The 53740-nt window shown below is 45.2% G+C and overlaps 2 protein-coding genes across 3 annotated transcripts in view; one reads left to right on the top strand and one right to left on the bottom strand.

Annotated features, from left to right (window-relative positions):
• Nucleotides 1–623, top strand: part of LOC100925541 (poly(U)-specific endoribonuclease) — a 13162-nt gene extending 12539 nt beyond the window's left edge. For both annotated transcript variants that reach the window (XM_003772544.4, XM_031940538.1), the window contains one exon: nucleotides 23–623. In XM_003772544.4, coding sequence (XP_003772592.1) covers nucleotides 23–286 — 264 coding nt within the window. In that variant the 3' untranslated portion in view covers nucleotides 287–623. The remainder of the gene's footprint in view (nucleotides 1–22) is intronic.
• A 20910-nt stretch (nucleotides 624–21533) lies between these two features.
• On the bottom strand, nucleotides 21534–47507 carry A4GALT (alpha 1,4-galactosyltransferase (P blood group)). The gene is made up of 2 exons (XM_031940537.1): nucleotides 47277–47507; nucleotides 21534–23145 (listed from the first exon to the last, which is right to left on the bottom strand). The coding sequence occupies exon 2, from the start codon at nucleotides 23100–23102 to the stop codon at nucleotides 22035–22037; it is 1068 nt and encodes a 355-aa protein (XP_031796397.1). The 5' UTR covers nucleotides 23103–23145; nucleotides 47277–47507; the 3' UTR covers nucleotides 21534–22034.
• Nucleotides 47508–53740: the final 6233 nt, after the last annotated feature.

Below are 53740 nucleotides of genomic sequence, written 5' to 3'. Positions count from 1 at the left end.
TTTCCTACTCTCTTGACCCCAGCCTGATGAAGATGACCAGGTGTTGAACCTTCAGTTCAGCTGGAAGGGTTTGGTGAAACCCGTGGGCAGCACCTTCTTGGGCGTGAGCCCTGAGTTTGAATTCGCCCTCTTCACTGTCGTGTTCCTGCAGTCCCAAGAAAAGGTCACTCGGGAGCTCGTCCGCATCGAGGAGTACGAGCTGCAGGTTGTGGTCTGCCGCCACGGTCAGCACATCGGTTCCGCCTACCCCATCCTGCTCAGCAGCAACAATGAGGACCTGTACTGAGACTGGGGGGGGGGGGCTGGGGCCTGAGAGGGGGCCGGGGGCCTGAGTAGGGGCCAGGGCCTGTGCAGAGCCTTCCTGGAGAAGTCATTCATTCCAGAGGGCCTCCTGCTACTGTGTGATGGAACGGGAAGACGGGAGTCCTGGTTTCTGTTCTCTCCTTTGTACCTGTGTCTCCTTGGACAAATGAGGGCTAATCTCCACTTGTAAAAACAGAACTATTCTCATCTGAAAATTTCTGTTCTAAGCCTTCTCCCAGCCCTAACATTCCCTGTTCTAAACCCCCTCCCAGCCCTGACATCCCCTCTTCTAAGCTCCCTCCCAGATCTGACATCCCCTGTTCTAAGCTCCCTCCCAGCTCTGACATCCCCTGTTCTAAGCTCCCTCCCAGCCCTGACATCCCCTGTTCTAAGCTCCCTCCCAGCTCTGACATCCCCTGTTCTAAGCTCCCTCCCAGCCCTGACATCCCCTGTTCTAAGCCCCCTTCCACCTCTGACATCCCCTGTTCCCAATGCTAGTTGGTATGATTTTTCCTGCTTCATCCTTTCTGGAGCTTACTTGGAGATAGTTCTTGCCAACTTTTGGAGGAAAGACTCTCATGGAGGGACAGAGCAGAAAGAGCCCTAGTGGCCACCTGTTCAACCTCTTCATTTTACAGTTGGAATTGAGACCCAGAGAGGTCAAATACCCCAAGAGCACATGGCAAGTTAAAAGTAGAGCCTGGGTTCCTGGTCCAAGTCCCCTCCTCTAGCATTGGCAAAATTCTGCTTAGACCAATGTCCTCTAAGGACTGCCTTCAGACAAAGCTTTTAAGACACTGTCCAGTGGGAGGGCAGAGTTGGGTCTAGCTCTTCCATATGCAATCCAATAGAAAAAGATTGTCCACGAAACTCTCAGGTACACTTTGCTTTAAAAAAAAAAAAAAATCTACAATAAATTCAACATAAGCCTTTCAAAGCTGTTCTGATGGTGCCTCCTGTTTTCTTCCGTGCATAAAAAAAAAAAAAAAAAAAAGGCTTCAATGAGCCTGTTTTTTTTTTTTTTTTCCTTTTTTGGCACTTCTGTTCTTTTTCTTCCTCCCCACACTCTGCAATTAAAAAGGAACCGAAAACATACCCCAAACCCTCATAACAAATATGACTAGTCAAGCAAAACAAATTGCTATGTTGGCCCCATCTGGAAATGTCCGACTTGTTCTGCAGGTGTGATCCGTCCCATCCCGGCCAGGTCAGCAGGTTGTGACCTGTTATATCGGGTCCTCTGTCATTGTAGTTGACTGCTGCCTTTTCAATGGGGTGTTTCCTTACAGTGTAGTTGTCATGGTATAAATGGTTCTCCCAGTTCTCCCTCCCTTCATGCAAGTCTTCCCAGATTTCTCTAAACCTGTCTTTTTTTTTTTTATCATTTCCCAGAAATCCGAGGTCTGACAAGGCAAGTCTGTATTTATCTGGTACCCTATGGAGCATCTCAATCAACCGATATGTTATTCATATCCATGTATTCACCCAAGAAAGAGATGAAAATTTTATGAACAGGTTTATCATCTCAAAGTATTCCTATCTGAGTATCCATGATAGGGATGGTCATTCTCCCACGTGCAACCTGATAGACTCTGTAAAACATCTTATTCTGGAAGCAACATTTGGGTTGTTGAGATGATAAACAACAACAACAAACAACAAACAAAAAACCCCAAACCAAAGAACTTTACTTTGCAATAGCAATAAAAGAAGAAAAAGAAATAGAAGAAATCAGAATAGGAAATGAGGTAATAAAACTATCTCTTTTTGCAGATGATATGATGATATATTTGGAAAAATCCAAAGACAACTAAAAAGTTAGTCGAAACAATATTAGTGAAGTAGCAGGATATAAAGTAAATCCACAAGAATTATCAGCATTCCTATATGTCACAAATAAAATTCTGTAAGGATAGGAAAAGATACCTTGATTTAAAATAACTCTAGATAGTATGAAATACCTGAAAGTACATCTGCTAAAAAAAAAGAAAAAAGAAAAAAGAAAAGAAAATGAAAAAGAAATGATAATGGATAACCAATATCTTAGGGAGATTCAGAGACTCTCCTCTTCCACTAAATTCCTGAGTTTTAAAAGGTCAGGCATTTGAAGGACACTACTGCTAAGGAAATTACATTAACCCTCCTCTGCTTGGTCCAACCCCAGACAACCTTACAAGGAAATTAATCTAAGATGGAGAAACTCATTTTGTTCTGCTCAAGCTTGGGTGGAGACAGATTCTTTTATCTAAATACCCCAAGGCTGAGTTTGACCTGAAATAATGTGTATGTGCAAAAGTGACACGATGAGACTCTTACAGCCCTTCTTTGAACTACCTACCCTTTGGGAAGGGTATATAAACTGTCATAATTGCCTTTAGTCTAAGAGAGATGGCCAAATGATCATTCTTTTATTATTAATCTACTGGCTTTATTAATAAAATGATTGTTATCCAGAAACTATGTCTCTTGAACCCTTTTATTTGTCACGATACAAAAAAAAATTTTTCCTGATATTTTTAAATTTCTTTTTTTAATTGAAGTTTTTTATTTTCAAAACAAATGCAAGGATAATTTTTCAACATTGATCCTTGAAAAACAAAACCAAAACCAAACCCTTTTTATTCAAGTAAAATCAGATCTAAATAATTCGAGAAATATTAATTGCTCATGGGAAATCAGTGCCAATTATAATAAAAGTGACTTTTTTTTACCCAAACTAATTTATTCAATGCTAATTGAAAATGTCTGTTAGGGACGTTTCTCCTTTTCTGAGAATTGCCATGGATGCCATATCAGCTGGTAGAATGGGGTCAGGAGGTAAAAAAAAGGCTTGGCCTCTGAGGCAGAAGGTTGTCTTTTAACAGGTGAAAGGTTCCTTGGGATGAGGAGGGGTGTGTCCTCTTGCTAGATCTCTTCTTAGGAGGAAGCACTAACTCCAGGGGTCTCCTTTTGTGGATCCACCTACGCAGTACTGAGTGGGCTAGGTACGGAGTAATCCCAGGGGACAGTGAATATAAATAACCAGCTTTGAGTCCTTAGGCAGAGAAGGATGCAGAGACATATACACACTTGCTCTTGCTCCCTGCTAACCCCTGCTGAGATTACCAATAAAGAAAGGCTGTTTAGCACCTTAAGATCGGCTCATCTTCATGTGTATCCCTAAAACTGGCAATCTGGTATGTATGGCCCTGGCAATCTAGAATAGTGCAACATGGACGGTCCGGTATACGACTCCAACTAAATGACTAAAATGTTATTTTAGTGAATTAGAAAAAATAACAAAATTCATTTGGAAAAACAAAAAGGCAAGAATATAAAAGGAAATAACAACAACAACAAAAAAAAAAAAAAACCATAAAGGAAGAAGGCTTAGCATCACCAAATTCTAAATTATATTATAAAGCAGTAATTATCAAAACTATCTGGTGCTGGCCAAGAAGAAGAAAGGTGAATTAATGGAACAGAGTAGATTTACAAGTTACAGCAGCAAATAAACATAATTACCTCTTTTTAACAAGTATAAAGACTTAAGATTTTGGGATAAGAATTCATCATTTGATAAAAAAAAAAAACAGTTGGGAAAACTAGAAAAGTGTGGCAAAAACTTGGCATAGGATTGATATCTTACAACATTTACCAATTTAAGATCAAAATGGACATATGATCTCTTTACGTAAGAGACATTACAAGAAAATTAGAAGAGCCCAGAATATATTACTTATCAGATATATGGATAGGTGAATAATTTATTTATAAACAAAAGCTAGAAAACAGTTTGATTACATTAAATTTAAAAAGTTTTGTACAAATAAAACAAGTATAGCCAGGATCAGAAGGAAAGCAGAAAACTGGGGGTAAATTTTTATAGACAAGTCTCTCTTACAAAAGTCTCATATCAAAAATGTGTCAAATCTCTAAGAAAATGAGCTATTCCTCAACTTATGAATGATCAAAGGAGATGAACAGTTTTCCAAAGAAGAAATCAAAACAATTTATAGTCATATAAAAAAATGCTCTTAAATCATTATTGATCAGAGAAATGTGTTGGAGTCCAGCTCCTGTAGCGAGATGAAGGATGTGACGACATACCGGGGCCAGGAAGAGAAATTCTGATTATGGCGTCTTCGAAGTTCATCAATCAGAGAGACAAATACATATACTTCAAATGCTTATTGGTTTGATACAAAATTTCTTTTAAATTTTTAAAAAATCTTTTAAAATTCCTATAGCCTAATAACATCAACTATGATGTAAATAATTAAACCCCTTAAGCTCCGAATCTTGGTTACTTAGAGATATAAATAGTTGAGATACACATCAGAGGAAAGCTTATTATACCATTATCTCAGGTATCTTTCTCCCAATACCTTTTAGTCTCCTTGTGGGGCATTCTTTTCTGTCCTAAGTTCAGTCACTAGAATTCCAGTTTATAGTATTGCCAAGCATGGCTCTGCTATTAATTTAAGAGAGAGAGAGAGAGAGAGAGAGAGAGAGAGAGAGAGAGAGATGTTGTTGAGCAAGATTTAAAACCTGGGATGGATTCTTACCTCCTGGTCTACAGAAATGCAAGTTAAAACAACTTTAAGATCTCATTAAAAACCTACCAATTGACTAATATGATTGAAAAGGAAAGTGACAAATGTAGTACATTGTTGGTGGAACTGAACTAATCCAACCATTTTGGAGAACAAGCTAGAATTATGCCCCAAGAATTTGTAAACTACCTATACTAATCCAGTAATACCACTACGAGGCGTATTTCCAAAGTGTTTGGGGAAAAAGGAAAAGAACCCCATGCCCATCAATCGGGAGTATGGAAAACAAGTTGTGAGATATGATTGTGATGGAATACTACTCTACTTAACAAGTTTTAAGCTCAAAGATCTTGGAAAAATGCAGAAAGAATTTCATGAAATAATGAAGGGCAAAATGAGCAGAACCAAGAGAACATTGTATGGTTTTAAGGATGACTTAAGTTATTTTGATTATTTTAAATACTCTAATTATAAAGGACCTATGAAGAAAGATGCTATCTGCATCCAGAGAAAGAATTGATAAATAGAAGTCCGTATAGAATAGTTGTACATACATACACATATAAACACACACATATGCATATGTGTATGTATGTATATACACTTATTTGTGTCTAATGGGGGAAGGGTAGAAAAAAAGAAATTTATATAATTTTATTGTATATTTGAATAGAATAGCAAACTGCAAAGTAGATTTTCAGTTTCATGTACAATCATCTTTTTATTGTATATATTATTAATATATAATATATTATTGTATTATAATATGCATTTTATTGTATTATATGTAGTATGTATTATTGCATTATATATTAAAACAATATATATTATTGTTTTATTCCATAAATATATTAATGTAATATAGTATATAATATAATTAATATAATGTAAGACTTCCACTACAGGAGCTATAAAAAGAAGATGATCCATCTGGAGATAATGGTTAGTTAGCACACAACAGCTTTGTTTTTTTCCTTTTATTTACATTTATATATATTAATTATTACATGATTCCCAATTGGCTGCTGTTTCCACTTCAGGTTCCATGAAGAACAATGCTATGAAGGTCTCGGTATGCACACGTGGGGACTTTGTTTTTATCTTCAGTGCCCTTAGGATCCCCACATGCTCAGGAGTCAGAGGATCCGAAAAGGTTAGTGACTTTTTTTGAACAATTCCTGATTTAATTTTGTAGGAGAAGCGACACCGTCCATCCCTAACATCCATTCCTTGTTGCAAAGTTGGTGTATTTGTCCATTCCCAGAATCAAAAGGTGGGAGCAGCGGCCCAGGGAAGCTGGCTGGGGAACCTGGCTGACTTTTTAGTTCCTTCTAATGGAATGACACTGAACTGGTTTATCATCTCACGAATGGCCCCTCCTGAGTGCTTCAATGACGTTTTGGTCACTCTGATACATGACATTGGCGGGTTCTGCAAAATACCTTGTGGGGGAAGCAGCGTTTGGACTGTTGTGAGCACAGCAAGAAAAACACTTAATCTTGCTTGAGAAATACCTAGTGCAGCCATTATCTTTAGATAGATTGCACTCTTTGTACAGGAGGAACAAACAAATCTCACAAAAAGTCCTTCTTGCTGAGTGTAATGTTTGAGTGCACACCAATTAGACCAAGGACGTCAGTGTTTGGAGGTGCTCCATCTACTTTATAAAACTCAGAGCAGTCTCAAATGACTTTGAAAGAGCCTTCTGTTAAGTGCCTACTGTGTGCCAGGCCCTGGCATTGGAAAGACACAATGAAATGGCCCCTGCCAGCTTTGGATAGATGAACAATTTAAACAAGAGAGAGAAAACATTTTGATGACACTAAATTGAAAAGGGTTTGTACAAATAAAACAAGTGTAGCCAGGATCACAAGAAAAGCAGAAAATTGGGGGGAAATTTTAAAGAAAAGTCTCTTTGCAATAGACATCACCTTGGTCCTGGCGGTAAGCTTCTATGACGCCAGTGTCCTTGCTGATGAACACAATTACCCGCACCCCCCACCCCCGACAATTTTGCCATTTTTTTTTTTTCTGGTAGAAAAAGAATTCAGTGTTTTAGGATCTCCCTTTCAGCAACTCCTTATGCTTTGGGAAGTCTTGTTTTCTATGTTTATTCATTTGTTTGTTCGTTTTTTTATTTCAAGTGAATTTTATTGGTGCATCATTTTTATATCGGTCATCTCTGGACGTGAAGCAGGATGGCATAGTGGATAGAGAGCCTTTCTAGGAGTCAGGAAGATAGGTTCGAATTCCTCCCCACACACCTTCCAGCTTATGTGACTAGGGATGAGGGGGAGACCCATAACCTCTCAGTTTCTCAGGCAGTTTTCTAGAGAGGTAAATTGAATAATAGGTTCTCTCAAGGGGTGAACTACAGCCTCAAATCAGAACAAAATTCTATCTCCTGCCACACCTCTCTTGAAAGTAGAGTTAAGCAACAGTCAACTTCTATAGTGACCATGACTTTACGTAATCTTGTATGCAGCATTGTGCCCCAGGAATCCACCACCTTTCTATGAATTGAAGGACAGATACGTCACTATCTCTCCCCAGGATCATTTCGGCTTATTCAATTACTTAGAAACCATTTCCATTAAGTTGTGATTTCCATTTCCATTTTGTTGTAATTCTTTAGTTTGAGATGTTAGGGAAGGCTGGGTTGATGTATTCATTCATTTACTTGTTTATTTTTAGTGTTTAAAATTTTTTTTTAAGTTCCAAAGGCCTCCTCCCTCCCATCCCTTTGCTACCCATTAAGAAGGTAAGACACATGATATCTATTATAACTGTGAAATCATGCAAAACGGGGCCCCTTGGAAGAACAAGACCAAATTCTTCTCTGGAGCTGGAGACATTTGGAGAACCGGGGATATGGACAAATGTAATGATTTTATCCTGTTGATCCACCTCCAGAAAAAGAAATGGGGTCTGAATGTCAATCAAAACTTACTATATTCACTTCTATTTCTTCTTTTACAACGTGACAAATATGGAAATGTGTTTTATGTGATAGCACGCATGTAACCTATATCTTACCATCTTATGGAGGGGGTAGTCAAGGAAGAAGGAAGAAATGTGTTTTATGTGATAGCCCGTATGTAACCGATATTAAATTGCTTATCATCTTAGAGTGGGGGTAGTCAAGGAAGAAGGAAGATAGTTCGGAACTCAACATTTAAAAAAAATGAAAGCTAAAAATTGTTTTTATATGTAATTGGGAAAAATAAATTTCCATTAAAAAAAAAAACTGACTTTAAATTCATCTTTAGATACTAGCTATTTGATGCTGGATAAATCACTCTTCAGTTTCTTCATCTGTAAAATGGGGATAATAATAGGAACCATTTCCCAGGGCTGTTGTGAGTCCCAAATGAGATAATAATTATAAAGGGCTTAGCACAGTGCCAGGCACATAGTAGATACTATATAAATGTTAGCCATTATCATTATTAGATAGAGAAGTAGACTCATTATTGGGATCTGTATTCAAATTCTGCTTTTCCTAGTTGTATGAACAAGGATAGGTCAGTTTCTTCATCTATGAATTAGAGATTATACTCCTCACAAGTAAGGCCATCTAGCCTATCTTTTTTTTTTTTTTTTTTTTTTTGGCTCTTAATTAGGGTCAAGTGACTTGTCCAGGGCCACGCAGCCAGGAAATAAGTGTCTGAGGTCACGTTTGAACTTGGGTCCTCCTGACTTTGGGGCTGGTGCTCTATCCACTGCACCACCCAGCTGCCCCTAACTTAAGTGTCTTATCCAAGGTTATACCATGAATTGATGGTCAGTGATCTAGGAGCCTACAGTCTCATACCTTATGTGGAAACCCAATTTTTCCTTTGATGCATGTGTTCATAGGATCTAGATTTAATTATAACGAGAGCTGACATTTATACAAAACTACTACTAAATTGAAAATAAAATAAATTAAATTAAATTGAAAGTCTACCCTTTCATTTGACAGATGGGGAAACAGGCAGCGTATAGGTTAGGGGACTTTTCAAGGACATACAGAGAGCGTGGGAGGGAGGGTTTAAATGCAGGCCCCCTGACTCTGGGCCCCTGCAGTGTGGTCGGGCTTGCTCACTGGCTCCGACGCTCTGGGGTGTGGTGGGTGAGCGGGTGGTGGGAGCAGCTGCTCTCCCTGGGGATCCCCGGCCTGGGGGGGAGGCTCCCACTCTGGTTTCCTGGCAGAGCCAGCCTTGTGATGCCAGAAGTTCTCAGCCCCGGTGCATCCCCTGGGGTATACCCTTCAGTCCTCGGCCGAGTCACTCTTTCCAGGGCTCTGATCCTCAGGCTTCTATAAATGGGCAGCTGCTCTGGCTGGAGGAGAGGGGGTGGGAAAGGAGAAAGTGGGAGTCAGTGAGAGGTTGGGGAGGGAGGGGGAGGCCGAGGCGGAATCTCTGCCCATGAAGACCAGCTGGCTGGCAGCTTTTGAACAGCGAACACAGAAAGGAGCAGCCCGAGAGCCAAGGGAGGGGACCCTCCTTCCCTTACTGGGCGGGTGATACAGAATGGCCGAGGGCGGGACCTGAGCCCACAGTACTGACTCGGATCACTGGTTCCCCCAAAGGCCAATCACTTCTCTTTTCTGCATCTCCCTTGTCTGCTCTGGCAAACAGAGGAAGGAAGAAAGAGATTTTGCTTCTGAAGGCCAGGCTGCTTCTCAGCCTGGAGGCCCTTGGGAAGATGTTGCCTCAGTTTTCAGTTTTGTAAATTGAAACTGGAGGGATCTTGGAAAGGGAGCCTGAGATCACTAGAAAAGCAACTCACATTCACACCCTAACTCGTGAGTGACCCACGGGGTCATTAGGACATCGCTCCTCTCTCGGCCATCGGCTTCCCAGCCCATAAGAGGAAGGTTCATTGTTGTTCGATCCATTTCCAGTGGTGTCCAATGCCTCGTGGTTGCATTTGGGGTTTTCTTGGCAAAGACACAGGCGAGGCTTGCCATTTCCTTCTCCAGCTCATTTTACAGGTGAGGAAACTGAGACAGACAGGGTGACACAGCTAGGAAGTGTCTGAGGTTGGATTTGAACTCAGAAAGACGGCTGTGCCTTCCTCCAAGGCTGGCAGTCTATCCATTGAGTCACCCGGCTGCCAAATCAGGGGCAATAAGACCCCTCCCAACTCTACCAGTCTCTCTAAGGTCCTTCCTGGCTCTAAGATATGAAGGCTTGACCCCAAAGATCCCCTTAGTCAGTATTTTCTGAGGGCTCATTATGGGTCTTGTCCTGGGCACTGTCCTGCTGGGGAGAAAGAAACCAAGAACCAGTCAACTTCACTAGCTTTTAGGAAGCACCTCTATGTGCCAAGGACTGTGCTTAGCAAAATACAGAGCCTGCCCTCAGAGAGCTTCCCCCGATGGGGAAAACAACGGGCAAAGGGCCCCACACAAACAAGAGAAATTGGTGATATCACAGAGAGAAGGCTCATCCTTAAGGGGGTTGGGAAAGAGTTCTGGAGAAGGTGGGGTTTTAACTGGGGTCTGACAGGGAAGCAGCCAATGAAAATGATACTAACACTAGTGATACCAATCACATAGCACCTTAAGGTTTGCTTTAAATATAAGCCTCACAACTACTCTGTGAGGTAAGTGCTATTATTAACCCCATTTTACAGGTCAGGAAACAGTGTCTGAGGCAAGATTTGAATTTGAGACACTAACACATTGCTGGTGGAGTTGTGAGTGGATCCAACCATTCTGGAGCGCAATATGGAACTACATCCAAAGGGTTATCAAACTGGTCGTACCCTTTGACCCAGCAGTGTCTCTACTGGGCCCGTATCTCAAAGAGATCTTAAAGAAGAGAAAGGGACCCACCTGTGCACGAATGTTTGTGGCAGGTCTGTTTGTGGTGGCCAGAAACCGGAAACTGAGTGGCTGCCCATCAATTGGAGAATGGCAGAATAAATTGAGGTATATGAATATTATGGAATATTATTGTTCTGTAAGAAATGAAGAATTGCACGTGTTTAATATATATTGGACTGGGTGGTTTGGCGTACAGAGCGTCAATCCTGGAGCCAGGAGGACCTGAGTTCAAATTTGGCAATTGTGACCCTGGGCAAATTACTCAGTCCTGAATGCAAGGGTCACCCCAATTGTCTCCAAAGAGAGAGAAGAAGAGAGACACAGAAACAGAGACACAGAGACAGAGATGGAGAGACAGAAAGGAGAGACAGAGACAGAAAGAGAGAAAAAAGAGACAGAGACAAAAAGGGGCACAGAGAAAGAAAAAAAGAGACACAGAGGGAAAGAGAGACAAAAGAGAGACAGAGATAGGAAGAGACACACAGAGAGACACAAGGACAGAGAGAGCATTGATGTAGATTCCCAGCCTCTCCCTCAAAGAAGGCAGCATGATGTAATGGTAAGAATCCTGCATGTGCTGCCAGGGCACTTGGTTTGAAACCAGGCTCTGACCATCCCAGCGAGGCATTTTCCTTTTTAGTCTCAGTCTCCTTATCTAAGATGGGGATGATATCTAAGATGGGGATGATAACCATCTGAATCCCTCTCTTCACAAACCTTGCAGCGCTGTAAGAATTGGGGGCAAATCAGGATCAGCCCTTAGAGAAAAGAGCAAAGCAGGATGGAAGCCCGAGATGACTTTGCATTTCCATTTTGACACGGTTCCATTTCACCCATTCCTCCAATATTTAATAAAGGAGATAGATCATATATGTAAAAGCACTTAGCGCAGTGTCTGGCACATAGTAAGTGCCATATAAATGCTTATTGCCTTCCCATTTATGCAGCACCTATTAGGTGCAGGGCTTGGTCCCAGCTCATTTGTCTGTGCTAATGAGCAGAACTGTAGCCATGCAGAATGCTCCCTCCCTCCATCCAAACAGCCGGCACACCCAGTGCACTCCCAGACGACAAACACTTGGGTAATCCAATTTCTCCTAATCTTCAGAACTCTTGCCCGCTCTGGGAAGCCTCCCACAATCCAGAGATATTAACTTCTTTCTTTATTAAATCCTTCTGGGAATAGCCTAGGAGTTTTTGGGAAAGGAAGGGAGAAGAGGTTCCAGGAAACCAAGTCTTCTGAGTGATGACTGTTGCACAAAGTGGTAAAAACATTCCCAGAGAAATAGGAACTAGCTATACCTGAGTTCTGTTCTGGGAAAGGAAATTCTCCCACCTCCTTCCAACCTGCCCCTGCCTTAACCCAGAGCCAGAACTGAGGAAAGATGCCAGGCTAGTGAATGGTCACTTATTGTAGCTGGAAGAGGAAGGGACTTGGGTTGCTGGCCTGCCTCTACCATTCAGTCAACAAGCATTTAGAAAGTGCCTACTAGGTGCCAGGCGGATTCTTGTTGAAGCCCCAAGGATAAGGATAAGAGTGGGGGGACAAGAAAAAGACTGTCATGGGCTGGCAGCATGATCTTGGCAAGGTGGCCGATCCATTTGAGCCTCAGTTTCCCTAATCTAGAAGAAACTTCAGAGGATGTTTCATTCAAATCCTTCATTTTACAGATGAGGAAACTGAGGCACAAGGTCAGACAGTTACTAAATATGAAAGAGAAGATTTGAACCCACTTTCTCTAAATTGCAGTTTCTAACTCTCCTTTCTCCTCTGACATCACCCTCACCTCCCAAAAAAAATTAACCAAGAGGAAGAATGGATGGGGGTATATTATTTTTAAAAATAAGCATAGTCAAAAAACAAAAAACAAAAAACAAAACCACATCTTCCAGTGGCCACATCCAGAAATGTGTCCTATCTTATCCATCTCCTCTGTCAGGAAATAGAAAACATGCTTCAGTCCTACAGAGCCATGGCTGGTTCTTGCTTTGGTCAATATTTCAAAGTCTTTGTTTTTTTTTTTAGAATGTTGATATTCAAGTATAAATTGTTTTCCTGGTTCTGCTCATGACAATCTCTGTCAGTCCACCATTCCCAGAAGTGATCTCTTTCATCATCATTCATGGGAAAATGATATTCTATTACGTTTATAGATAATACAAGCAATCATTCTGCTGTTGAGACACCCCCTTAGAATCTAGCTCTTTCCTTACCCCCTTTTTTGAGGCAATTGGGGGTAAGTGACTTGCCCGGGGTCACACAGCTAGGAAATGTTAAGTGTCTGAGGCCAACTCTGAACCCAGGTCCTCCTTACTTCAGGGCTGGTGCTCTATCCACTGCACCAACTAGCTGCCCCCGCCTCCTTTTAATAAAAGTTCAGGAAACTTGTTTTGCTGGTTATTCTCTCTCAGATATTATTCTCCTGTCTCATGGGTGTGTCCAACTTTCCTTTATCCCTTTTATATAAAAGTGAAGTCCATCTCATACCTATTCCCTCCACTTCCTTCTCTTTTTTTCAAACCAACCATGAGAACTAGATTTAGATCCGCCTTGTTCCTCTTTTCACACCAGTTTGTTTCTCTTTTTGCCCTTCCTTCTCATCCTTTTCTTTAAACACCCTCAGAACCTCCATGTTTCTTATTTCAACGTTTCTTTGGTCCTTATATTCCCATCTTAAAGTTTTTACTCAACACTGGCCTTTTCATCAGAAATGCTTGAAAATCTTCCACTTCACTAAAGAACCACTTTCTTCACTGCAGGATTATACTTAGATTGTCAGGATCAATTATTCTTGGCCATTAAGTTTGACTTCTGGAATATTGTGTTCCAAGCTCTTTGATAGTTTTTAGTAGAAGCTGCCAGGTCTTGTGTGATATCGATTGAAGTTGCTTATTACTCGAACTCCTTTCTGGAAGCTTATAGTATTTTTTTCCTTTCTAACTTCATTTTGCCCTCTGGCTTGAATAAATCTGCAAGTTTTCATATCTTAAAATCTAATATGTAGGCTTTTTAAAAAAAAAGAGTCTAAAGAATCAACTTGATTCTTCTTGACCTGTTTTCAAGATTAATTGTATTTTATATTAGGTATCTTCTGTTTTTTCTTTTTTTGATTTTGTCTCATATTTCTACTTTCGTTTAGAGTCATTGATTTGTTTGGCCTACTGTAGTGTTCAGGGAGGTCATTTTTTGAGTTAGATTGGCCATTTTCTGTTCTAAAGCATTTTAAGTGGCTTTTCAAATTTTCCTTGAGGAACTTTTGTTTCATCTTTAAAAATCTCTTGCTTCATTTCTCAAGAGAGAGAGAGAGACACACCACCATCTTACCCAAGAGGAAATTCCCTAAAATTTCTAGGGCGGTAAGGAAGAAATCAGCAAGCTATTGAGCTGGTTTCCCCTATATAATTGTTGCATATCTATTCTTTTCCTCTCTGGAGTAAGTTCTCAAGAATGGTTGGAGGCACTTGTCTCCTGTCTCCAAGAAAGAAGTTCTCTCTTTACCCAGTTTTTTCTCCCATCATTTCCCCTCCTTTCCAGTGACACACAGAATAGGTCAGCATTCTCTATAGCAGTGCAGAGACATATGCAAATATTCCACGTTTGAACTAGAGGTTACCTGATGGTAGGGAATTTTAGGCTAAAGGAGATAGGTCACTGGGCTGAAGTAGTTTTGTGTCTGAGCTGGGCCTCAGGCCCATTCACTCTTTTCTTAAATTTTGCATATATTTTGCCTCCATTTTTCCCCCTGAGGCAATTGGGGTTAAGTGACTTGCCCAGGGTCACACAGTCAGAAGTGTTCAGTGTCTGAGATCGGATTTGAACTCAGGTCCTCTTGACTTCAGGGCTGGTGCTCTATCCACTGCGCCACCTAGCTGCCCCAGACGCATTCACTACTAAGTGGTAGAGAGAAATTTAATGATGAGAATATAGGGGATTTAAGAGAGACTGGAGAAGAGACTTTGGGATAAGGGTTGGAAGGGAGGACACCAGGACTAGAGGCAAGAATTTTGAAAGTGGAGAGATTCATTAGAATGGCAGATACCAGCATGGGGAAGAGTGGGGGTGGAGGGGAGAAGAGTATGGCGAGGAGAGGGAGACTGGGATGAAGAGGAAGACTAGGGAAGGATAGGGACTGAGACTGGAGGGGAAAATGGGAATACTGGAGGGGGAAAATGGGAATACTGGAGGGGGAAAATGGGAAGTCTGGAGAGATGGGACAGATGAAAGAAAGAGAGCACCAGGAACAGGGGTTTCAACCCGAGGCCTCCAATTCCAAAACTACCACCCTTTCCACTCTACCCATCTGAGGGCTACCCATTCTACAGGAATGGAGGGAAGTGAGATGGGAGATGGGGCTCTGGGGAGAGAGACTGAAGCAAGGTAACACAATACCGTTCAAGTGCTTGGGAATGGGAGATGATCAGATTCAAAGGAAAGATCCCCATATTCTTAGAGCTGCTAAATAGGGCTCAGTGACAGAGGCCACTGAGAATCTGAGGATGGCTTCCAAGAAGCTCCTGTTTTCACCATTGGGCTAACGCCAAGAGGGCCCAAACCCTTCGAGCATCCAGAGCATGAGCCAAAAGGAGCATGAGCCTCCAGTCAGAGCTGGTACCATACTGGAGAGCCAACCAGTATCCATCGCGAGCCCTCGCTGGGAGATCAAAAGTAGAGAGAGACATTACAATTTAATATTTAAACAGCATGTTTAATATTTATACAGTGAGGCAGAATTAGTCCCTTTATGAACTAAGGATCCCAGAAACACTTCACTGCTCAGTGATTCCGGACACGGCTGGAATGTTTATTAAATAATTTAATGACGTACACGCCGAGTCCTGCATCCCCAAACCTGCCGCAACATGGCCTTTACCAAAAGAAAACCAAGAGGTGAGGGGGTAGGTAGGGAAGACACTGTGATTTCTTTTGTACATTTGCTTAAGTATTGATGCCCTACTGTCCTTGGGAACAGAGCCTACTTCTGGAAGGAAAGTAAAAAGATATTAGCTCTGGGCTTGGCCTCGGGAGACTAACACACCTATTTTGCTGAGGAGGAAATGGAGAAATGTCTTATCTAGGGTCACCTAGCCACAACGCATCCCTCTCCTATACCGTACCACGGCACCCAGGGCCACATGGGGCGATGTGCAGAGACTGGGGATAGCCAAAATCTGCGCAAAAGACTCATCTGAAATTTGAGGAGAATCCACATCTGGCGCAGTATATCACTTGTCCTTATGACAATATCCTTCTCTGCTGCCTCCTTTTATCATAAGGGAAGGTGTGGGCTCTGAACAAGATGCACCTTGAGTCTGTCTTCAGTACAAGGGTTTGGGGAAGTGTAGACTTGGGTTCCAAGTATGGCTCCGCCATTAACTCCCAATTGGGCTAACTCCTCACCTCCCTGAGCCTCAGTTAAATGAAGAGGTAGAGAAGATGATTCTGAAGTCCCCTCCAGCTTTAGAGCTGGATGGAGGGAGTGTGGAAGACCCTAGTGAAGGACCAACTTCACAAGGCCACGGACCATTTGCCATTTTGTGTGTTCATCCCCCTTAGTTCTCAGCCCTTTCTATGTAACATCCTAGTTTGAACCCGGTCTCAAACACTCCTGAATAACCTTGGGCAAACATCTAAATTCTTGTGGCTGCTAGTTTCCTCCTTGGAAAATGGTCACCATTCTCTGAGAACTCCTTGACTGGAAATGCTACTGTAAAGGAAGCACTTTTCAAACTTCCATACCCGACAGGTACAGGGGACAGATACCAATAAGGAAACATAGGCTCTGAAAAGGAGGCACAAGTTAAAAAATAAGGATGTGGGTCAATGGGGTGACAGGGCAGCTTCCAGCATATTGGCCAGTCCTCTTGGGAAGACTATGGCCTGGAGGATGAGAGGGTGCAAATGGATGTGTATCAGCACGATGGAGGGGAATGCCTGATTGATGAGATCTCTCATCTGTTGATTTATTATTGACTAAAGGAAGGACCTAGGATCTCTTTGTGGCTTGAGGACAGAAGAGAAATCGGAGGGAAAAACACACTCTTCAAACTTGTGAGCTCTGGGAGACTCAAGTCAAGACAGAGGAAGTTCAGAAGTGCAAGGCTTTGGGGCAAAGTCATGATGTCAGTGGTTGGTGCAGTGGATAGAGCACCAGCCCTGAAGTCAGGAGGACCCGAGTTCAAATCTGGCCTCAGACACTTAACACTTTTTTGCTGTGTGACTCTGGGCAAGTCATTTAACCCCAATTGCCTCAGGAAAAAAAAAAATTGATGATGTCAGTGGAGATAATGCGCTATTCCCCATCATGACACACATGGGTACTGGGATTTGCCATAATAAGAGAAGCAGTCTTGGCCCCCTTCTACTTATCCTAAGCCAAATCCATTTGCACGTCCAGCCAGGGAAGATTGGTGGAATTTCTAACTCTGAAGTCCTATACTTGTCTGGAGCAAAGGACAGTGATCTCAGCCCCAGATCATAAATTAAGAAGAAAAGAAGTAATCTTTTCTTGGGGTGATCTTGGTGCCTTCTGAAGAGCAGGAAGGGAAAGGGGACCCTTTCTGGCATCCTTTTATAGGCCAGAAAATATTGGTATCTTCCTCTGAAGGTCCTGACCAGAGGAACTCCGGGTACTGAGCCTTAAAAACTGTCTTGTTTTAATTTACCAAGTATCTATTTTGTATGACATGCCAAAGGTTCCAAACTGAGACTCACACATGCTCATCACATTGATTTGGAAACTCTTGATAAAACGCTCCTTGATATACCTTCTTCAGTCTACCAGTTCCAAGAAACGGGTGCAAGTTGAGACATCTTGATGCATCTATTATGTCTAGAGCCCCCAGTGCCCTAAAATGGTTTGACCTATTTCCTAAAGGGTTAAGTAATTTCCAAGTGGAAGATTCACAAGTAAAAGAAGAGGAAAGGGAAGTTTGGCTCTTCTGAGATGCCTTGATTCCAACTGGATGACCTCCACCTTGTTTTTATAGTCTCTGAACTCCCTAATTTCTTCCAATTATCAGTGGAAAGGAAAGGCAAAACTGAAGTTCTAGGTCACAAGCACAGAAACTACAGTTCTAGGAGATCTGAATTTTCCCCACTCACTCACTAAAGCATCCTGCCACATCCTGTTTCTAGGAGAAGTCACAGAGAGCCAGAGAAGAGGTGAGTCTTTTAGCTGGGAAATACTTAAAACTTTCGGGAAAGAGGTCAAACTATATTAGGACATTAGCGGCTCCAGACAGTAACAGATGCAGCAAGATATCTCAGCTCACACCTGGAAGGCAAGAAGCCTCCAGGTTTCTATTGACTGAGGAGTCTGACTCAGCTGAGATAAACCAGTTCTGGGCCTCCACTGAATCCCTGAAAGAGACTGTGGAGTGCCTGGCCAGCTCACACTTGTTTATTATGCTCAGTCTAATGTTATTTCGATCCAGCTAAATCTGATTACAGCCTCAGCTCAATCATTTAGAGGCAAAAACCCATCATGTGCCAGTAGAACAAGATGCCATAGAACAGAATGTTTTCATGGAAGGAGAAAAAAAAATAATAAACCCAGCAATTTTCTCCTTCCCCTCACTCCTACCCCCCCCCCAACTAAATATTTAAAACAAAGAAGGAAAACAGTGACTCAGTTCTGTAAATGACAACATCTGTGCATGAGAAAGGTCCAGAAGACACTAGTAGTGGGTTACAGCTGAAATAGCAGCCTGGGAGTGGGGGGGAAGGGTCATCTCATTAATGTCCCTCCAGGTCATGTGCAAGGCTTCCATCCAATATTCTCAGAGCTTCAAAAAAAAAAAAAAAAACCCAAGAAATTGTGTATTTGAAACCAAAAGACCTCAGGAGTCAACTAGTGCCCTCGTTTTATAGGTCAGAAAACTGAGGTACAAAAAGTGAGGTCCCAAAGGGAATAAGTGGCAAGGCCAGGATTTGAACCGAGGTCTCTCCCTTCAGATCCAGAGCTTTTTATCCTTCCTCTCACTTTTCTAGCAGCTTTCCAAGTGGTGAAGCCCAGAACTGGGCTGCCTCCCACCTTGCCCCTTGGCTCTCCAACCAACAAGGGACCACCATCCATGCACTTCTTCCATTGTACTATCTTGAGGCCAGTCTCAGTCAGGATCCACAGTCTAGCAACTGGAAAAGATTTTCCATGGGATACCTGCAAAAACAATGCCAAAAATCCTCCTGGACCAGTAGGTGTCACGGAACAATGAAGGGTGGGTTGGATCTGGGCCAGCTTCCTCTTAGAAAGAATCTGGAAGATTTCAGGTTCTACTGCTGAGTTGTCAACCAAACCAAGCAGGAAATAAACTCAATTGTGAGGGAGAGGAGAAAGGGGAAGCTTGATGAGATTAGATGAACAGGAATAAAGACAGGATAGAGCCCTAGAGGCAGGGAATGAAACATGGCGGTAGGGAATGAAACATGGCGGCAGGGAATGTACACGGCTCTAATGAAAGAAAATTCTCAGCTGGGTCCCTTCTCTTCTGCCCTGCTGCTTCACTCCTTAATTCTTTTCCATTCTCCTCCTCCTCCACCAGATAATCTATGAAAGAGGCATGGGACAGGCTTGCAACTTGATAAACTTTCTGATAATAATGGAGCTTCCATGCAACAAGAGGGTAGAAAAACCAATTCTTGACTCTACCCTCATCACCCTTTCCTTCTCAAAAAAAACTCAGTAGTAGAAAGTGAGCTATAGCATATTGGACACTCTCTTTTCACATGTGGAACTCACAGAAAAGTACAAAATTGAGGCTCTTCTGTAGGTTCTCATTCACTTTGAACCATGACTCATGAGCCCCCACCCCATTTGGACCAGGGGTAGGAGGAAGAAAAAGAATGCAATCCATTATCTCTTTATAACAACTTCGGTAGGGGAGCAAACCCTGAAGTTGAGATGGACGGGTTATATGAGTAGCCAGGATTACATATTAACCAAGAATTCTAGGGAGGCAGGGGTGAGGCATGGATGCCCCCAACTCAACGTCCTTGGCCGTTTGGCTTTCCTCCTGGGCAGCCTGGGGATGACTTCTCTCTTGCAAGCAGATTTTAATTCTTTCTAGTAGTCAAAAGCCTACTGGGTCTTCTGAGTTCTAAGCCTCAGAATGTTTTTCCCCTTCTAAATATATATTAAGCACACTCTCATGTTCAAAATTGGGAACTGAGAAGGGAAAGGTCAAACTCAGCCTCCAAAACCTGACAGGCAACTTTCAGGAGGGATCTTTGGAAGTTAGGGAGTGGACAAGGTCAAATAGGGCATTCTTAGCTTCTCAAGGGGTGGGTGCCACAGGGCACAGGAGACACAGTGCAGATCAGGAGGAATTAAAAGGGCAAACTTGATTGGTGGGAGCTGGTTTTACTCAACTGGTGGTTTTTTCCTTCTTTCTTTTTCATTCTGTTTAGGAGGGGTGGCTTTCTGGGAAAGGGAAAGGGAAAGGAAACATTGGGGAAGACAATTTGTGAACCAATGCAGAACCAAGAAGGGATGGAGGATAGGGACCAGACTTGTAAATTCCTTGGTATCTGAATTCCTAGGCAAGGAAGTCTTTCAAGGCACATTGACACTCCTACCATTTACACATTTGTGTGTGTGTGTGTGTGTGTGTGTGTGTGTGTATGCGCAGACACTGAAGGGTTAACTTGTCCAGGATCATACAGATAGAATAGGAGAGGTGATATTTTCTGTCCCCCTCCTATTTTCCTATCATTAAAAAAAAGGCCTCCATTAAAAATGTAAATAAAAATAAAAATTGAAAAAAATAAAAATTTTAAAAAATTAGGGGGGAGACTCAAGGAAAGCAATGGAGAAATCTTCTTGAGAAGCCCTAGTGAAGACCACAAAGAGGGGGTTCTCGACACAATGGCGAAGCCCCCGTTTGCCATCCAGGTGTTCAAAGAAACACCTATATGAGTACTTGATTCTGGAGGGCCGCTTCCAGATTGGAAATGCCAAATAAAGAAAGGTTTGCAAGATCCCAGCCCCCAATAAAATCCAGGGGAATGGCACCCCCTTGTAGCCAATGTATCTTTGTCCAATTGGACGATCTGTTTGGATGGAGAGGATGCTTCAGAACGCCTTGGATTTGATCCAGCTTTTTCTTGTGAATTTTGCAAAATCCATGGGGAAAACTTGCTCAGTGAGCTTCCTAGACGACCTGAAAGTGAGGGTAAATTGTAGGGGATTGGGGAGGAGCATCCACCAAATTTAAGGCGCCTCCTAGCAATAAGTGTGCAAGACATCCTAAGACAACCTGACAACCTCTGTAGCAGACAGAGCATTAGAATTGGAGTAGGGTCTTATTATTAGCACTTATTAGCTCAATGACATGTAATCTTCTAAGACACAGTTTCCTTCCCTATGAAATGGATATAATCTCCCTAAGTTGTTGTGAAACTCAAATGAGATCAGGGAGAAAATTTGATTTGCAAATAAAGTCAAAAGATGAGGAGTTGTTGTTATTATTATTATTTTTTCTCTTGTTCTTACCTGATATGTGGGAGAGAATATTTTAGGGATTTGTCAGTCTCTCCTGAAATGCCTTCCTCACGACCCCTCCCCACCTTAAAAGTTAGTGGCTGATCCCATGTCAGTTGACTCAAGTCCATTCCTAAAAGGGACAAAGTGAGGGTGGGCATAGGATAGGGGAGAAAACAGGGAGGCTCTCCCACCTTGGGTACTCCAAAGCTCAATCCCCCCCCCACAAAAAATGTAAGTTCCTGATGCCAGTCTTCAAAGAGCCAAAGAAGACATGTTCATCTCAATATTCAGAGAGACTTGGGAGAGTAGAAAGCCTCCAGAAGCTTTTGGCCTTTATGACTTCAAGAATAACCTTTTTTCCCTCTTATTTCATGGGCAATCTCTTCCTATATTGGGTACTTTTTTTTTTTTTTTTTTTTTTGCCTTCTTCACCCTGAATTCTCTGAACCAGCTTCCATTCTCTGACCTATTTTATTTTTGGTAAAGCAATTGGGGTTAAGTGACTTGTCCAAGGTCACACAGCTAGAAAGTATTATATGTCTGAGGCTGCAAATGAACTCAGGTCCCCCTGACTTCAGGGCCAGTCTAGCTGCCCCAATTCCCTGATTTCTGGTGACACACATCTCCCTTTCTTCCAAGCCAACAGCCTTTTCCTCCATTCTGTTCTTTTGGATACTCACAGTCCCTATTGGCAGATGGCTACCATTCGGGACAGAGGGAGGAGGATGGTCCATCACTTCCCACCTCCAGCCCAATCAGAACCCCCTATCTGTGGAAGATCCCATGTTCTCTAGCTGGAATGGCCCTTTCATCTCAGGTGCTCCTTTCCATAAAGAGGGCGCAGAGTGTTGAGCCAAAGCTTTCTCAGGGGGCAGGTTGTCAGGAGTCCACTTCAGCTCTTCAGAGGTACATCTTCATGACCTCTGAGGTCATAGGGCAATAGCGGGAATAGAGACGGGCCAGCAGTACCTTAGAAGTGACCTCAAAGCTGACGCTCTGGCTCTTCTTGTTCCATACATGGACCGCATAGGTCTTATTCAGCAGCGTGTGGAATTCCTGTGAGCTGATGTCTTCGAAATACCTCTTCCAGTTTTGCCACGTGATGGGGTAGAAGGCTTCCTGGGGCAGGGCATGGACCCCTCTGCAGCTCCGGCGATCCTGAAGGCTCTGACTCCCGCACCACTTTTTGAAGACGCGGGTCAAGAGCTGGGGGCCCTGGTGGCCCCAGATCCACCCGTTATAATGATCCACAAAGTCCTGCATGCAGAGGTAGATGAACTCGTGTTTGGGCTCAAAGGCCAGGAAGGCCCCATTGAGCACGTACTTGGACTGGATGCCCAGGACGTTGGTGAAGTTCTTCAGATTTTTCAGCACGATGAAGTCCGTATCCAAATAAATCCCCCCAAACTTCCACATGATGGCTATTCTGGCAGCATCTGAAACGGTGGGGACCAGGTACGGATGCCATCTTTGGTTGAGAGAGGCATACCAGCTGGCTAAAGGGGTGCCCTCAAAAAGGTTGGCCAGGTCCAGTGGCTGGAATTCCACATTGGAGAAGCAGCTCAGCAGAGAGATGCCCAAGTGCTTGGGGAGGGAAGAGTTCCTGCCAAGCAGGCCCTTCATGAGGACGACAATCCTGGTACCAGGGTGAGTCCTGGAGGCCGACTCCACCGAACACATGAAAAGGAAGTTGGGGTTGGTCCGATCGGAAGTTTCCACAAAGAAGATGTCCCCCGGTGGGGCAGGGGGCTCACCCAGGATCGGAGAAGGCGCTGAAGAAAGGACGAGGGGGCACTTAACCTCGAGAGGCAAGCTGCGTAGCTGGCCCTTGTATTTCGATTCTGCCATCCAGTAGATCATGATAGAGACGAGAAACATGAGCTTGAAAATAATGGCTAACAGCGTGCACGCTCTCTGGTTGGTGGACCCTCGGAGGAACTTCAACACACACATGGGCTGCTTGAACATGGTCTCCAACCATAGAGAAGGACTTCTGAGAAGAACGGGGGATCTGCAAAAAAAGTCACACAGTGAGGAAAGGCTCCCCGAAAGTCCACGACAAGAGACATTCATTTACGACATATAAAATTATAGTTGGGCTCTGTTAGGTACACCATCCCCTGTGACTACTAATGACAGTGGGCCTTTCGGTACCATTCTAAGGATTTCGATGTATTTAACATGTGTAAAGGGGAAGGGATTCATTGCTTCTTCCCTCCCACTGCCCAGTCCAGCAAATGATATTTCAAGTCTTCTGAGGAAGGTGAGAGAAACCATGAAAGATTCATTCCCTCTCCTCTCTGTACAGTCAGGCTTGATTGAATTAGAGCAAAGCTGGCCATTGGTTGTTGGAATACTGACCATACCCATGGTGTGGCCTTTAAAAATCAAGGTATGTAGCAGCTTGGTGGTACAGAGGGTAGAACACCCTCCCTGAAGTCAGGAGGACCCGAGTTCAAATCTTCCTAGCTGTATGATCCTGGGCAAGTCACTTAACCCCAATTGCCTCAGAAAAAAAAAAAAAAATCAAGAAATACTCTAGGGAATAAGATAAGTTACCTCTGAGAAGTGACAAGTTGTACAAGGTCAAATTAATGGTAAAATGATGGGTTTTGATTATTGATTGACCAAAAACATATTCTTCATAAGCCCCCATTGAGGAAGGTGTAAAAACATCTTGTTGAACGATCAGATGCAGATCTGGTTCTCTGGGCGCCATATTTTGGCAGGGCTCCGGGGTGGAGGTGGGGGGAGGGTAATGAAAGTGAGGAGAAAATTGGACATGGGAAGAAGAGGAAGCATAACTGAGCAGTTCAGCTTAGAGAAGGCGGTTGGGAGGAGTGCACATGCTATGGCCACCACCTTCAAGTATCTCAGTGGTCGTTGTAGGCAAGAGGGATTTGGGTTGTTCCATTTGGCCTCAAGGAGCAAAAATTAGGGAGAGCAGGGAGAAGTGACACGGAGATCCACTCCACAGCAGGGAAAAGTGTCTCCCCATCAGGGAGAACGTGAGAATGGGCAGTTCTGGGAGGGAGGAAGTTCCCATCGCTCAAGGTCTTCCAGTGAAGAAGAATGGATCTTCAGTGTGAGGAACACCCAAGGTGGGTTCCTGCCCAGCTGCGGCTCAAGCTTGGATGCCCTTCCAGCCCTGGGAGCTTTTGCCTGCACTTGTTGTTTCATGTAAGAGATGCAATTCGAGAACACAGTGAAGGAACTGGGGAAGAGTAGCGTCCAGGGGGATGTGATTGTTGGCTTGACTTGTTTATGGATTAGATTACTCTTTCTTCCCAAGTCCTCGAGGTCCGGGGATCAGACAAAAGTCAGAATGATCAGCGATGGCCTGGAATACAGCGGATAACCTGGGCGTCTCCAGTGTCCGACCGAGCTCCGTGCCCCCCATGGCACCTGCGTCAGCCATTTTCGTGGCCATTGAAACATTCTCCTTCACCCATTCTGCCAGGGGAATTCTCCACCTACTTGGAGCAGACATCCTATTAATTTACCCGTGGCCTGTTGGTTACCTTCAGCCCGGTTTAGCCCATCTGCCAAGACGATTTTATTGGGGTGTGTTGCCCGTGTGTGCTACTTCTTGGAGCCTCAGGTGAGACATGGGTGAGGTGAATAGCCCTCTCACCAGCACACCTCCTGAATACTGTGTGTGCACGCTCATGTATGTATAACAAAGGTCCTCTTCAGTGTATCATGGACTTAAGAGATGGAAGCACCCTTAGAGAGCATGGCGACCAAAACTCATTCTACTCATCAGAAAACCAAGGCCCAGGGACAGGTAATGATTTGGTCAAAGTCACCTGGCTAGGGGGCAGCTGGATGGTGCAATGGCTGGAGCACCGGCTGATTTCTCAGGAGGACCAAAGTCACCTGGCTGGGGGGCAGCTGGATGGTGCAATGGCTGGAGCACTGGCTGATGTCTCGGAAGGACCAAAGTTGTCTGGCTGTGGGGCAGCTAATGGTGCAATGGCTAGAGCACTGGCTCATGTCTCAGGAGGACCAAAGTCATCTGGCTGGTAAGTGGCTGAGTGAATTTGTTCATTAATGTTCAACTCCTACAAATTGACAGTGGCGAGACAACGGCTCCAGATGGCCAGAGATGATGGAAATATCGATTCCACCAAAATGACGGGGAAGAGGATCAACGCTTCAGACAAAGACTGTTTCTAACAAAGTCAGGAGCTCCCTTGGAAGGGGTCAGCCAGGGAAGCGGCAGCTACACAGTGCCAGGCACAGAGCACCACGGCCCTAAAGCCAGATCTGGCCGCAGACACTCACTAGCTGGGCAAGCCACTTCACCTTGTCTGCCTCAGTTTCCTCATCTGTAAAATGAGCCGCAGAAGGAAATAGCCAACTACTGCAGTAACTCTGCCAAGAAAATTCCAAATGGAGCCACAGAGAATGACTGAAAGCACTCGACAAGAGTAAGGAAAAAACTACAGACCAGCCCCTGATGGTCCTAATACATCCTGGCAAGGCCAGGAAAGTCTTTACTGCCTGTCAGCCAAGGGAGCCCAAGATATCTGTGGCCAGGATTGCTCAACGCCAGACGTTTCCCAAGAAATCTCCCGAGTTTCCCAGTCCTCCTCTAATTTGAGAATATTTCTAGGGGATTGTCTGAGTATTCCTAAGAGCTCTGTCATCCTCTGTCTCCTGGGGAGTTCAGCAGGGCAGATTCCCTCACTTTGTTTATCTCACTTAGGATCAGAGCTTCTGGAGCCAGAAAGGGCCTTGGAGGCCGTGGAATTCAGCCCCATCTCCCCCTTCTCCAAAACACATTTTACAGAGCAGGAAAATGAGACCTCGAGCCCTCCCCAGAAGTCCCTTGCCCAAGATCACCCAGGTTTCTAGGTCCATGGAGCTATAGAAACTTTGACATTTTAGTCTAAACTTCTTTTTACACATGAGGAAACTGAAATTCAGGTCACCTGGGCAGCAGAGGTCCTTCTTCCTTATTATAACCCTGGGACATCCACATTGCAAGGATCATTGCCCCTATTTTGCAAATCAGGAAACTGAGGTAAGTCAGGTGACTTGATGCATCCAGTAAAGGGTCTCTCGCGAATCCAAACTCAAGAGCCGTTCCATTCTGTCTCATTGCTGCTCTCCAGGGAAGACTGGAACAATTCCGGGGATGGGGGAAGGACCCCTACAAGAAGAGCCATTGGCTGAGGTCTGAATTTGAGCAGGGCCCTGAAGAGCAGCATCTCCCTCCCCATGTGGCCAGAGATGGGATGTTTGATGTCTGAAATCTCAAGGGCGGGGGGAGAAAAGCTAGTTTCTCATCTTCCATCTGGGTTGAAAAACAAGAGCCTTCCAGTAAATAGATGGAAGATTGATTTTGGTTGGGATGAGAAGAGGGGAGGGGAAAGAGAAATCTGCCGGCTTCCAGTGGCTTCCTTGGAGTTGGGAGGAAGGCTCTCTCTGGGCACTGGGAGAGTCCAGGGACGTCTAAATAGTCCCTACCCAGAAATCTGCCCCCAAACAATCCAGACATGCTTTCAGTGAGAGAACTCCAGTGCTGGGAACTCACTATGTTCTGGGGCAACGCCTGGGGCCTGAAATGACTCTGAGTCAATTAATTTTTTCACTTTATTAATATTTTTTAATTTCAAATTTGAGTTACAAATTCTCTCCCTCCCTCTGGCCCTGTCACACCCATTGAGAAGGCAAGCAATGATACTGATGATACATGGACACCCATTTAAAATATATTGCCTGATACTTGTAGAAATATATACAGAGGAGTTGCACACTTTTAACATATATTGGATCACTTGTCAAGTGGAGGAAGGGGTGGGAAAAATTGGAACACAGGGTTTTGTGGGGGTCAAAAATTATCCATGTATATATTTTGAAAATAAAAAGTTTTTGATGCTGAGTGAAATGAGCAGGACCAGGAGATCATTATATACTTCAACAACAATACTAAATGATGACCAGTTCTGATGGACCTGGCCATCCTCAGCAACGAGATCAACCAAATCATTTCCAATGGAGCAGTAATGAACTGAACCAGCTACGCCCAGAGAAAGAACTCTGGGAGATGACTAAAAACCATTACATTGAACTCCCAATCCCTATATTTATGCACACCTGCATTTTTGATTTCTTCACAAGCTCATTGTACAATATTTCAGAGTCTGATTCTTTTTGTACAGCAAAATAACGGTTTGATCATGTATACTTATTGTGTATCTAATTTATATTTTAATATATTTAACATCTACTGGTCATCCTGCCATCTGGGGGAGGGGGTGGGGGGGTAAGAGATGAAAAATTGGAACAAGAGGTTTGGCAATTGTTAATGCTGTAAAGTTACCCATGCATATATCCTGTAAATAAAAGGCTATTAAATAAAAAAAAAAAAAGAAAATAAAAAATTTTAATTAAAATAAATAAATAAATAAAAGAGATTGCTCTATTAATCATGGAAAAAAAAGAAGGAGGGAGGGAGGAAGGAAAGGAAAGAGAGAGAGAGAGGAGGGAAAGGAGAGAAGGGGGAAGGGGCAAGGAAGGGGGGAAAAGAAAGGAGGAAAAGAAGGGGGAAAGGAAGGGGGAGAAAAGAAGGGGGAAAAAAGGGGGAGAAAAGAAGAGGGAAATTACTGTTAAGAATTTTAATTTTTTTAAACTCTGTGGAAAGGCCAATACTGGGGTCATAGTGGCAAAATGTATAGCAATCACCTCAAACTTATTCATGATCTGAAGATCATTGAGTCATTGAGCTTTGAGGAGTACTAGAGAGCTCAGCAAAGGTGACAATCTCAGGGAATGCATTCAAACTCTCTCTCCCCATTCTTATTCATAGGGACTTCCAGAGAAGGCTGTGGAAAAGGGGCCAGACCTAGAATCAGAAGGGTCTCCAGACCCTTAGTTAGGCCTTCCTAAGTCCCAGCATAGAGTTCTATCCACAGAGCCACCAGCCGTCCCATGAAGGAGTTTCCATAAGGAAACTCCCTCCTTACCTCCCCAGAAGTGATAAATTCAGGGGCCAAATTGAACAAAATTATGCTTGGGTGGGGCTAATAAAAATATTTGATTTCCTGGATTCTGATTAATTGCTGTGAGAATTTTAATTTTCTTTTTTCCAGTCTGGGAGGTAAAGAAGGTATGAGAGAAATAACCATAAGGGAACATGTCATCCTTCAAAGCTCGACTCTGGAAAAGCTCTCCCAATTCCTGGAACTCTAAGTGTTCTCTTTCTCTTCATATTTTCTCACCTCATTTTTTCCAATAATGAGGCAATCAATAAACATCTATTAAGCACCTACTGTATGCCAAACAATGTATTTTCTATACCTTTCCTCTAATCATCTTTTTCTGTTTTATGCTTATTTATAAAAATGTCACCAGTTCCTAAAAGAGTGCATTTTAGGAAAAGAACATTCCTGAATTTTCTCACTGAGTCCATATTTGTGGAAAAACATGCCCCAAGTTTGTGGGGGAGTTATCTCATTACTATTTTTATTATGTCATTAAAATGAATATTTGTTACCTTGTTCTAACTGTAAAAATTATCTTTGTAAGTGTAAAGTATCTTTTTTATTAAAAAAAAAAAAGCTAACATTCTAGAAAGAATATTCTTTTACCTTGTGCTAATTTGTAAATTATCTTTGTAATCATAAAGTACCTTTTTATTTTAAAAAAAAAAGCTGTCAGATTAGAATAAAAATAATTACAGCAGTGGGGGCTTGTGAGCTCTGGGTGGGAGGGGAAGCTCAGAAGGAACACCTGGTCTTTCTTGCTGTAGCTCTTTAAGAAAGGGCAGTGGATCAAGTGCTGGGCCTGGACTCATTTGTGAGAGTTTGAAACTGGCCAGTTTCTGGCCATTACTTCACCCTGTTTGCCTCAGTTTCCTTATCTGTAAAATGAATTAGAAGAGATTTTGAAATGGCAAACCACGCCAATGTCTTTGCCAAGAAAACAACAACATCATCTTTAAGGAAGTGTTATGTGCTAGAGCCAGGAAGAAATGTTTCTGTGAAGGAGAAGAGCATGGGCCTGTTAGCCCTTTGCCATATTTGGTGAAGGGAGCAAAATGCATTTAAATAGAGCGGCTGACTCAAAGTTGGCCCGGAACCAGTGCCTGAGTGGCGTCCACACCAGAGTCCATTATACTGATTTCATGCCAAACCAAGCATTTTCCTGAGTTACTCCCCAAAATTATCGTCCACTTAGTCTCAGATCTGGAAAAGTTGAGAAATCAAATGCCTCATTTTCCAGGTAAGGAAACCAAGTCAGGGTCAAAGTCCTGTGCTTTTTCTGAAACCTTAAAATTTTTTTTTGGGGGGGAGGTGGGGCACTTATGGCATCTGTGGGGAGGGGGGGAACTTAGAGTCTCAAAGATCCATGCCATGCTTTCCTTGGGCAGGTGTGCTACCCCCCCAGGGCAGAGGACAGAGCCCCCCTTTCTCACAGGGTAGCCCACTGTGCTCAGCCCCCCACAGCAGGCCTGAAGGGACAAGGCCGGGGTCTTTCTCACCAGCTGGTGACCCTGGGACAGCTCCTTGGGCCCAACAACAGTCACCTCTCACCAACAACCCCCAAGTCTAGTCTCCCCTTATAAATCCCGACTGGTCCCTTCTCCTGATTCCTGCTTGAGGGCCATTCCCAGGACCCTCCCTCTCCATCTCCCCTTGCAGAGTTCCTATTCCTTTCTCTTGGAGCAGAAACCATTTGCTTCTACTCCTGCATAGGACTTCTAGTCCTACGACTTCCTGAAGGCCCCAAGTAGCCCTCCACATAGGGCTCTGGACTGAATGCAGACCCCCTCCAGCTTCCTAACCCAGGCTCCTCCTAGGGTGCAACGAGACCCAGCCTGCTCCCCATCACCCTGGCCCTCTCCTTCCTAGATCCTGGACTCCAGGAGGAGCCAGTTTTGGCTAACAGCTCTTTGGCTGAGTCCCCAAGGATCAACTCTTCTCTCTCCCCATCACAAGGGGCTGAGAAATCAGAGGCCTCAGCTCCTCATTTTAGAGTTATCTCCACCCCCTCCCTCCCAAAACACACACTCATTTTGCTCTACTTCAGCTGTAAAATGGGAATAATAAAAGGCCCTTTGCAAGCTCTTAACCCTCCTGGAAGCATAGTAAAGACGGGGTTGGCTGTGAGGGGATGATTGGTGTGTGTGCCCAAATGGGGTCCTACAGATAGAAAGAAAAAAAGGGCAAAATAAAAAGCTGCCGCCGGCCCTTAAGGAGTTTAGATTTTACTGGGAAGGAGTGTATATGCAAAGCAACAGCAAGTAATTTCAAGAGTGCTAATAATTAGGCAACTGGGGATCCTGGAACAATGAAAGCCCCATTTTTGGACTCTGAACTCCAGATGTCAAGTGGACAGGGCATTTTCTCCTCTGCACTGCCTGTTCCATAATGCTTGGCAAGTTCTGCCCCCTCCCTGGGCCTCAGTTTCCCCAACTGTAACACAAGGGAGATTGGGCTGCCCGATCCAAGGTGCTCCCTAATTCTAACCCATCTACGAGGCAGATCCAACCCGGTCACCCTTGAGCCAAAATCAGAAACACTCCTCCACGGGCAGGAGCTAATGATCAGTTAGAGAAAATAAAACCCCATCTGGTTCCTTTATTTTCTCTGTCATGAGAACATGGGCAACAGCGGAATTCCCCACTGCCACTTCCAATTTTGAGAGCACTGAATGATTAAATGCTGTTTGGGGAGGGAAGCTCATGAGTCCTGTCTTATGAGAGCAGGGAGCCAACCTCCTGTGTGTCGGGGAGCTCTGGGGTTGGTGGGTGAGCGTAGGGCAACCCAACCCAGAAGCATGGTCTTAAGTGTGCCCCCCACTTGATAAAGAAGTACAAAGGAAGCCAGTTAACCTGAAAGAGTTTAAAAAAACAACCGAGTTCAGAGACTGTGGGTTCAGAACCCCAGAATGAGCAGACCCAGATGGATCGACTTCTTGGTCTACCCCTGGCCTTCTCCTCTGGGTGGAAGACCTCACCCCTTATATACCTCAGTGAAAGAAACTGCCATCACTGCTCTGTCCAGCTCCACGTTCCCTTTCTCCTCCCAGATTCCCCTTGAGATCGCCCACTCCCCTCTCCCTTCCAGGCCCAGGCCCATCCCTCTCCTTCTGGGCTGCCTTCAGCCATATCAGGATCACCCACTCTCCCAGGCTCTCTGGCTGTTGGAGAACACGTCCGGATACAGTCTTTTCTCTACCTGTCAAGCTGCTCCTTTGCTGGCTGAGCCCTGTCCTAGGTGTGGATACATGAATTATATATGCTCCAGCCTCCAAGACCTCTCCACTCTGAGCATCTGGTTCTAGTGCCCAGCTCCACGCCCCTCCTTCCTGCCCCTACTCCCCTCCCCTCATCCTCTCCCACCTGAACTCCATCTTCCTCTTCGGCCTCCCTGCTCTGGCTCCCTCCATCCTCCTCCAACCTCTCCTAGGTGATCTGCCAGAACTGCTGAATGGCCGAGTCACTGATCATCTGTAGGGTGAGGAGCCATCTGGAGCATTACTGTGGGCTGCCTGGGTAAGTCAAGGACCCAGACATTTGGACCACCGCATGAGACAAGGGAAGGGAGGCCGGAGCCCCTGTGCATGACGGGGCAGAGGGGGATAACAAGAAATGCATGCATTAAAGAGAAGCGGAAATCCTAAGGGCCCGGTTACCCTTGAGACCCAGGACAGAGAAAGAGAGTGAATCAGAGGCTTCTAAACCAACCAGTATCCTGGAGAGATCTCACACTCAGCATGGTGAACCGTAATTTCTCCTCTTCCAGTCTTCCTTCCTCGGGTGGAAAGTACCACCATCCTTTCAGCCTCCTCACTCCTCCCTGCCAAATCCCGACATCTCTGCTCCCTCCATTCCCATAAGCCCTGATCACCTCTCACAGTAACAGCCTCCCCCTGGCCTCAGCCCAGGCCCTCCCACACACAGAGGCCAAAGTAATTTCCCTTAATCATTCACATCCCAGGATGTCATTAGCCAATCAACCCTGCATCTCGCACTGCTTTGGGGATAAACTAGAAGCTTCTCCATGTTAAAAGGCCCTGCACAGGCTGGTCCCTGTTCCCCGTCCACCCGCCCTGGACACTCTACTGCCATTTGGCCAAACTGCCCTCTTGGAGGATACTCTGCCTAAGCCTGGGACATACCCTCCTCTACCCGCCTCCCAGAGCCTCGAGCTCCCCCAGACCCTCCCGGAAGCTCTCCTGATGTCCCCTAGTTACCAACACCTTCCCTCAGAATGACCTTTTGTCTACCTTCTATTTATTTCTCTGTGTATTTGTTGTTTGATAATGTAAACTTCTTGAAGTTTTTTTTTTTAATATTTTTTTTTATTTTATGGAATGGTTCTCTTGGGAGAAGGGGGATGAGAATGGACTAGAGGATACTATGGTAATGTAAAAAAAAAAAAAAGAAAGAAAGAAACAAGCAGTAATTAAGTGTCAAAGTAGAGAGATCGATAAGCCTAGAATCAGGAATCTGAGTTCAATTTGGCCTCAGACATTTACTAGCTGTGTGACTCTAAGAAAGTCAGTTTGCCTCTATTTGTATGGTCCTGAAGCCATACGTGAAGATTTTGGGATCATGAAGAATTGGATACCACTGAACAGTAACATAAAACTCAAAAGAAGATATCACTACAACTCATTTCTAAAAAGATGGAAGGAAGGAAGGGAGGGATAGCAGTAAAGGAGATGGGTCATCAAGACTATATTTTATGACAGGAAAAGATAATGATAAATGGTGGAGGGGATGTAGAAAAACTGACACTGATACATTGTTGGTGGAGTTGTGAAATGATCCAACCATTCTGGAGAGCAGTTTGGAACTATGCTCAAAGGGCTAACAAACTGGGCACATCCTTTGATTCAGCAGTGTTTCTACTGGGCCTGGATCCCAAGGAGATCATAAAAATAATCATAATCATACTCATAAGAAAGAGAAAAGGACCCACATTGCAACAATATTTGTAGCAGCCCTTTTTGTGGTGGCAAGGAACTGGAAACTGAGTGGCTGCCCATTAATTGGGGAATGGCTGAGTAAGTTATGGTGTATGAATGTAATGGGATATTACTGTTCTGTAAGAAATGACCAACAGGATAATTTCAGAAAGGCCTGGAGAGACTTACACGAACTGATGCTGAGTGAAATGAGCAGGACCAGGAGATCATTATATACTTCAACAACAATATTATATGATGATCCATTCTGATGGATGTGGCTCTTTCCAATAACGAGATGATTCATGCCAGTTCCCATATACTTATGAGGGAGAGAGCCGTCTATCCCCCGAGAGGACTGTGGGAACTGAATGTGGATCACAACATAACATTCTCACTCTTTTTGTTGCTGTTCACTTGCATTTTATTTTTTTCTCATTTTTTCCCTTTTTGATCTAAATTTTCTTGTGCAGCACGATAATTGTGGAAATATGTATAGAGGAATTGTACATGGTTAACATATATTGGATCACGTGGCAACTGGGGGAAGAGGGAAGAAGGGAGGAAAAATTAGAACACAGGGTTTTATAGAGGTGAATATCAAAAATTATCCACATATATATTTTGCAAATAAAAAGCTATATTTTTTAAAAGGGAAAAAAGTATACTTTAAAAACTGCTCCTACCCTTTGATGCAGCAATACTACTACTAGGTCTGTATCGCAAGGAGATCACAAAAAAGGGAGAAGGAGCCATTTGCAATGGCAAAGAATTGGAAATCAAGGGGATTCCTAGCAACTGGGAATGGCTAAATAAGTTGTGGCACATGAATACAATGGAATATTATTGTTCTATAAGAAGTGATGAGCAGGATGATTTCAAAAAAGCCAGGAAAGACCTACATGAACACATGCTGAGTGAATTGAGGAGAAAGGGGAAAACGATGTGCACAACAACAGCCACAAGATTATGTGATGCTCAATTATGATGGATTTAGCTCTTCTCGGCAATACAACGATTTAAGACAATTCCAAAAGACTCATCCATTCCCGTCAAGAGAAAGAACTACAGAGTCTGAATGCAGATGGAAGCAGACTATTCTCACTTTCATACATACTCTCTCACTTTTTTTTCTTTCTTATGGTTTTTCCCTTTTCTTCTGATTCTTCTTTCACAACATGACTAGTGTGGGAAAAGGTTTACCATGAATGTACAAAGATAAGCTATATCAGATTGTTGTCTTGGAGAGGAAAGGAGGGAGGAAAAAAATAGAAATCAAAGTCTTATAAAAGTAAATATTGAAAGTTATATCTATGTCATTGGAGAAAATAAAATACAATTAAGTGGGGAAAATCTAAGCAAAACAAAGAAATGGGATTTTTTTAAAGTGTATTTTATAGATTTGAATTTCTATTGAGAGACAGCATAGCCTAATGGGCAGAGCGCTGCACTTACACTCCTCCTGGTGGAAGGAGGGGCTTTTTCAGTCTGGCCTTGTATTCCTGGTGTCCAGCCCCATGCATGGCACACAGTAGGTGTTTAATAATTGCTTGTGGGATTGGAGTGGAGAAGTTCCCAAGCTACAGGGACATTAAGGTCCCCAGCTCAAAGCCTTGTCTTTCCAAACCATTGAGCACCAGGGAAGGTTTCCTGAGACTCCCTGTCACAGTTTGTTCTTCTAGACCAGTTTCTAGCATATTAAAGCCAAACCCTGGCCCAGAGATCACAGGAACTGAGTGGGAGCCCCAGAGATTGGGAGATGAGAACCTTGCCTGAGGCCCCAGGGATTCATTAAAGGTCCAATATCCCAGTGCTGGGAGAGAGCAAGGAAGGGGAGTGCCTCCATTTTTCCTGCTGGACAGCCCAGAGCCAGTGAATTCCTCTCTCTCAAAGCCCCTGACAACTCTTAATGCCTGAAATGGATCTCAGTTGCCTATAAACTCAAACTAGCTAAGTAGCTCTGCTGACCACATGGGGAAATGAATGACTCCTACCATTCACTCCCTTCCTCCCCAAGGAGATTAGAGAGCTACCTTTGCAAAGGGAAGTTCCACATCAGAAGCACTCTACACTGGAATAAAAAAATGAATAACAACTGACGTCTAGAGTATTTCTAAGGTTTACACACCCATTCCCCCAAAGTGGGGGAAAGAAGGAAGTATGTGTTGGTGCCTACTATGTGGCAGGTACTGTACAATTACTGTCTCCCAACAGCCCGGGAAGGAGGTGCTATTGTTATCTTTATTTTACAAGTGAGGAAACTGAGGCAGAGATGAAGCGATTTCGCCATAGTCATCCAGCTAGTAATAGTCTGAGGTTGAATCTAAGATTCCAAGCCCAACTCTTTCTCCCCTGTACCATGTAATGAGAGGGAAAGTGGAAGATGACCGAGAAGACTCTATAATAACTTTTTATTATTATTTTCTGGTTTTTGCTTTCCTTGAGTTTGCCAAAAGATTCCACTCCACAGCCCAAGGTTCATCCCTCAGAACTAAAAATGACCAAAAAGAGAGAAGAGAGCATTTCAGGAAAGTGACACAGTATCAAGTCTGCATATGGGGGTGAGGAGATGGGGAAGGAGGTAGGTCCTAGGGCCACAACCTGTTTTTTTGTTTTGTTTTGTTTTCATTTCAGAAAAATTAACTTTCCCAGAAAGACTTTGGAGATAGGACATTGCCAAGAATAATTTCACTCTCAGATTGGCTGGTCCTTGGCCTCTATCCAACCCTGGCCATCACACATGATGCTTTCAGTGCCAGGAAAGATTAAATAAAATCATCAAACTTTCCCCACAATTCCATTCCCAGATACCTCTCGACCAAAAGCAACCCTTAATAGCTTTGAGACTTTAGTTGAAAGAAAGAAAGGAAGGGAGGGAGGGGGAAAGGAAGAAGGAAGGAGATAGGAAGGAAGGAAGGGGGAAGGGTTCAGGAAGGAAGGAAGAAGGGAGGAAGGAGGAAGGAGGAAGGGAGGAAGGAAGGAAGGAAGGAAGGAAGTTAGGAAGGAAGGAAGGAAGGAAGGAAGGAAGGAAGGAAGGAAGGAAGGAAGGAAGGAAGGAAGGAAGGAAGGAGAAGGAGGAAGGAAGGAAGAAGGAGGAAGGGAGGAAGAAGGAAGGAAGGAAGGAAGGAAGGAAGGAAGGAAGGAAGGAAGAAGAAAGGAAGGAAGGAAGGGGGAAGGGAGGAAGGAAGGAAGAAGGGAGGAAGGTTGTTAAATTTGACTTTAAGTAGAGGCTGGAGAAAAATCCTTGACCAAGTTTTCTAGCTTCAATTAAGACCAAAATTAAAATTAAAATAACAACAACAGCTTTTGATATAATAAAGTTTCCTTATTCTTAACAATGTCCAAATTCCAATGTGTTTCCTCTTTCAAAAGCCACTGGGGAAAACCAGATGGAATCCTTCCAAACCTCCTAGAACACATGAACGCTGGGCACAAGATCCAATGGTCAACCTTCTGGGCTTTTATTTTATTACAAAATAACATAGTTCTATAAGAAATGATCAGCAGGCTAAAGAAAGACCTGGAGAGACTTAACATGAACTGAGACTAAATGAAGTGAGGAGAACCAAGAGGACATTATATATGGCGACAACTAGATTATGTGATGATCAACTGTGGTGGACTTGGCTCTTTTCACCAGTGAGATGTTTCAGGGCAATTCCAATAGACTTGTGATGGAGAGAGCCATCTACATCCAAAGAGAGGATTATGGGGACTGACTGTGAATCACAACATAGTTTTTTCATCTTGTTTTGTTGTCATTTGCTTGCTTTTTGGTTTTTTTTTCCTCTCTTTTGATCTTATTTTTCTTGTGCAGCCTGATAAACAAGGAATTAGTTTTAGAAGAATTGCACATGTTTAACCTATATTGGATTATTTGCTGTCCAGGGGAAGGGGAGAAGTGCAAAGGGGGAGAAAAAAATTTGGAACACAAGAGTTTTCAAGGGTGAATGTTGAAAACTATCTTTACATGTATTTTGAAAAATAAGAAGCTTTATATACATATATATATATATATATATATATATATATATATATATATATATATATACACACACACAGACACACACGCACACGATAGAAATGACATGGTTTAATATTTAGTATGGGCAGGCAGTATGACCTGGTGGACAAAGCCAGATTTCGAGTCAGAATGACTGCATTAAAACTCCGACACATTCACTGTGTATTTTCCATTCCCATAATCACCAAGTCACTGTTTATTACTATATATTTTAGAGGAAATGCCCTCAGACACCTCAAAATTCAAAGTGTCCAAAATGATTCATTATTTATTATTCCCCCACTTCTGGGGAGGAAATAGTCCTGCTTTCAACCCCAAGTTCTCCGCCCTGCTGTCATCTTGATACCTCACTTGAACTCACCCCACAGGTCCAATAAGTAGAAAGTCTACACGAAAATGGTTTTCTTGTTGCTTTTCAGCCAAGAGGCTCCACCTCCCAAGTCAACAACAAAGTACCCTTCCTTCCCCTTCCTCCCTGATTCCTGGTGGATTATGTCCTATGAGAGTAGATACTGTTTCACTTTTATATTTGTAATCCTTCCATGTAGCAATCGAGGCACAAGAAACACAGAAGTCTCTGAATCACAAAATCTGGCAATGGAAGAGACCAAAGCAGTCCAACCCCCAACCAAAAAGAAATCCCTTCTATAAACAAGCGATCATCCAGTCTCTTCCTGGAGACCTCCAGGGAGGGGGAGCCTGTTTCCCTTGACAACAGCTGGTTCCACTTTGGGAAGATTCCTGGCCCCGCTTCCCGGGGCCAAACAGGTCAAGGAGGGACAGATTTAACTTTTCTCAGGCACTTCCCTAGGTCAGAAAGAATTTTTTTGGTATTCTTTCTGAGGGAAGGGGCTAGAATTGGAACCAGTACAATTCAAGTTCAAATCTTATACACTGACTAGCTAAGTGATTCCAAAATACATCAATTCATCCCTTTCTGCCTTAGTTTCCTTATCTGTAAAATGTGGGTGATGATAGCACCTACCTTTCATTATATTAAAAAATTGGGGGGCAGCTAGATGGCACAGTGCTTAGAGCACCAGCCCTGAAATCAGGAGGACCTGAGTTCAGATCTAATCTCAGACCCTTAACACTACCTAGCTGCGTGACCCTAGGCAAGTCACTTAACCCCAAATTGCCTCAGAAAAAAAAAGGCAAGGTACTTTAAAATTTTAAAATTAACTAGAAAACTAAAGAAAAATCAAGCAAAATATTATAATTATTACTGGGTCAGGAATTCCCTCTCGGATTTAAAAAAAAATTCTCAGCAGAAGGAAATTTCTGCTTAAGGTTGATAAAAGTGAAAATATAACTGGTATTTTCTAGTCCTAGTTCACAGAGCTCCTTGAATACCATCTCCCCGATCCTCTGTTACCATTTCCTGCTCCAAGACCTATGGTAGCAGAAGGGACTTTCTAGGAGTTCGTAGACTGAAGAACAAAGTCCCAGAGCCAGCTTACTCTCCTCGCCCACTCGCGCCCACTTGACATTGGGCAAGTGGTGGAGAGAACTGGACTGTGAGTCAGAAGCCTGTATCCTATCTTTTCCTCCTCCTTTTGTTCAAGAGATGTTTGACTTACTGAATCTCTGACAATTATTTGCTTTCTTTTTGGGGAGGAGGGAATGGGGTTAAGTGACTTGTCCAGGATCACTTGCTAATAAAGTGTCAAGTTTCCGAGGCCACATTTGAAGTTCTCCTGAGCTAGTGTTCTCAGCACAGCAGCACTTAGATACCTCTAGTTATTTCCTTATCTGTAAATGCAAGTAGGTTAGAACAGCTTAATGCCTTGTATCTGGAACCCCCAGTAACCCAGGTAGTCGGTTTCCCTCCGATATTGCCTCCATCCAGAAGAAGGAAGCTTATCTCTAAAAAAATATCCCTCGGAAGGATTTGGCCCTTTCCAATCTAACTAAAACTAACTCAGACAAGCATAAAATGGAGGGAGGGAGATTTCGAACTGGGAGGTCCTAGTCATGGGGGGTGGGAGTTTTCTGGAAAGGAAAAGGTTTCCAATTGGAAAAGGAGTGGATGCCCACCAACTGGAGAATGGTGGAATAAATTGTGGCCCATGAAGGTAACAGAATATTATTGTTCTATAAAAATGGTGAACAAGCTGATTATAGAAAGGCCCGGATAGATTTACATGAATTGACACTGAGGGAAACAAGCAGAACGAGGAATGCATTGTATACAGTAACGGCACAATGTGAGACGATCAGCTATTGATTCTTCTGAGCGGTTCAGTGATCCAAAGCAATCCCAGTAGGCTTTGTACAGAAAATGCCATCTGCATCCAGAAAAAGAGCTAAGGAGTCTGAATGTAAATCAACACATGCTAAATTCACTTCTTCTTTCTGGGTTTTTTTTTTTTGTTTGTTTGTTTGTTTTGTCTCTCTATTTAAAAAAAAAAAAATCTCCCTCTTGCTCCGATTTTTTTCTCCCAACATAATACAACAAAACAATAAGTATTCAAAGGAAAAGGTTTCCAGCATATGATGAGATCCGAACTGAGAACCCACCCAAAGGCAGGTGGGAAAAGAGAGTATTGGAGACACAGGGCAAACTGGAGTAAAGGCAGAGTCAAGAGTTAGAGAGACATTAAGGAGGCTGGCTTAGGATGTCAGAGGACATGAGGGTGTGGGGGAGGGATGCTGGATAGACTTATTATGGAGCAACTTCTGCAGAGGTATGTTTGATCCCGGAGGCAATAAGGGAAAGGAAGTTCAGACTAGAGCTTTGGTTTAAACCCTTTGGCAGCTGAATAGAGAAGGATGGATCAGAGGCAGAGGGAGATGCATGAGGCTGAGATGCAGTGAGAAGCCAGTATAGAGAGGGGGCAGAAGCAAGAGGAAAAGGAGTTAGCTGGACAAAGTATTGGAGAAACACATCTCCTAGGTTTCCTGGATGACTGGGCACCTGATGCTACCTTGGACAGCAACAGGAGTGGGATGCTGAGCACCCAAGTGGGAATCCTAGCTGAGGAAATGCTCATTTACCTAGCTATGGAGATGAGTGACCTCTGTCTCTAGTCCTGGGCCTCAGTTTCCTAATCTGTAAAGGGAGGAGGTTGAGGTTGGACATCCAAGGCTCTTCTATCAGTCCATAGGCATTTAAGCTCTCACTGTTATGGAAGCATATCAAAAATTGTTTTAGTAAAACTGAAAATATTATTTCAGAGGAACAGCAATCTTTTCTAGAATTTCCTAGGAGAGAGAATTCTTTCTAGAGTTTTCTAGAAAAAGACTCCTTTCTGGGTAAAGCAAAAGGTCTTAGAGAAATGGATTAAAGGTGGAAATCCAATCAACCTTTGAACAAAGAAGGCTTCAAGTATTTAGGCCAGGAAACCATGTGGTATCAGGAGTCACTCACTTTCTTGAGTTTAGTTCTGATCTGAAACACTTCCTAGTTGTGTGCCTCAGTTTCCTCATCTGTAAAATGAGCTAGAGAAGGAAGTGGCAAACCATCCAGAATCTTTGCCAAGAAAACTTTAAATTCAATCAGGAATAATTAATGAGACTGGAACAAACCAACTAACAACAAAACTTGGCCAGGAAAGGGCAGCCTCTTTTGCCCAACTCAGGAGGAGATTAAAGAGTTCCTCTTTTGGTTCCAAAGAGAGTAAAGACTGTGTGACCCTGGGTAAGTCACTTAACCCCAATTGCCTCAGCAAAAAAAAAAAAAAAAAAAAAAATCAAAGAGATTAAAGGGATTGAGGAATCTAATTGAACCTTTGAGAGGAGTGGTCCATGATGGAATAGGATGGATGTCCAGGCACCAGGTACTCAACTAATAAGTAAAATGTAATAATACCACTCCAGATGATTTTGTCTTTAAATTCAAGATGTCTATTGACTATAAAACTATTTCCCCCTTTAAACCAGATTCTCCTGCCAGGAAATTTACGCAGCTGCATAGTTACTTGGAAAAGGGCTCATTTTCACACATGAACCAGAACAGATCTCCCTGGCCATAGCCAGGTGATTGTGAGAAGAACATGTGTGGGTCCAGCTAAGGAAAGGACTAGGTGTTTATACTGTGAAGAAGAGCAGTCTTGAGTGTGGTTCAAACCTTAGTAACACAGAGGAGGAAGGATGGAAGGAAGGAAGGAAGGAAGGAAGGAAGGAAGGAAGGAAGGAAGGAAAGGAAGGAAAGGAAGGAAGGAAGGAAGGAAGGAAGGAAGGAAGGAAAGGAAGGAAGGAAAGGAAGAAAGGAAAGGAAGAAAGGAAAGGAAGGAAGGAAGGAAGGAAGGAAGGAAGGAAGGAAGGAAGGTCTGTAATAAATAGATGATCATCTGAGACATCCAACTGGAGTAGCATGTAGGATGGAGGCCTAGGAGAGGAGGACCAGGGCTCTGTGAGTGCTGTGGGAGAGGGTGATGGAGCAGAATGGAGGATTCCATCCATGGGAGGGAGAAGAGTTCCCAATGGGAAAGCCTAAAGGCTGCCGAGGAGAATAGCCTAGGTTCTTTGGAGGAAGGGACAATCTGATCTATTCAGAGGAGAGGATGAAGGTTCTGGAAGAATGATAGGGAATCTGGAAAGTCTCAAAAGAAGAAAGTTTTTGGTTAAATCTGCTCAGCCTCAAGACCAATACTCTAGGACTCTTTAAATCCTGAATCTATAGAGGTCAGTTGTGGAAAAGGGGTGAAGGTGGGAAAGTCCTCAGGGGGAGGATGGTTCCAGTGTCCCGGCTTCTCCCTACTATCAGGGCCAAGTCTGATTAGCCTCCCCTTGACTGTTCCCACATCCCCATCGAATGGGAGCACAGCCCCACCCCCAATGGAGCTCAGGTGCTTGTGGGAAGAAGGGAGACTACACCTCTAACTCTACCTCTCCAGAGAAGTGGTAGCCACTGGGGATGTTCTTTTAACCCTGGAGACCGGGAGAGGGAAAAAGAAAGGGAGAAAGAGAGGGAAAGGAAGAAGAAGAGAGAAAAAGAGGGAAGAGGGAGAGGAGAGAAAGGGAGAGAGGGAGAGGGGAAGGGACAGACAGAGTGGGGACAGGAGAGAGAGAGAAGGAGAAGAAAAGGGAGAGGGAGACTAAAAGAAAAGAAGGAGAGAGGGAGAGGAAGAGAAAGGGAGAGAGGGAAATAGGGAAAGGGACAGAGAGTGGGGGCAAGAGAGAGGGAGAAGGAGAAGAAGAGAAGAAAGGGGAGGAAGAAAGGGAAATGGGGGGAAGGATAGGAAGTGGGGGCAGGAGAGAGAGGGAGAAGAGGAGAGAAAGAGGATGTGATTGTTATGCATTCAGGCCCACCCAGATATCACCCAAAGTGATAAGTACCAACTTTATATTGCTGGATGTCACAAGACAGTGACAAGAGTCCAATATGGAATCCCTTGGACCGAGTGGTCCTGAGACCCACAGAAATGAGCCCCTTGTACTTTTCCACTCCCTAGGCTGTGAGCTTTTTGCCTGGATGAGTTCCTGACTTGCCGCAGGGCCCTTGAGCCATTTCTGGAGCTGCTGCCTTAGTTATCAATAGATCTTTCCATCAGGGTGTCGACCTCTTAAAGAAACTCAGTCACCTGAGCTTCGCTGGAGACCTTTTCTACCTCTTCCTTGTCTGGCACCAGTTACCTGTTCTCAAGCAAGCCCATTCTTGTGGTACAGGAGCCACCAGAACCCCAGGTTTGACCCTGCTCCCTCCCCACCTCCCCACATGTGGAGACAAACCTGTGGCTTTATGTTGTCACATAATATGTGCAGAAGATTTATTGGCCCCTCTTGCTGAGTCATTGCAGAACAAGAAAGCTCCTGATTTTCTCCTTCCTGGAGCACTGATTTTCTAGATATCCAGAGTCCTGGTGTTTGCTCTTTCCCGAGCCACCGAGTCATGAAGGTCAAATAAAGTCCAATCCAATCAATCATCATTTATCTAAGGGTTTCCTGGTTGGCAATCTGAGCTGGAAGAGGTCTTGGATCCAGGTGGTATCATGGGTGAGCATGCTGCACACACTTATTAGTCACGGCAAGCCGCTTAATCAACCGTCTGCCTCAGTTTGCTCCTCAGTAAAATGGGAATGATAAAAATGGCATCTGCTTTGCAGAGCCATTGTTGAGGATCAAATGAGATACTATTTGTAAAATGCTACATATATACTAGCAGGGATTATTCTTAACAACAGTAACCATTAAGAAATGAATGCAATTTTGTTTTCTTTCTCGGTTTTTCTTTTCCTTCCTTCTTGATCTGATTTTTCTTGTGCTGCAAGAGAACTGTATAGATATGTATACATATATTGGATTTAATTGCATTTCAACATATTTAACATGTATGGGACTACCTGCCACTAAGGGGAGGGGATGGGGAGGAGGGGAAAATTTGGAACAAAAGATTTTGTGGGGATCAATGTTGAAAAACTACCCATGCGTATGTTTTGTAAATAAAAAAATGAAAATTAAAAAAATAAAAGAAGGAAAAAAGTGAGTGGGCAAACAAACAAAAAAAGAAAAAGAAATGAATGCGAGTAATAGGTCTATTTCAACAGTAATGTTCCGGGGTGATCCCTTGTGGAATCCCAATGACTACTGGGGAATCATTACATATATTATCTTCTCCTTCCCCTCCCCCATCCTTTGACAAATGGGGAGGAAACTTGCTCTCAGGAAGGAGTCAAACCCAGGTTCAGGGAGATTATTTGAAACAGTGGAACAGGCACTGGATCTGGAACCAGGGTTCTGAGTTCTGCTATTCACCAGAAATCCTTCCCCTTTTTCTGGACCTCCTTTGCAATTCAGGACAGTCGGGAGGTTGGCCTTTGTGGGAAGGGAGCCTAACCTAACACCTAACCACCTAACAAGAGAAGCCCCAAATGGGGCCATGATCTAGATAGAAAACATAAGCTCACAAAGAAATTGGAAATGAAATCTCAGTTACACTCACAGGAAAAAGTTCCCGATTGAGCAAAGATTGAGAAAAAATGTGCAATTAAAAAAAATTGAGACAATTTTGATTCTATAAAACTAAAAAAGGTTTTTGGCAAATCAAACTGTGTAATTAAGATTAGGAAGGAAACAGTTAAGTAGGGGGAAAATACTGGATTAGTGCTGAGAACCTGCCATGTCAGACAGAGCTGGAGACAGTTCTCAGAACATGGAAGGGGCTCCTTCTCTACCTCTCCTGGTCCTCTACACAATCTTTCGATCTCTGCCTTCCTTTCATCCAGTCCCCGACCACAGTTGATTTACAATTGTTTTTTTTTATTATTATTATCATAGTTTTTATTGACAAAACCTTTGCATGGGTAATTTTTCAACATTGATCCTTGCAAAAACTTCTTTTCCAACTTTTCCCCTCCTTCCCTCCAAGCTCTCCCCTAGATGGCAGGTAGTCTAATACATGTTAAACATGTTAAAGTATATGTTAAATACAATTTATGGATATATATTTATACAGTTCTCTTGCTGCACAAGAAAAATCAGATTTAGAAAGAAGATAAAAATAACCTGGGAAGAAAAACAAAAATGCAAGCAAACAACAGAAAGAATGCAAATGCTATGTTGTGGTCCACACTCATTTCCCAGTGTTCTTTCCCTGGGTGTAGCTGGTTCTACAACTGTTATAACCTTGAGAGGAAGGTGCTATCATTAGCCCTATTTTGCAGATGGGGAAACTGAGGCCGGAGCAGAGAAGTGATTTACCCAGGTGTCAAGAAAGGTACATTGAACTCGGGTGTCCCAGACACGGAACTACTTATTTGCGTTAAGTGCCTTTGATCTTACCCCAGGCTGTTTTGTCATGCAAATGAGCCCTTCACCTAGCTGCTCCCTTCTCCAATCTCCACCCACTTCCTAGCTAACGATTCCTCACCCGCCTCTCACAAAGCTCAGATGTCTCCCAGCCTCAAAGAAGCCACCATCCCTGGTAGCTGTCCTGCCTCTTGGGCAAATCCCAGGTCTTCCCCTCCTGTCTCTGACCTTTTGGAATTAAGCTTCCGGTGTCATTCCCACTGATGCCATCCCCTCCTACAACACCAGAGATGCTGCACTTTCCCAAACCACATCTCAGAGGCTCCTCCACAGAAAAACACCTTTGAACTTTCACCTTAAACTCTCTCCTCCAGGGTTAGCGAAACCTGCTCTCTCTGGGTTCTTCCCCATCTCATCGGCTGGAGCTTCTTTGCTGGACCACCTGCCCCCAGTGGCTCTCTCTGGGCTCATCTACTTCTCCTTTTCAAAGTGTTGTTCATGACTAAATTTGTTTTTGTTTTGGCAAAGAAATGCCATTTCCTTCGCCAGCTCATTTTACAGATGAGATTTTACTGAAACAAACAGGGTGAAGTGACTTGTCCAGGGGCACACAATTAGGAAAAGTCTGAGACTGACTTGGAGACTTCCTGAATGCAGGTCTGGGGCTCATCCAGCCACCCCTTTCAAAACTATGGGTGGCCCTTAAGACTTTGTCCGAGCCCTCCACCCCTTTACACACACTCTCTCTTAAGGACCTTATCCGTTCCCATGGATTCATTATCTTTTCTATCCAAATGAGTCCCAGACCTCCTGTACCCAGTCCCACAACATGCACTGCCCAGAGAACCTTTCCAACTCTGTGCCCAGCAAACACACAAACTCAACTCGTCCAAACCAGAACTCAGTGGCTTTCCCCTAGTCAGCCTCCTACTATTATCGGAGCACGGGCGGCCCTGCCAGCTGCTTGGGGGGGTCGGTGACTCCATCCCCACCCTGGGGATTCTGCTACCGCTCAGGTGTGACCAAGTCACAGCACATCCATCCCAGTACCTCCAAATCAAAGGGCGAATCTTGGCTTTGGCATTTAAAAACCGGTCCAAGTCACCTCCCATCTTTTCCCTCCTGCTTCGTGATATGATTCTGCTTCATGGTCTCTGCAAATCAGTCAGGCGGGCCTTCTATCTAGGTCTCACACCCCTTACACCATCTCTGGGAATCCTTTCTCTGTCAGAGGCTCAGCTTCCCACAGGAGGGCTTTCCCCCCCCCCCCATATATTCACATATATACATGTCCTCCCAGAAAGTGTAAACTCCCTGAAGACATGAATTAATTTTTTTGCCTCCCACCTGACGATTAGTGGGCTTGTAATACACTTGCTGATGGATTTTGATCGGATAATTGATGGGATGGCAATGATAGAAGGGGAGCTTAGAACATGGAATATCGGAATTAAAGGGAGCTTTGGAACCTGGAATATCAGTACTGAGAGGGAGTTTAGAACGGGGATTGTCCAAACTGGGCCGGAGATTAGAGTGGGAAATGTCGAAATTGGGAGGGAGTTTGGAACAGGGATTATCGAAAGTGGGACGGAGAGCAGAATGGGAAATGTCCAAACTGGGAGGGAGTTTAGAACAGAGAAAGAACGTCGAAGCTGGGAGAGAGTTTAGAACAGAGGACGCAGAACAGAGGAGTGAGCGAAATGTCAAATCCAGGTCAAAGAGACCTTAAATCAGAGAGTGTCAGGTGAGAGGGACCTGAGAACAGGAAAAGTTAGGATAGATATTGTCCGGGCAGGAGAGGAGCGATTCAGTCCATTTTCCTTCCATTAAGTCGTGCCGTGTGTGCCAGAGCGGGCACTAAAAGCGCCCCCGTCCCCGGGGAGACAGACCGCTGATCTATCCCTTCACGTTCCCAGACGGATAAACTGAGACCCAGACCGGGTGGGCGAGCGTGCCCTTTCAAATGTCAGCTTCTGTAGCGTCCCCTCAGACGGACTCACCCCGCCTCCCGCGGCCCGGGCCCCCTCCTTTACTCACAGGTGGTTTCAGGGTCCGCCGCACCCCCAAGATTTGGGGTTGTTTTCCTTTCCCCCCTCCCGCGGCCCCGGGCTACAGCCCCCATATCCCTCAGCGCGCCCATCTCTCGGGCCCGAGGGCGGGACCTTCAATGGCAGGGCGCGGTCCTTTCCCAGGGGATCCCCGCGGACCCTTCGAGGCGCCGAGGCAGCTGCGTCCAAGAGCTAGAAGCAGCCGCTGGGGATCCCCGGGGGAGCGCTAGGGGTTGTGGGGGATTGGATATGTTTGCGTAAGAGAGAACTGGATTGGGGGGGGGGTCGGACGTGGGGATGTGGGAGGGGGTTCCCCGGGACCGCGTCCTGCCCCTGACTCTGCCCCGCGGCCGGAGGAGCGGGAGATCGGGGGTCCCCTGGGGCCGCGGCCCCGTCGCCGCTCCTCTCTCCAAGCCCCGAGCTCTTTGAAGTCCCTCCCCGGGCAGCCCCGCTCACCTCCTCCGGACTGGGGCTCCGAGGACCGGAAGGGAGGGGGCTCCCGGGCCTGCCCCCGGCTGGGCTCCACTCTCCTCCCCCGGTCCGTGCCCCGCGACCGCTGCGTCCTCAGCCTACTGCCTCCGGCCACGCGCGGCCACAGCCCCGGCTCCGATGCTCCAGCTCCGGCCAACTTGTAGCTGCAGCCCCGAGCTCAGCAGGGCGCCCCGCCCAGCCCCGCGCCCTCCCCGCCCCCCGGGCTCTCCTCCTTACTCCTTCCCTCCCTCTTCCCTGAGACGTGGATCCCTGCAGGCCGGCGCCCAGCTCCGGTTTCTCCCTGGAGTTCGGGCCAATTAAGGGGCATGAATAATGAACGCTGGTCCCCGCGCTTAGCACTGAATGCTCTCCCCCTCCACCCCCCCAAGGCCCAACCTACTGCCTCGATGCCTCCCCTTGGCACGCCCTCCGTCCCTCCAAATGGGCCTTCACGCCCTCGCCCCCTCCCCAATCGCACCTACAATTCCCCCCCCCCCCTTACATCTTTCTCCCTCTCCGCTTTTGCTCAGTCTCCCTCCCCCAGCCCGGCCTCGCCCTAGCTCCCCGTTCCTGTAATCCCTTCCCACCACTTCTACTTAGACTCCTTCGGTCCTTTAAGGTGGAGTAAAGCGGCCACCTCCTCCGGGAAGCCTTTCCTGATTTCCCCGGTCTCTAACAAGGGGACTGCAGCCTTTTTTTGGTACCATAGAGTCTGCCCAAACTGGGGCGCCTTCGGAAGTCCCTTTGGGTGGGGACGTTTTACTCACAATGGAAGGAAATGCTAAATTTCCTTTAGAGGGGGGAGGGGGGAGAATTCTTTCCATCCAAGTTCACTGCCAAGGGTTCTACTGCCTTTCCCCTCATCTTGCACTCACACAGACATGCATCTCTCCGGAGGTGCACACGCGTACACACGCGCCCCTACATGCTTGCACGTGTCTATTCCGACTGCTATGTATAGTTGAAAACCATCACCCCCAGCGCCAAGACTGCCTGGAACACAGTAAGTGCTTAATAAATGCTTTGGAGGGATTGATTTAATGATGGATGAGAGGCGGGAGGTGAGGGACTGAGAGCCAGCCTGGGCTCAAAAAGACCTGAAGGTGTCTGACTCTTATTGGCTGTGTGATCCAGGCAGGTTCCTTTACCTCCCTGGCTTTCAAGATGACTCTTTGTAGGGTAGAGGAGCTGCTTTTGTAGTGATGGAGGAGTGAGGAGGTCCTGACTGTAATGCAGAAGAAAATGAGCAAGACAGAGATTAGAGACCAACTCAATAATTTATTAAATGGAGAGAAATACTGGGAGCAATGGATCTATGTTGATCCCAGGGCTAGACGAGACTATCATCTCAGAGTCTAGCCCCGAGTACCGAGACAGGGAGCTTTTTATGGAATAACAAGAACAATGACATTACTCATATTCTAATGACATCTGAAATGGATAAACCTTTATCTTGTCAACCATTAAGGAATGTTTATAAAACCTTTATCTCTAACATTAAGAGGGGGCGGTTATAACCTAAGGCAGAATTACGAAATAGGACAATTGGAGGAACTGGTCACCCCATTAAAAAGGAACTTTGGCATAACACTGACCTCAAAATCAGACCTTATGGGACAGGGCCATGGTCTTAGGTCACAACACCGGCTTTAAGTCCTACTGTCGTTTATTAGCTGGGTGCCTGGGGGGCAAATCTCCCACTCACAAGTTTCCTTCCTTGCAAACCTTCCCTAACCAAGCTCCCAAGTGCGGGGGAAAGCTCCCTCTCAGCTCTGACATCCCCTGTTCTAAGCTCCCTCCCAGCTCTGACCTCCCCCAGTTCTAAACTCCCTCCCTGCTCTGATATTGCCTGTTTCGAGCTCCCTCTGAGCTCTGACATCCCCTGTTCTAAGCTCCCTCCCAGCTCTGACCTCCCCTGTTCTAAGCCCCCTCCCAGATCTGATATTGCCTGTTTCAAGTTCCCTCCCAGCTCTGACATCCCTTGTTTTTGGAGACACCATCTGTGTTTCCCATTCTACCATGAGCTCCCAAGAGGCTGGAGACCCTCTGGGTTCTCTGAAGGGGAAGAAAAGAGAAGAGAGAAGAGGGAAGAGAGAATGGATAATGGAAGAGGAGAGAGAGGGAGAAAGAGAGAAATGGAGAAAGAGGAAAAAAAAGAGAGGGAGAGGAAGAAAGAGGGAAAAGGGGAGAGGAAAGGAGATTGTGAGGGGGAGAGAGAGGAAGGGAAAGAAAAGAGGAGGAAGATGAGCAAGAAGAAGAGAAAGGGGAAGGGAAGGAGAGAGAGAGAATACTCTGATGGGAGACAAGTAGGGAAGCTGGGGTGAGTAAGAGCCCCAGATATCTTTTGAAGGAACTGGATCATTTAGCCTGGGAAGAAAACCTGAAGGTGCCTGCCATGTCCCCTCTGAGGCTTGAGGAGCTTTCACAGGAAGAAGGGGTTTGCCCCAGTCTGCCTGGCGGGAACCTCGGGGAGGGCACATCCCATTAACTCGTTCCAGAATGGGCAGGGCGCCTGGTCAGGAAGCCATCCTTCTGGCCAGGCTTGTTGGACGGCAGCCGGCCCCAGCCTTCCTTCAGCTCTGAGGTTTCCCTTAAGTCCTGCACTCACCCAGTCTCTCCCATCTCCACTGGGTGCACCACTCCGGGCCCTGTGATCCTACAAACTAATGGGGCACACCCGGGGAACCCTGCCCAAATTACAAGCCACAATTCACTTAGGGCTTGTAGCCTCCCAGGTTCCCTTGCTGTGACATCTCAGTTCAAGAACCAGTCTGTGAGCCCAGGATGGCTGATCCATGGCTGCCCTGATCCTCCCTGCTCAGGATCCCGGTGAGGAGGCCCGGTGAGGAGGCCCTCCAGGGAGGCTGGGGGAGAAGTGAGCTCCCGAGGCCCCAGATCCTCCAGGGCCAGCGAGGTCTCGGAGGGGCAGGGGCTTACTCACGGTCACAACGCTTGTGGGAACCTAAGGATCTGAAGCCAAGGCTCTCAGACTCTTGTCTCTCGACTGTGAGCATTTGCCCAGGCTGTGGCCCCTGCCCAGGATGCTCTCCCTCCTCATTTCCCCCCCCTGCCTTCCCTTTCTTCCTTCAAAAGTCAGCTAAAATCCCACCCACAAGAAACCTTTCCTATAATCCCTTACTGCCGGTGCAGTAATTTATCAGGTCAGGGTCTTGTACACAATGCTTGCTGTCTCTCCTGAGGGCAGGATGTCTTTTATCTTTCTTTGCACCCCCGAGGGCTCAAAACAATGCCTGGTACACAGGAGGCACTTAATAATAGCGCAGCTGTGCTAGGAGGGCCCTCAGAAAGCTTCAGACCCCGTCCTCACTTTATTAAGAAGAGAGGAAAATGAGAAAGCTGCTCCTCCCCAGATGCCCCGTGAGTCTGAGACATCTCCCTTCTCTTGCTTCTTCCTCCTCCCCCTCACCTCACACCCCTCCCCCCCAATTACCTCCCTGTCTCATGCAAAAGGCTGCAGCCTTTGGGGTTTATGCAAAACTCCATGTTCCTTTTGGTCCCTGGGAGTCCGTAGCCTTATTTGGGACTGGGCAGTGTCTGCCTAGGTCGGGGTGAAAGTCCGAGGGCAGAGAGGCCTCTGGGGGAGATGTAGTGGGGGAGGAGCAGTGGGACAGACCCGGGATTCGAATCCTACCTTTGTGACTCTGGGGAGCTCAGTCCCTTCTGGAACAGAGGGAGAAGGTGCCTTTTGCTCTGGATTCAGGAGCCTCGGACCCTTTCCCCAGCGTGTGGGGACGCAGCCCCGGGAGGGCGTCTGACTTTGGAAATCTGGGGTCAAACCCGAGCCCCTCCCTCTGCAGCCATTCCCCTGGGACAGACAGCTCATTCCTCACATCTTGACAAAGTCCAGCAGCGTGCCAGCCCCTGGGGCAGCGCACTCAGCTCCCATTCTCCAGATGATAAACAGATTCCAAAGCAGGACTATCTGATCTGTGCCCAGCCCTCCCTTCCTGGTGCCCGGCAAGCCCGCTGCCCCTCCCCCATGGCCTCCCTCCCTCTCTCCAGCCCTCTCAGCTGAAGATGACAAACAATAGCTCAAATGGGCCTATGGCTTGCAAAATGCTTCAAAACATCTCATCCTTCTAAGAGCCTGCAGGGAAGGTGCTTTCCTTATCCCCACCTCCCTCATCCCCCCTTCCAGCCCCTAGTTTTGGGGTTTCCTCACTCCCAGTTTGTGGCCAAATCTTGCCTTTTCTGCTTTCCCCCCATCTCTTGGGTGCGCCCCCTTTCTCTGCACTCCTACATCCACCACCCACTTCAAGCTCTCGTCAATCTCGAAATTATGAACTCCTTTTGGGTATTCATTCATTCATCCAGTCAGTCAGTCAGTCAGTCAGTCAACAAGCATTTATTCTGGGCCAACTGCTTGCAATACCAAGGTAGGAGTGAAACAGTCCCTGCCTTGGAAGAGCTGGCGTTGTGTGGGAGGAGAAAGAATTACCCCCAGCTTCTGGGGTTGGGTTTTCCCAAAGCCGGACGCTGACCATGGCCAGAGAACTGCCATGGCTCCCTATTACTCCCAGGACCTCTTTCTCAGGGGCCCTTCCCACCTTTCTTGAGTTTTTACACTTCACTCTCCCTCTGTCCTTTATAAGGGGCAGTCATAAAGGCCCATTTGCTGTGCGACATGCATGACAGTTTTCACCGTTTCTTCCTTCCACATCTTTGTGCAGCTGCTGCCCAAGACTGCCATGCCTTCCTTCCTCGTGGAAATCCCAGCTTCCTTCAAGACAGTCCAAGAGCTCACAAGAGGTCTCACCGGGTTCCTCTCCGTGACCTTTAGCGTGTTTGAGATAACCTATAGTTGTGTAAGGAGTAGCCGAATGCCCCTGGCTCAAATACAGGCGGCTAGGCAGACACAGACAAGTCATTTCCCTACTGGCTGTCTCAGTTTCCCCACCTGTAAAATCAGGCTCCCAATAGCACCTCCCTAGAAAGGTTGTTTTGAAGATCAATCAAGATAAAATTTGTTGGGAATGTTCCACCAAAAGGTCCAATGGTGGTGATAGTATCTTCTTTCTCTTCCCTGTAAGGCCGTACATTCTCTCAGGGCAAAAACTGCTTCCCCGGGGTTCTTTGTGTCATCCCATAACCAGTCCTCGGACTGATGGAGGCCTTCTTCCCGACTGAGCTTCTGAATTTGAAAATAAAGGATTTGTACCGAAGGCTCTCTCGCCCCAAATTCAGTGAAATCCTGTGATGTGGGACCTGCCGCTTCTGTTGGGTCCAGAGGGCCTGGAGGGAGCCGAGGGTGGGGCAGCAGCAGAGTCTTTGAGAAATTGTTCTGGTTTCCTGTCAATTATTCCAGATTCTCAAGGAGGCCGGGCCTTTCTGGGGCCCGTTAGAGGAAAGGCTGACCGGGAACTTTCAGGGCCCATTTCTGAGGCTGGCGAAAAGGGTATGACTTCGAAGCAGATCAGAGGCTATGATGAAAGCAGGGGACTTGAGTTAGAATTCTGGTGTTGCCATTAATCCTTCTATGACTGCAACCAAGGCACTTGGCCCCTCTGAGTCTCAGTTTTCCTTTTTCTATTGGGTGCAGGTATTTTACCCGGCAAAGCAAAATGGAGACTCATAGAGGCTGAGGAGCTAGGATGGAATCTCTGCTCTGAACTCACTCTGTGTCCCCTCCGTGAGCCTCAGTTTCCTCCCCTGTAAAATGGAGAGGTAGAATTAGATAGCTGCAGGATTTACTGGCAGTGGGAAGGGGCTCATCGGGCAAGCTAGGCCTGCTGTCCTTAGGTGCCCTTCGGACTTCTGGCACATCCTCCTGCGGCTGGCTTATCTCCATCTCCGCCTTGGTTTCCCTGCTGGGAACTCTCGCTTTGGATCTTCCTGGGCTGGCTCAGCCTAAAGATGCTGCGGAGAGGGAGGAAGGACCGGAAGAGGGTGGGCTGGAGGGAGGGAAGGGGGAAACCTTCTTACCCGCTCAGCCGCTCCCCACACAGAACGCTTCTGAAGTCCTTCACGCCCACCTGCAGTCACCATCTTGGGAAGTCAATGGGTGCCCCCCAAAAGAAGGGGGGGACAAAGATCTGTCCTCCCCGCATCCACCGACCCCCTAAAAACCTTCTTCTTTGGTCTCTCTGAGGACCCAGGATTAGGGAGAATCGGAGAATGATGCCACTTTTTCCTTTATCCAATAAATATTTATTGAGGGCCTGCTACGTGCCAAGCAGGAGCCGACAATTTATTAGAGAAACACCATGTTCCCTGATGAGTGAATAAAAATATATCCAATGGAAGTATGAAGAAATTGGGGGGCAGACTTGGGGAGGGGGGAGATTTCTGGGAGGACGTGACTCCTCCCCCAAAGAAACTGGGGATTCTGAGAGGCACAGGTGAGAGGGAGGGCATTCTAGGCAGGAGGCACAGCTGGGGAGGACAAAGGCAAGGAAGCAGGAGATAAAATTTCATACACAGGAAACAGC

The sequence above is a fragment of the Sarcophilus harrisii genome, chromosome 5 (assembly GCF_902635505.1).
Source record: "Sarcophilus harrisii chromosome 5, mSarHar1.11, whole genome shotgun sequence".
In the NCBI taxonomy this organism is placed as follows: domain Eukaryota; kingdom Metazoa; phylum Chordata; class Mammalia; order Dasyuromorphia; family Dasyuridae; genus Sarcophilus; species Sarcophilus harrisii.
Note: the sequence above shows the minus strand (reverse complement) of the source record. Positions and strands in the feature narration are given on the sequence as shown.

What these genes read in the sequence shown, in the direction of transcription:
- A4GALT (XM_031940537.1), bottom strand. Translation starts at nt 23,102, where the DNA reads ATGTTCAAGCAGCCCATGTGTGTGTTGAAGTTCCTCCGAGGGTCCACC.